Source organism: Nicotiana tomentosiformis, chromosome 3 (genome assembly GCF_000390325.3).
Source record: "Nicotiana tomentosiformis chromosome 3, ASM39032v3, whole genome shotgun sequence".
NCBI lineage: Eukaryota > Viridiplantae > Streptophyta > Magnoliopsida > Solanales > Solanaceae > Nicotiana > Nicotiana tomentosiformis.
The window spans coordinates 38,397,976-38,458,923 of record NC_090814.1 but is presented as its reverse complement, the minus strand read 5'-3'; the positions used below and the strand labels follow the sequence as shown (position 1 = coordinate 38,458,923).

Sequence of the window (60,948 nt, the reverse complement as noted above, 5' to 3'; positions counted from 1 at the left end):
ACATTCTCAAATAGTATGACGCCGTGATAAACATTTAGAGCAATTATTGAACATGAATCTTCCAACACCATATATTAGGGCATCCAATTCTAGCATGATCAAGTTAGGAACTTACACCAAATACTCGAACACCGGAGGTTCGGTTCTAAGAAGAAGGGAGTTTAGCCATACATACATCAATTGAGCTTTCCTTAATTTCTACAACAAGTTCCGGAACCCTTAGCACCTTCAATCTATTTTAGGGATACAACAAGTTGAACCAAAAATTAGAAGGATGATCAAGATTATAGCTCATTTGAGCACTCTATCGACACCATGTGTTTATTGAGGTTTTATGGTTCTTTTCATGAAAGATTTTTACCAGCCTATTCCCCCATTATTTCCTATCTTTACTTAAAAATTCTCTAATTTTTGGCTTATAATTCCCCCACAGCTTCTAGGAACACATGCATGCAATGTAATTACCCTTATTCCCATGAATTATCCCCCTAATGGCCCATTATGGCTATATTGTGAAATTAAGAGTTGGGGTGATGAAGCCTTACCTCTTAGGACGAAGAATTAGATGCCTCACTTGAGTATCTTCAAAGATTTTAGCAAGGTTTGATGGGTTTTAGTGTGTAGGTTGATCTCTCTCTCTAAGAATTCCCTTTCTCACTCTTAGAACATCAGAAAAATGGCTCAAAATGGTGTATAATATGTGTTTTTATCGGAATAGGGTCAATTCTTAAAATAAGAAAATGGGTGCTCCGACACAGATCTACGGTCGCATATGCGACCGCATAATGGTTATGCGGCCCGCAAAGTGGCCGCAAAATAGCCCTCAGGGGCTTGAATTTTTTGCCCAGGTATGCGACCATTATGCGGTCCGCATACCTATTCTGCGGTCGCATAATGCACCGCAAAACTTCCCTTCACAAAAGCCCAAGACGATTATGCGACAAATATGCGGCCCGCAAAGCGATTATGCGATCGCATAATTGGCCGCATAACTGACCTCAAAATTGGCCAAATTTTCTGCCTCACTCTGCGGCCAATATGCGGTCTGTAGAGTGATTATGCGGCCGCATAATGGACCGCAGAAATGCATTCTTCTACAAATATTTTTCTTTAGGTCTGTAGCATACTGTTCAATCCAAAAAGTCCGAACGAAGAATTTCTACTATTATGACACATTAATCTAACTTGGCACTACGAAATTTCGGGTTTTTAGTTAAAATTTTTAAGGGGCCTTACATCCTCCCCCACTTAAGATTATTCATCCTCGAATGAGGATCAAGGTTCACTTAATAGCAGCTTATACAGCTTTAAGTTTTCACACCACATACCATCAGCCCCAAATTTGACTAACTTCCTAATTTTCTGAAAATTTTGCCAGAGTTTCTTTTGTAACATACCTATCCACCCGTCAGAGAGCCCCAAAAATACATCTTAACAACATATATATGATCAAATGACTCAACAGAACACAAACAACACCAAACGTGGCCTCATGAGGAACATATAACCAGAAAGGAATGTCTTTACATTAGCTGAACAAGTGATACAAAATTTATGGGAACAACTTCCTAGAACTATTACATGGCTATTCGAACAATTGAGGGTACTTCTTTTTCATTTCATCCTCGGCTTCCCAAGTAGCTTCTTCAACTTGCTGGTTTCGCCATAATACCTTCACGAAGGCAATTTATTTATTTCTCAACTTTCGAACTTGCCTATCAAGGATGACAACTGGGATCTCTTCGTAGGACAATTCTTCATTAACCTCGATGGTCTCAACCGGCACAATAGCGGACGAATCTCCAACTACCTTCTTCAACATGGACACATGAAATACCGGGTGTACTAATAACATCTCAGGTGATAGCTCAAGTTTGTACGCTACCTGACCGATCCTTTGAATGACTCTATACGGCCCGACATACCTCGCACTCAATTTCCCTTTCTTTCCAAACCGCATGATCCCCTTCATGGGGGAGACCTTCAAGAACACCCAATCATCTTCTTTGAACTCTAAGTCTCTGCGACGAACATCCGAATAGGATTTCTGGCGACTCTGGGCATTTTTCAACCGCTCTTTTATGATCTTAACCTTCTCCATAGCCTGATGCACAAGGTATGGCCCTATCAGTTTAGCTTCTCCAACCTCGAACCATCCAATCAGCGATCTACATCTCCTATCATACAAGGCCTCAAATGCCGCCATCTGAATACTGGCACGAAAGTTGTTATTATAAGCAAATTCTATCAGCAGCAAATGATCATCCCAGCTACCCTTGAAGTCAAGCACACAAGCACGCAACATGTCTTCAAGCGTCTGAATAGTCCGCTCTGCTTGCCCGTCGGTCTGTAGATGGAAAATGTGCTAATATTCACCTGAGTACCCAACCTTTGCTGAAATTTCCTCCAAATATTGGCCGTGAACTGAGCCCCTCGATCTGAAATGATTGAGACTGGAATGCCATGAAGCCTGACTATTTTCTTGATATACAATTGATCATATTGTTTTGCGGTGTCGGTGGATTTAACTGGTAAGAAGTGTGCTGATTTCGTGAGTCGATCCACGATCACCCAAATTGAGTCAAACTTGTGCGATATCCCTACCACAAAATCCATATTGATCATTTCCCACTTCCACATTGGAATTTTTATATTTTGTGCCAACCCACCGGGCCTTTGATGCTCGACCTTCACTTGCTGACAGTTTGGACATTTTGCCACAAAGTTCGCCACACCCCTCTTGGCACTACGAAATTTAGGGTTTTTAGTTAAAAAATTTACGGGGCCTTACAGAGGCTCTCCCTATTAAGTTTCTTGCCCTGTGAGAAATCCCTATTCCTTGAATTCCACACCTATAGCGATGGAATTTTTTCGTAGGAAGCTCGTATACCTTCCCCCATTTTGGACGGCCAATAGCCTCCTACCATATTCTTTCAGCATCCTCGTCCGAAGGTTGGGTTGGCTCGCCCAATTCACCAGCTAGCTGACTACGAATGAATTCTTCCATGTTACTTTGGTAGCGACCCTACATTATTTTAAATTAAATTAGTATTTAAAATTCTTATAAAAGTAAATTATAACACTTAAAGAAAATTAAAAGCTTACATATGCAGTCTCTACCCGTTCCTCGACCCACCTATCTCCATCCCCCTCTTTCTTCTTCTTTAAAATATGCGTCTCCTTGAATAGTTCATCCTGGCTCATTGGACGCCCATACTTATTTTCCTGAAAACAAATTAATTTAGTTAATTAATAAAATTGATATACTTAGAAAGGTAAAATAATTTAAGAAATTACCAATCTTCTTTTTATTGTCCCGATGTAGATAGCACCCCTAGTGTGCAAGGAGCCCCTCTTCTTGGATGAGCGAGCTTTCTTTTCTTTTTCGCTCCTCCGTAAGAAATTCTCGGTCTGCCATTGCCTTAACAAATCATCCCATAAATGTTGCAGACACCAGTCATGCCTCTTTTTCTTCTTTCTACCATCCAAGAAATGATCCGCTAATCTCTTGCGGGCTTTATGATGAAAATTTGCAGCCACTTCCTCGCTATAGCAGTCTTCCCATACACACTTGCTCTGCATTTCAAAAGTTAAATATTAGATGGAAACATCATAAATATAAATTATTAAACTGCTTAAAACAACATTTATACCTTAAACTGATTGAAAATTTGCTCTTTCAGTGAGTATGGAAAATTAGTCCAAGTCGCATAAGGGCCATCATAAAGCTTTTTGATCGCATTAGTGATTATCTTCGTAGTCTGCTTACTCGGCTTGAACCTGCAATTTAACAATAAAAACACATGAATATATAAGTAAAAATATTATAAAACAATAAACGTAAAAATAACAAATAACTCTTACCCGTCACCCTTAAGGACTATGATGATCCTGCCATAACGATCATAATGCACTACCTCTGGATCATCATCCTCAGCATGTGTATTAGAGGCACATGTAGACAGTGTAGGGGGCTCAGAGCTGCTGTCTCACGGGCGAAGGCCTGAAATGGATCGAGACGATGATGAAGATGGTTGCGATCCATGTGACTGCGACATAGCTGGATGCAATCCATATGGCTGTGATACTGATGGGTGTGACCCGAGTGGCTATGATATGGATGCATGCGATCCATGTGGCTGTGATATGTAGGGATGCGATCCACGTGGCTGTGATGCAGATGGCTGCGATCCACGTGGTTGTGATACATATGGTTGCGATCCACGTGGCTGTGAGGCAGCTGGATTGTACGTTGGACGTATAGTCCTATGGCCCTGTGATGGAAGACCTGGTGTCTGGATGAAGGTGTAGGCCTCGTGATGCTGTGGTAGCTCAGTATAGCCGTGTGGATGGAAAGACAGGACAATTGTGGAAGACATGGATCTGGCGGTTCGAGCTGGTCTCAAAGGCTGGAAATTTGTCTATGTTGGTGACCTTAAGGTATATTTTACATGATCCAATTATAGTATGCAGTAACAAATAATGAAACTTAACAAGAGGTAAACATATTGCTTTCTGCTCAAACTACCTTGCATATGCAATCATTTCAATTATAGTATGTGTATTAAAAATTAGCAGAAAATGCCATGTTAGAAATCGTTCTCATACAAGTAGCTTCCATAATCACTCTGAAAGACAAATGATAGGAAGTCAAATTTAAGCTAAAGAATTGGCTGAAAAGGGTCCCAGAATCTTATATTATCTGATTTGTTTTTAAGACAAAAAATCAAGAACAGTGCAATGAATGTATCCATAGTTCTATTTTACTAATTTGTTATCTTCACTTAATGGTTCTTTAAAGAAAATACATTTTATTATGACAACAATTATTGCATTTCAATTCCAAACAAGTCGTGATCGGCTTTACGAATCTTTACTATCCATGTGGCTCCATTTAAGCATTTTTTCATTTTCTCTTTTTAAAAAATTCAATTAGGTGAAAAATGAATTGCCAAGTACATTCAAGGCCTATCATTATCAGCAACTCTGAAAGACAAATGTATGTTGGATCATTGGCCTTCCTTGGATGATATAGAATGGTGATGTCATAATCCTTAAGCAGCTCCAACCATCTCTGCCACCGCGAGTTAAAATCCTTCTATTTAAATAGATGTTGTAGACTCCGATGATCAGTAAAAACCTCACAACGGACACCGTACAAATAGTGCCACCAGATCATCAAGGCATGAACAATAGCCGCTAACTCAAGGTTGTGGACAGGATAGTTCTTCTCATGCACCTTCAGCTATCTAGACGCGTACGCAATCACCCTACTGTCCTGCATCAGCACCGCGCCGAGACCAATGCACAACGCATCACAATACACCGTATAAGACCCTAAACATGTAGGCAATACCAACACTGGTGCTGTAGTCAAAGCATTCTTGAGCTTTTGAAAGCTATGCTGGCACTCCTCGGTCTACCTGAACGGAGCACCCTTCTAGGTCAATCTGGCCATAGGTGCTGCAATAGACGAGAAACTCTCTACGAATCGACGGTAGTAACCCGCCAAACCAAGAAAACTCCGGATCTCAGTAGTTGAGGACGGTCTAGACCAACCCTACACTACTTCAATCTTCTTTGGATCGACCTTGATCCCCTCACTCGATACTACATAACCCAAAAAATGCCATTGAATCTAGCCAGAATTCACACTCCGAAAATTTTGCATATAACTTCTTCTCTCAAGGTCTGAAGCACTGTCCTCAGGTGCTGCGTATGATCCTCCCGACTCCGAGAGTACACCAGAATGTCGTCAATTAACACAATGACAAAAGAGTCAAGATAGGGCTGAAATACACTATTCATCAAGTGCATGAATGTTGCCGGGGCGTTGGTCAGCCCAAAAGACATCACAATGAACTCGTAATGACCATACTGAGTCCTGAAGGCAGTCTTCGGGATATCTGGCTCCCGAATCTTCAACTGATGATAGCCTGAGCGCAAGTCGATCTTAGAGAATACCCTGGCTCCCTGAAGCTGATTAAATAGATCATCAATACGTGGAAAAGGATACCTGTTCTTCATTGTAACCTTGTTCAACTGGCGATAATCAATGCACATTCGCATAGAACTATCCTTGTTGTTTACACACAAATCAGGAGCACCCCAAGGTGATACACTAGGCCGAATGAAGCCCTTATGTAGCAACTCTTGAAATCGTTCCTTTAATTCTTTCAACTCTGTTGGGGCCATACGATAAGGTGGAATAGAAATGGGCTGAGTGTCCGGTAACAAATCAATGCTAAAGTCAATATCTCTGTCGGGTGGCATGCCCCGAAGATCTGCCGGAAATACGTCTGTAAAATCCCTCACTACTAGAACTGACTTGACGGTAGAAGTATCAACACTAACATCCCTCACATAGGCCAGATACGCATCACACCCTTTTTAACCATTCTCTAAGCTTTAAAAAATGAAACAACCCTACTAGGAACATGATCTAAGGTACCTCTCCACTCTAGCCGCGGTAGACCTAGCATAGCCAATGTCACCATCTTGGCGTGACAATCAAGGATAGCGTGATAAGAAGACAACCAGTCCATGCCCAAAATGACATCGGAATCTATCATACTGAGCAATAATAAATCGGCTCTGGTCTCAAACCACTAAGAACAACCAAACACGACTGATATACCTAGTCAACAATAATAGAATCACCCACGGGTGTAGATACATAAATAGGTGAACTCAAAGAATCATGGGATACATCCAAATACGAAGCAAAATAAGATGACACAAAGGAATAAGTGGAGCCTGGATTAAATAAAACTGATGCATCTTTATGACAAACCGGAACAGTAGGTGTGATGACAAAGTCGGATGCAACTGCCTCCATCCTAGTAGGAAGGGCATAATATCTGGCCTGGCCTCCCCTTCTAGGGCGACCTCCACCTCTAGCTGGATGTTCAGGTGTGTGGTAGTTGGTGCTGTAACCATAGCTTCTCTCTCCTCTCTATCCCGGGTCAGCATACCCTCTAACCACTTAGCAATCCTTACTACCTACTGGTACGCAATATCCATCTCCAACTCTCGGGCTATGCTTAATCTGATACTGGGGTTGAGCTTCTCAATAAACCGATGAACCCACTCTCGAACAGTAGCAACCAAGGTCAGTGGATGCCTAGCCAAATCACTAAATCAGACCGCATACTTTGACACGGTCATAGAACCTTGGCGCAACTGCTCAAACTCTGTGCGCCATGTATCTCTGAGACTCTAGGGAACATACTCCCTCAAGAACATGTCTGAGAACTAAGTCTAAATGAGTGAAGCTACCTCTGCCGGACTACCCAACTCGTATACGCGGCACCACTGATAGGCCGCTCCTCTAAGCTGGAACGTAGTGAAGGAAACCCCACTAGTCTCCGCAACACCCATAGTACGGAGGATACGGTGGCACTCCTCAGGAAAACCCTGGGCATCCTCTGACGCCAAGCCACTGAAAGTAGAAGGGTGGTACTTCTTGTACCTCTCAAGTCTGAGCTGCTCCACCTCAGAAACTGCTGCCCTAACCTCGGGCTGAACTGGAGCTACCGGCTGCATTGGTATGATTTCTGTAACCTGGTCGACCTGAACCCACTGCTCTGGGGTATGAGCGGCTGGAGTCTGTGCTCCTCCCCTGGCATGAGATGTGGCTAGAGCAAGTAGGATCAATCCAGCCTGAGCCAAGGTGCTGAACATGCTCAAAAAATGGGTTAGAGTCTCCTGGAGGGCTGGTACAGCAACAAGTGTCTCAGGTGCCTGCCCTCCAGCTGGAGCTACTGGTGGCTTATCTGTAACAGCTCGTGCGGGTGCCTTGGCTGCACCATGCGGACGTCCTCGGCCTCTACCCCAGCCCTGACCTCTCGCAGGGCACGGATGTCTGGTCATCTGATCCATCTGTACATGTCCTCACCATTTATGAGAGAATAGAAAGACAAATATTAGAATCCGAAGTCAAAATCTCGCATGAGAAGGAATCAAAGAAGTGAATCTTTTTCTAACAGTTCCATAGCCTCCCGAAGATAAGTACAGACGTCTCTGTACCGATCCCCGAGACTCTACTAAACCTGCTTGTGACTGATAACGCCTATGAACCTAGAGCTCTGATACTAACTTGTCACGACCCCAACTTCCCTCCGTACGATGTCGTGATTGCACCTAGTCTCTAAGACTAGGTAAGCCTAAAAATTTGCGAAATAACTGAATAATAAACCAAACTCCAATCTCAACACATGATATAATAATAGAAACTGCGATTTAAATAATTAAAACTCCCAAAACCCGGTAGAAATAAGTCACAAGCTTCTAAGAGAAAATACTATGTGTCTCTATACATTAAGTCTAAAGCAAATAAGGGAAACAACATAATAAGGATAGAGGGGGACTCCGAGGTTTGCGGACGCTGACAGATATACCTTGAAGTCTCTACGTGCAGTCCAACTGGTATCTGGCCTGGTGGGAGGAACCTGGATCCGCACAAAAAGATGTACAGAAGTAAAGTATGAGTACACCACAACGATACCCAGTAAGTGCCAAACCTAACCTCGGTAGAGTAGTGATGAGGCCAGGTCAGGGCCCTACTTGTTTAAAACATAAGTAAGACAAAAGATATAATAATATTTTGAAAAGACTGAGAATTTAATTAACAAAAAGTTTCAAAAAATAATAGCACAACAAATAGAGGTAAACAACAGTGGCACTCCCGAGGTAACACCTCGTAGTCTCAAAAGTAAATATGCACGGCAGGGGGGGATCTCTCGAGGTACCGACTCGTAATCCCAAAGTAAATATGCAAGACATGGGGATCTCCCAAGGTATCGCCTCGTAGTCTCAAAGTAAATGTGTAAGATGTGGGGATCTCCCGAGGTACCGCCTCGTAGTCCCAAAGTAAATATGCAGCAGATAATCGAAAGAACAACAAATTACAGCAAGAAATCTTACAGTTAAGGATTTAAATTAAATCAAGGGAAGCAAGTAATTCAACTAAGCATGTTGCACAAATTGCAAGTAAGAGTTAATGCACGTAGACATGTGATATTAGGCTAAACATGATCACTACATATGCTAAGGCAACTCAGTTAAGGAATTTAAAAGAAGATAACTCAGCAATAACTGAAATTTCCATAATTAGCCCGTGTACGCACTCGTCACCTCGCGTACATGGCGCTCACATATCACAGGTTGTTACAACAGTCCCAAATCCAAAGGGAATTTTTCCGCACAAAGTTAGACAAGCCACTTACCTCAAATCAAGCTCAATCAGTTAATAAGAACGCCTTTCTCTTGACTTTCTGACTCCGACTAACCCAAATCTAGACAAAAGCAATTTCATATTATAAATATAACTATAAGAAACTAGTCTAATTAATGAAATTAAGACTTTAACAAGAAATTAGAAAATCGCTCCAAAAAGTCAACTCGGGCCCACGCCTCGGAATCGGGTAAAAGTCATAAAATACGAACACCCATTCAACCACGAGTTCACCCATACCTACTTAAATCCGATACCAAAATCCCAATTAAAACTTCAAAATTTAGTATAAGAACTTTCTTCCATTTTCCCCCAATTTTCCACCCCGAAACACTAATTAAATGGTGAAATTAAAGACATATTCATGGGAATTAACCAAAACTAGGTAAGAATCACTTACCCCAAACAACCCACGTGAAAATCTCTCCAAGAATTGCCTAAATCCGAGTTCTCAGATCCAAATTGTGAAAAATGACATAAACCCTCGATTTTTGAAATTAATACTGCTGCCTAGGCATTCTTCTTTGCGAACGCGGAATCTGCCTCGCGTTCACGAAGCACAAAAAGCTATTGACCAAATTTCCCTCTTACACAAACGCGAGGGTCTACTCGTGAACGCAGTGACTACTGCCCCAGGCCTCCGTGAATGCGGAGCCTCACTCGTGATCGTGTAGGCCTAATGCCTGCTACCCCCACTAACCGTTCCTCTTCATGAACGCGTGGACCATCTCACGAACACGTAGACCTAAAAATCCAAAGCTTCGCGAATGCGGGACCTGCTTCGAGAACGCGAAGGCAAAGCTTCCAGTGACACTCAACCACCGAAATCTAAATTCCAATCTGCTAACCTTCCGAAATCCACCCGAGGACCTCCGGACCTCAACCAAACCTACCAACAAGTCCTAAAATATCATACGAACATGCTCGAAGAGTTAAGTCACATCAAACAACACTAGAATCACGAATTGCATATCGATTCAAGCCTAATGAACTTTAAAACTTTTAACTTCTACATCCGATGCCAAAACCTATCAAATCAAGTCCGATTGACATCAAATTTTGCACACAAATCGTAATTGACATTACGGACCTACAAAAACTTCCGAAATCAGAATCCAACCCCAATATCAAAAAGTTCACCCCTGGTCAAACTTTCCAAAAATCATCCAATTTTCCAATTTTTCAACTTTCGCCATTTGACGCCGAAATGACCAACAGACGTCCAAATCAATATCCGGACATGCTCCTAAGACCACCCTATGAAGCTATTGGAACCGTCAAAACTCTATTCCGGAGTCGTCTTCATACAATTCCAACTACGATCGATTCTTATGACTTAAACTTCCATTTTAGAGACTATGTGTCCCCTTTCACTCCGAAACCAGATACAAATCCTACCGTCAAGTCACGTAACCACAAAAATGAAATAATGGGAGCAGTAAGTAGGGGTTCGTGGATAATAGTCATAAAACGACCAGCCGGGTCGTTATAGGATCGAATCAGTGTTTCTAATATTGATGGCTCGAGAAGGATGATCTTCTAGGAGGTTTAGAGTTGGTAAAAAAAATCATTAGTTCAGGTTCTACAGGTATGGATTGATTTGGGGGCAACAGTTGGGCAGCGAAGTATGAGGAAGGGCATGGCGGGAGGTGTTTCGTAGTGGTTGAATTACTAGCACGTCAGGTATGAGTGGCCGATTAGCATATGGATTCCATGGCAGGATAGCCGCGTGCCTTGAGAAAGTTTAGAGCAGTTTGGGAAAATCATGGTAGAAAAGTGACTAGGTCTACGAATTGTATTTGCAGTGGTGGCCACTGTACTAAGGAACATTGAATATGGCAGGAAGGAGTTTTCTTGAAATGAAGAGGGTGTGAAGACTTGATTATCAATTTGGATGCAATGTGACTTTGCGTTTGAAATGTACTGTCGGACTTTTAGTTGATATCAATGGGAAAGGAACAGATTTGTACAGCTAGTGGAAGAGCATGGGCCTAGGATAGTTTTACTAATTTCGTGGTAATTGTACCCAGTGCAGCGTCATTTGGGAGATGCCGATATGGAATCCCATATGTGGGCTATCTCCTATGGACAGGTCTGCAATTGTATGATTTTGATGAAGTTTCTATGAAGAGTTCTGCTTACTATCCAGCGAAAGGTCGAATAGGCAATTGTGGCTGATAATTCAGGATGTTTATGAAAAACTTAACAGGAGGTCTCGAGAATTGGGCGGGTTAACAGTGCAAGATCATGGTGATTGAGAAGGAGGAACCTTTTTGGGTTCTAGATATATGTGATTGTAGCTTAAGGCTAAGTTGGGGAGCCCCACCATCTACGATCGGATCGCGTAGTGGTCTGCTTGTGTAGCTTCTGATTATCGGTGTATTGGTGGATTATTTATGACTAAGGAAAGAAAACATTAGGGGTAATTCGAGCAAAGGATTTGATGAATGTGTGCTATATTTGGCCTTATCGCTTCATGTTCAGATTTTTGGGAAGACTCAGAGTTTACGCTTCTGGTAGATGTGAGGTACAAGGAAAACTAAGTCATCTGGTTGCTTTTTTGGGAGTGTTCATGTGCTGACAGCACTAGAGTTCGGCTTATATTCGGGACCAAGTCAGAGCGGGTCACTCAAGGTGAGTGCGGATTTAGTTTGTTATGTTTTGAATAGGGCTATTATTATTTCTAAGGCAAGTCGAGAGTAAATTGGAATGAGTTGGGTCGGTTAGTGATGGTTGAATCAGCACGATTGTGGCAATGATCAGTTCCTTCAGCATGTGGAGTTATACATGTAGTTTGTGGTTGTACGTGTAGGCTTGACAGCCACCATAACTTGATTGATTTGGGAGTTATTTGGCTCATATGGCCTTCTTGTTTAAAAGGATTTCGGAAGGATTATGTCGATTTAGACCACAACCTGAGGTTTGTATTTTCTGTGGTTATGGGATTTCGGTTGCGTGTTGCATTTGTTCTTCTGAATGAATTTAAGTGAAAGAAATCTAGCAAATGAAGTATTTATTTTACTACTAATTCAGGGATTATGATGAATTCTGGTATTCTCGCGCAGCGGTATGATAGGTGCGGTGAGCGGCATGGGAATTTTTAAAGTTGAGGAATCAAGGTTATGGTTTGGTGTTGACAAGAATGTCACGGGCTCGGATGAGCAGGGATGTTCAGAGTAAGCTGGCATTTTCTTTAGTGTCATGTGAGAACGATGTTCTATGTAAGAGGCTTTGTGTATTGATTTGCGGATTCTTGATTTGCTTTACAGAATTTGAACGGTTGGTGGTATCGATGTTTAGTTGTGAAAAATTTAAAACCAAACACAGAGTTTTTTGTAAAAATCGCAAATGTAAGAGTTTATACATGGGAGGCGTTCTATCCCTTGGATTGTGGACTGTGTGAGTTTGTCCCGGATTGGGCGGTTGTTCTTATGTGCCATGGAAAAAGGTTATTGTGGGTCCTTGAAAGGTTATTAGCCCAGTATGGTATGATCAAAATCGTCTTGGGGTTTGTTGATGGGTCTAAATGTAAATGTGTGCTCTACATCAGGCCGGGTGTGTGCATTCGGCATAACATTGCTTATGGAGGAGTCTTCGGGCATTGAATGTTATTTCAGCTGTAAGCTATTCCATGTAAATATCTATTGTGCCATATGTGTTGTAAGATGGCTTGATTATTCACACATATGTTGAGGTCCCGTGTAGCTTGTGGTATTGTATGAGCAATATGGCTCTCGAGATGCAAATAATTTATTGCACCTTAGTTGCGCTTGAGTTTTGTAGCATATGTCGCTATCCATATCCCCAGGGATTGCATTGGGCACTTTGTGTGCTTGTGGTCGATATTAGGGCATTTCGTAGGTATAAGCATTATGGCTTGATGGGTGCTTCCATATTTATTGTTATGTGTGGATCGGGTGGCACACCGCCACAGGTATGTTATTTGGATCGGGTTGCACGCCGCAATGGTATTATATTTGGATCGAGTTGCACGCCGCAACAATATTATGTGTGGATCGGGTTGCATGCCGCAAAAACGAGATGTAGAGTATGGTTCCCGATATCTATTCTTGTGCATTTTGTTTCTCATTCTCTGAGAAAGGCTCGTAACATCTTTTCGGTTGTTTCATTAGTTAAGTGGCTGGGTAGTTCTTTCCTAGAGTTCGTTTTTCCTTATATATACCATATTCAAGTTGTGGCTTGTTGGCGTATTGATGGCGTCATATGAGATCTTGGTCAGTGTTTGAGAGGGATTATTGCCTGAGCAGCTTGTACTGGGTGAGACTAGATTATTGGACTTGAAATTAGTGCAATCAGATTTATATAAGGTACATTAAAGAGAAAATACCTATATTCAGTTCAGAATAGGGTAATGGTTTTTGTCGGGAGGAGAGATTCCATGATTTATTGATTCGACAGGTGGTTATGAGTTTCTACACGTCTCTTTTATCGTGGCAGTATTGCGAGAATTGGAACAGAGCTTATATGTGTTATGAGATGTATTGTGGGCATCAGATTCGTGAAATTGCAGCTAATGTGGTTGGGGGATGTTATTATCGGCAGCCGTCTTATGTGGTACATGGTGTGATTTCAGCATAGATGCATGATCGTGTCTTGTTATAGTGTGTGGTAATTGATACAGTGTTTGTATATTTGAATCAGGTGTGGTAGAGAAATTCGGATGTTGAAATTTGGTTCTAAGGCTTATTGACTAAACAAAAGGGAGAATCTTCTGTCTGGCTCGAGCTAACATGATCACCTGGGTTGTAGTGGCACGGGCAGGTGCACGAGCTGTTAAACAATGATTTTGGACAACTCCGGAGCAGTTCTTGGCACGTTCGAGGACGAACGCATGTTTAAGTGGCGGAGAATGTAACGACCAGATCGGTCGTTTTGAGCTCTACCGCGTCGTTCGTCGATTTGAGGTCTTGAGTAGCTTCACTTCAGGTATTATGACTTGTACTTGTGGTCGGAATTTAATTTTGGAAAGTTCGGAGTTTATTTGGAATAAAATTCTAAATTCGAAAGCTTTAAGTTGGAAGAGTTGACCAAGGGTTGACTTTTGAGTAAACGACCTCGAAATCGGTATTTGAAGATTCTAGTAGGTTCGTATGATAATTTCAGACTTGGGCGTATGTTCGGGTCGAGTATCGGGTGGCCTGGGAGTATTTCGGTGCTTATTACGGAAGGTTGGCATTTTTTAAAGGTTTAAGGATTCCCTAAATTTGGGTTGAAGTGAATTTTGATGTTATCGATGTCCGTTTTGGATTCCGAGCTTGGGAATAGTTCCGTATGATGATTTTGGTCTCAGGAGCGTATTCGGACATTGATTTGGAAGTCCGTAGGTTGTTTCGGCGTCAATTCGCGAAAGTTAGAAATTAGATGATTTTTGGGAAGTTTGACCCGGAGTGGACTTTTGATATCGGGGTCAAATGTTGATTCTGGAAGTGGGAGTAGGTCCGTAATGTCAATTATGACTTGTGTGCAAATATTTGAGGTCAATCGGACTTGATTTGATAGATTTCGGCATCGAATGTAGAAGTTTGAAGTTTTAAAGTTCACTAAGCTTGAATTGGGGTGCGATTTATAGTTTTGATGTTGTTTGATGTGATTTGAGGCCTCGAGCAGGTTCGTGTCTTATATTGGGAATGGTTGGTATGATTGGACGGGGTTCCGAGGGCCTCTGGTGTGTTTTAGGGTAGTTTCTGACCAAGTTTGGCTGAGTTGCTGCTGCTGATGTATGGTGTCTGGTTTTGTTCTTTGCGAACGTGAAGGTGTCCATGCGTTCCCGAAGAAGGATCTGTTGGTTGCTGACATTTTGTGCTACACGTTCATGACTAAGGCGTCGCGTTTGCGTAAGGTAAGAAGGTGAAGCTACGCATTCGCGATTGGGGCATTACGTTCGCGAAATGGAAACTGGGCTGGTGAGAATTTTAGCCTTTGCGTTCGCGGAGGGTGAACCACGTTCACGAAGGTTCGCCTGGTAAAGCATCGCGTTCGCGAGCTGTGACTCACATTTGCGAAAGGCAGCTTTTGAGCTGGAGCTGGTATTGCTTCGCGAACACGAGGGACTTGCCGCGTTCGCGAAGAAGGTCGCCTGGGCAGTGTATAAGTTAGCAAATACGGGTTTTGGCTCATTTTATCTCAAATCTTCCATGGAAGCCTAGCATGAGGCGATTTTGGAGGAGCTTCTTCGTCACCCATCACTAGGTAAGTGATTCCTTCACGTTGTGAGATAAATACATGGTTTATGTATGGATTTAAATATGGGAATTGATAGAAATTTTAAATTTTGAAGAAAAACCTAGAAATTAGTATTTTTAGATTTTGACCACGAAATTAGACATGGAACTAGGAATAAATCATATATTTGAGTTTGTCATGGTATGTGTAAAGGTTATCTTCGAAAAATTTCGGAACCCGGGCACGTGGCCCGAGGGTTGATTTTATCGACTTTTCGAGCAGAGTTAAGAATTGTTTAAATTTATTAATTATGAGAATTATGGTGTGTTTTTATTGGTTTGCACATTGTTTAACTAGTTTTGAGATGTTTTATTTTGAGTTGAGGTGTTAGAGAGGTGTTGGAGTCGGTTATGGAACTTCGGAGCGAGGTAAATCTCCTGTCTAACCTTGTGAGGGAGAAACTACCCCTAGGTGATATTTATTGTTATGTGCAACTAGTTGTGGGTGCTACATAGCACGAGGTGACGAGAGTCCGTACGTAGCTAAAGCATGTTTATGTCCGGGTAGACTTAGGATCTTATCATGGTAATATTTGAATTATTTAAATTCATTTTGGTGGCTTAATTAATTGAAGTTATAATTGAAATCGATTTAGAAATAAATATATGTACACTAGGCCAAGCCTTAACACTTTGAGTATTGGGCGAGTTATTCCAGGAATGGTAGAGATTATATTCATATTAAGCTCATGTGTTGTATTGTAAACACGGGTACGATCATAGCTTCATTCATTCGTTGAACCTTGGGGATTACCATTAGCATTGAGGTCAATCACTCGCGTCTCGTAATTCGGTAACTTTCTTCCTTTCTTTTCTTGTGGAGCGGGCCGAATGCCTCGGTAGTATATAGATGTATCTATGGATCGTGCCGCACATCCCTCGGCAGTGTACACGTTATTTTGGATCGGGCCGAACGACCTCGACAGTATCGTGCGTATATCACTAGTAGTCCGAATATTCACGAGCTAATCTTTCCACTGATGCCCAACTCTTTATATGGTATTCCTTGTTTACTGGTTATGACACTTGACATTTATGAGCTGTTAATGTAGAATGCGAGATTTAGAAATTTTTGCTTTAAAAGAAATAATTGAAAAATTATGAAATTTCAGATTTACTCCACTATTGCTGTGCACTTCATATCTGTTATGAACTATCATGTTATTTATTTTGAACCTCTAGTAAGTGTCGATGGAGACCCCTCGTCAGTACTTCTCCGGTATTAGGCTAGATACTTATTGGGTACGCGTTGATTTACGTGCTTATGCTGCACTTCTGCACTAAATGTGCAGGATTTGACACGTTCATTTGGTGATCATTTTGGCGCGTAGGCACATCTGTTGAGGAGACTTTACGTGAGCTGCAACCCAGGCCACGCATCGCAGTCCACTAAGTCTCCATCGTACTATTTATTTTATCCTATCTTATTTACATTATATTTTTATGTCGGAATGGTTTATTATTATTATACTCCTTAGAAATTTGCTCATGCACTCGTGACACCGGGTTTTGGGGATTTCCTTCGAGTTATTCATTGTTGTGGTTCGTGTAAATATTTTTATTTACTTTGTAAATTTTATTTTATACTGTTCAACTAAGGAAAATTACGATTTCAGAAATACTAAAATGAGTAACTAAATTGGTAAATCACTGTTGGCTTGCCTGACGGCGGCGTTAGGCGCTATCACGACTTCTAGTTGATTTTGGATCGTGATACCAAGAGCCTTCGTGCTTTTAATATAATATAGATAGATAGATAGATAGATATAGATTATAAGTTGGTATGTAGGTTAAAACGAGAATAGACAAGACGTAACTGGAATTTGAAGCTAAATAAGGAAAATGGTATCAACTGAATTATAAAATGTGAAACAAAATGAAATATCTAAATAGATTATACTATAGCTGCTTATACGGAGAAGTATACATAAACAAAATATTAATAAATAAGTACATACATCGGAGGAATACATTGAAAGTAATACACAATTATCATCCCAACTCCTCAACTCTAACAAAACAAAATGACTCGACTGATAAATAAACCCAGCCACATAATGATCGGGAGACGTTTTACTCTTTACCACCCTCAGTCTAATCTCTAAAGCTTCACAATGGATGTGGAAATACGTTATTATTCCACCATTATACCATTTTTCAATGCCCAAAGCATCCTCTTAAGTCCATAAAACGTGAGTTGTGTCTATAAAAAATTATTGTACGTAGAAGAGTTATTGTTTATAGCTCCATCGAAAGTTGAAGTGATCATCCTATTTTCCTCAAAGACGAATCTTTTGCTCAAGGACTGAGTTTTTTCTGCCGAAGTTCTTGGGATTCACCACCGGAATGGACAAATTCACCAGTAGTACCATGTTCACTGCTTGTGAATTCTTGGCTCGACATTCCAGATTTCCTGAACTTTTTAAGGTCATATGAACCTCCGTCGTATTCGGAACTTTCACCAGAACCAAACATTGCGCTATGACTCTTTTTCATTCCCTCGTTCAAATCATCCAGAGAAACATCACCTTCCAAAGCACGTACAACCTACAAGATAATTAATTAAGTATTTATTAGCCACTCTCTTTTACCATTTGAAATTCAAATATCTCTGAATTGTGAAGGCTTCGGAAGGCTTTTGGTAGAACTGAAACCCTATTATTTGGTGGTACATGATACAGTTGTTACTATTAGGCTACATCTCCAATTTTGACAACATAATTTAGTATTTGATAAAGAATGTATACACCGCTGAACTTAACAAAATATCAACAAGAATGGGGAAGATGGAAATGCCGTGGATGATGCACACAAGATGTACTAAAGTGACTTTTCGAAGTTCATTGTAAAAGGGAGTCCCCTCATTCATTTGTCAAGGGGAGTCCCTTGACTCACCATCACTATATTTTTCATCTAATCTTTTGTAAGGAATTGAAAGTGTTCAATCCTTTCATAGACTATGAAGTAGTAAGTCACTATGTCCTTCGTCTTCATGTATTTTACTTTGGAATGCTAATATATATATGTGTGTGTGTGTGTGTCGGGGGTTATGCCTAAACCCGCATAATGAGGCTTTATTGAACAAAAACAAAAAGCTAACCTGACTCATTTTTGGACGTCTTCTTGCAGAATGTCTGATGGATGCAGCAGCACAAGCCACCATACATAGCATCTCTTGGGCATCAAAATTTCCCTCCAAACGTGGATCTATCAATTCATCATAGTTTCCACCCTCTGTTGCACGAACGAGAATTGGCCTAGCCTGGATATATGTATATATATGTATTTAATAATGTAACTTTAAATAATTAATTTGATCAAATTAAGTGCATATGTGTTTTCATCCATAGGTCATGTCCTCTAATCATAAATATGTGAATCCAAAAAAACGTTGTTTCAATTATATCATTAATGAAAACATACCCAATCAACTAAGGTATCATCATCACTGTTGATGTCGATAGGACGACGCCCAGTTATAAGTTCCAAAAGCATAACACCATAAGAATAAACGTCAGACTTTTCAGTTAGCTTGCCACTTGAAGCGTATTCTGGTGCCAAATACCTGTTTGTTCAAATTTCATAAATACAGGTCAATGGTTATTCCAACCTATTGTAATATGGTGGATATTTGAACAATTATAGAACATTTTAAAACAACGAAAACATTAATAGTAGAACTGAAAAACGGATTACTCACCCAAAGGTACCCATGATACGCGTTGACACATGTGTATTAGTGTCTGAGGAAAGCTTAGCTAAACCAAAATCAGCCACCTGAAAACGACATTGGAAGAGAGGTAGTAGTTTAAACTTTTGTTAGAATTAAGTGAATTAGAAATTTGCCTAATGGAAGGTCTCCTAAAACACATAAGCAAATACCTTAGCTTCACAGTTATGGTCCAGTAGGATATTCGCAGCTTTAATGTCTCTATGAATGATGCGAGGGTGGCCTGTACGTAATTTATTTGAAAAAGTACTTTATGATGAAAAGTGAATGTACCTCCACTAAATACTAAAGCACAAAATTATGAACAATTGAACTTACAATCTTCATGAAGGTAGGCAAAACCTTTGGCAGATCCAAGTGCAATTTTAAGCCTCGTAGGGAAGTCCATAACTGGGCGACCAGGTCCTATAGGATGCAAAGAGATAAGGAAAAATGTCAAATAAAGACTTTCAAGTTCAGAAAAGTATGGTAAATAAAACAGATTTAATTTATGGGTAATATATTCTTTAAGTTGGTCATATACAAATTAAAGCATACGTACCATGAAGGTGATATTCAAGAGTGCCATTAGGAACAAACTCATACACCAACAACCTTTGAGATCCAGCAATGCAATATCCAACTAAAGATACAAGATGGCGATGATGGACACGACTAATGATCTCAACCTCAGCTTGAAATTCTCGTTCACCTTGCCCACTATTTGCTTTCAGACTTTTAACTGCTATCTCCTTACCATTAGGCAACACCCCTTTATGTACAAATCCAAAACCACCTTGTCCCAAAAGATTGGCCTTAGCAAATCCTCCAGTTGCTGCTGACAAATCGTCATACGTGAAACTGTTTTGGTTAAAACCAAGAGCCATTGATGGATGTGGAGGTGGCAATGGAGGTTGATGTGGACCAGAGAAAGCAGCAGAACTCATTTCACTGCTGCTCATCATTGGAGGTGGTGGTGGAGGTGCTATTGGCCAACTGAGTTCTGAACTTACATTAGTACTGACAGGTTGAGGAGTAGGCATCTTTACCATATGTTCAGTAGATTGAACTTTGTTGTTGTGCCAATTCCCATACTGTCCACTATTATAGTAGTCAGTACCTGGATATTGCATGAAATTATTGTCAAATACCAAGACATGATAACAAGGAAGTAAGTTCAACTTCTGCTTATTATGTTTTTCATTGTTTAGGCACTCACTATAGCCTGTTATTTCAACATCTTATTATGATAACAAATTTAAATTAACGAGCTCAAATCTCAAGCTCATATGATGATTTCAGGGTGAAAAAGAAAGTATAAATATGAAATAGCAATCGCACAAATCTCGTCCTCTTTATAGCTAGTCCATTGGAAATTAATTCTCTTAGTATGTTGCTAAATGCGAAAACATAGTATCCACAACATATATATATATGTTACCTATATTTATATAGGTAAGAGAATAAATAAAAAGCAATTCACATACTCTTGCCTCCATGAGAATTGTCCCTGTAGTAGCCCATTTGGTCGCGTGGCCTTCTCCTTTTGCGTTTGCAACAAGATATGAGGAAGACTAGCATGACAAGAAGTAATAGTCCTGCTCCTGCAGCAACTCCTACAATGATGGCTGTCCCGTTATCGTTAGATTTGCCATTATGATCTACCGACTTGCTTGGTGGCGACTTATGCTTCGGAGGGGAAAGAGCTCCAGAGTTGGGAGAAAAGGGAGACGGTGGTGGTGGCGGTGGAGGAGGTGGTGGGGGTGGAGGAGGCGGCGAACCTCCATTTGAATTTGAGGATTTTGATGGAGGTGAAGATTTATTGTCATTATTATTGTTATTGTTGCTATGACCATTATTGTTATTGTTGTTGTTGTTGCCGTTGTTGTTGCTACCATTATTGTTGTCGTTGTTCTTGTTACCGTTGTTGTTGTCGTTGTTGCTATCACCATTGTTGTTGTTGCTGTTACCTTTGTTGTTGCCATTGTTGTTATTGTTGCCGTTGCTATTGTCATTACTATTGTTGTTCCCGTTACTATTGTCATTGTTGTTGTTATTATTGTCGTTTCTATTGTCATTGTTTTTGTTATTGTTGCCATTGTTATTATCTCCGGAAGAAGATGAGTTATTATTATCCCCAGATGGTGGAGAAGGTGATGAATTATTTTGAGAAGGGGGAGATTGGGAATTTGAATCATTCGATGAAGATGAATCATCTTGGGATGGCGGAGAATTTGATGATGAGTCAGACGATGGGGAATTTGAAGAGGATGAAGGTGAAGGAGGTGAACCAGACGAGGATGATGGTGGTGAATTTGATGAAGAATCCGAAGAGGATGAATCTGAAGGTGGTGAATTGGATGATTGATCATCCTTAGATGATGAAGAAGACATTGTGATAAAGTCTTAATCACAATCTATGCCAAAACACGTCGTTTAAACCCTGCCGTTCTCCCAAAACAATGAGCCCTGTTCATTAAAGATAAAAAACAAGTAATTTTAACACAAAAAAGTGCATTTATCATTTAAGAAATCACGTGAAACATGCAACTCATAATTCTCAATATATAAACCTATGAATGAATGAAATATCAATCTTTTTTTCTTTCTTAACAATGAATATGATTTGTTATGAACAGGTATTATTGTAAAGAGTATGGAAGATGTTTATGTCTTGCAAAGACAAAAAAGAAAGAGAAAGAGAAAGAGAAAGAAAACAGAGAAAAAGTAGAAAGAAAAAAGATGACACCTTTAGGAGAATGGCAGGGAGAGGATTCTCAAAGCAAAGAGAAAAGATGTTGCATGATAATAGTTTTTACAAGTAAACTAAGAGCCGTCTTTCTGTCCTCATACTCTTCCTAAATTAAGGGACTAATCATGACTTTATTTTTAGTTAATAATAGGAGTATTGCTTTTAAATGGAAAATGTTGAACTTATAAACAAGGAAAATGCCAAATATATCCATCTGCTTTCGAGTATTGTCTACATTTAACCTCTGTTATACTATCCGGCCAAATTTACCCATACCGTTATACTATCCGGCCAAATTTACCCCTACCATAAGCAAACTTTTAAAAATTACCTCTCAATCCGTCAGGTGACCCAGAATCTCCCAAATCATTTTAATAAAGTCGCTTATTCTTTTTCTGGATCCACTATTTACGAAATAATTGACATTTACACGTTTTTTTAATTGAAAAAAAATATGAGAAACAAAAAATATAAAAATAATACAACAGTTAGTAAACAAAGTATAGTAAATTGAAGAATCTATATTAGGTAGCTTGTCTAAATTCCAAAAGTATTTACAACATCCCAACTTTAATGAATTTGTTGCACCAAAGATAGGAAAATTTACAAGTATTAGTGATAAAAGTTGAAGTTCCTTGGAGACTTTACATTATCAAATTCAACTTTGCTTTAATCAAATGCCTGTGCATTGTGCACTCTTATGTTAGTCGATCGAATATAACTAGACAATAACAAAATATATTCGAATATACACGATGATCATCTGCATATAATACACAATAAATAGGCCCATTGAATTCTACGGTGTGTATATTGTTGAAAAATAAATAAAATTTTAAACCAATTCCAAACTTATTATCACAAGAAGAGAAGTGAGGCATTGGTAATTAAAAATATCCATGAATAATATGTGTAGTCCAGTACCTTTAGCATTCACATAAATAGTAATTTCTGAAAATAATGGATCAAGAAGAAGAATAAGTGACTTAATTAAAATGATTTGGGAGATTCTGGGTCACTTAACGGATTGAGGGGTAATTTTTAAAAGTTAGCTGATGGTAGGGATAAATTTGGTCGGATAGTATAATGGTAGGATTAAATTTGGCTGGATAGTATAACGAAGGTTAAATATAGACAGTATCCGAAAGTAGAAGGATATATTTGGCCTTTTTCCCTATAAACAATTGGTTAAGAGGTTGTAATATCGCCTAGACACTTTTATTGGTCATCAAAAGAAGAAGACTAGCATAATTCATCTCTAAAAAATAATTTTATTTATTTATTTTGAGGCATGAGAATCAACGATGATACTATAAGTTCAAAGCCCAACATATGTTACTCTTTTCCACCTCTAGCGGCCCCTTTTTCACGTAAAATATTAACCAGACAAAAAGAATTTCTGAACTTGCTACAATTTAGTCTCAAAATCATGAGTACTAGAACTTTTTCAATCAACAATCTACTTTATTTTTATTTTAATTTATCTCCATTTTATTCTTAAGGTGATAGGTTTAGCCAATTATTGATAACGAGACACATGCAAACGTATATTGTGTATGTCGCGAGTTAGGACAATAATTAAACTATGTTTGTTTGAAGAAGAGGGAGTAGAATAGAAAATGAAATAAGGGAGCGTACTAAAGAGCTACTTTTCTCTTGTGAAGTAAATGAAGAAAGAGAGGAGACAAAGTAGAGAGATATGCAACTCCATAACAAAAAATCAGCTTCGTGAAATCTAGCAGAAGGATGAATTGTTGCATTTTACTTTGCTTTGTGATACCAAATGGTAATATGAGGCGGTAAATAATATCGGCTTGAAAACAAGGACTATTTGTGATATCTAAGGTTATTTTAGTCCTTAAAGACTGGCCATTAAGTTGAAGGGCCTCTAAATAATTTAAATACAACTCTGTTGAGATATGATGGGATAATATATAATTACTCTTTGTAGATGTTCCACTTTACCAGTTGTATACTTTGCAAGGGTCATATAACTCCTTTAACTTTATTTGAGTTGTAATAAATATCATATTTTTAGGGCAACCCCAATTTCAACTTAAATCGTGTATGACACGCGAATCATATTTTCGAAACATGTTTTTCTTTTTCTACACCATATAATTTCCTTTTGGTTATTTATTTATTTATTTATTTATTTATTTATTTTAACTTATTTTCGTTTCTTTTTCCCTATTCCTTTTCTCCTTCTCCCCAAACACGCTCCTTCTCAAGTCTCATTCTCCGGTTTGTCCCTTCACCCAATTAATTCATTCTTCTTCTTAGTTTTTCAATTTCAAATTTCTCCCATTTCTTTCTGATTCTTTTTGTTTTCGTTCCATCCCTCCCCCATTTATTTTCGTCCCGAGAAGATTTCTAAATGGTAAAATGGGGTTAGCTGAAGATTGCCTCGCCATAATCACCATTTTTTCCGTGTGAGAAATATTATAAGAAAATAAAAATATGAAAAGAAAGAAGAAAAAGAAAAAGAAAAAAGAAAAGAAAAGAGGAATAAAAAGGTAAAGTAGAAAGAAAAAAAGCATAATTGTAAAGGAACATTTTGCTTCAGTGTCACGATCCAAAATACCACCAACGGCCGTAATGGCACCTAACCTCCAAGGGTAGGTAAGCCAATCACACTAACATCATTCAATCAACAAGACAAGATATAATATGTCTGAATTATCACAAATAGTAGAATAAGTGATCAACATAAGCCAAAACGGTAATACATAATACTAACTCCCAAAACCAGATAGTACAGAGTCATGAGCTCTAAACCGAATACATAAAAATATCTCAAAAAGAAAAATATTGTGCGAATTTAAAGGCAACAATATCAAAGTAAATGAAGGGGACTCCAAGGGTCTGCACCGTCTATGCAGCACTACCTTACATCCTCTCGATCAACAAATGAACTTATTCCCTAGGTCTGCTGCTGCCCAACATCCGAATTTGCACAGAAATATGCAGAAGTGTAGTATGCTTCCAAGATAACATGTACTCAATAAGTATCAAGACTAACCTCGGTGAAGTAGTGATGAGGTTCAAGTCATGTGATACTCACAAATCAAAGAATCTGTGCAATATACATAATAACTTGCAACAAGAATATAACCGGATGCAATATCATCAACTCAACAAAACAAGAGTTATCAACTCAATATAGGTAAATCAGTCTTGACAATCAAATCATCAGTTAATAATAGTGGCATATTGTAATGACCCGGCCGGTCATTTTAACTATTATAACCCAATTTTCCCATTTACTACTCAATTTATGCCTTGCTATTGATTTATGACTTATCGGGTTAGTTAGTTCGGGTCCGGAAGGAATTTGGAGTGAAATGAGACACTTAGTCTCATAATTGAAAAAAATTAAGTTAGAAAAGTGGATCGGATATGGACCTATATGTAAACGACCTCAGATTCGAATTCTGATAATTCCAATAGCTCCGTATGATGATTTCGGACTTAAGAACGTGTCCGGAAGAATTTTTGAAGGTCCGTAGAAGAATTAGACTTGAAATATCGAAAGTTAAATTTTTGGGAAGTTTGACCGAGAGGTTGACTATTTGATATCGGGGTCGAAATCCGATTCTGAAAATTTTAATAGGTATGTTATGTCATTTATGACTTGTGTGCAAAATTTGAGGTCAATCGGACGTGATTTGATATGTTTCGGCGTTATTTGTAGAAATTAGAAATTTCAAAGTTCAATAGGCTTGAATTGGGGCATAATTCATAGTTTTAGCGTTGTTTGAGGTGATTTGAGGATTCGACTAAGTTCGTATGATATTTTAGGACTTGTTGGTATATTTGGTTGAGGTCCCGAGAGGCTCGGGTGAGTTTCAGATAGTTAACGGATCAAAAATTAAACTACAACAGCTGCTGCAATTTTCTTCTGTTGGAAATTTCTTCTGCCAGATTCGAGCCCAGAAATCTCTCAGAATCGAGCCCAGAAATCGAGCCCAGATGTGAGCCCAGATCGAGCCCAGGGTCGAGTGCCACGATCGAAGCCATGATCGAGCCCAGGGTCGAGTGCCACGATCGAAGCCATGATCGAGCCCAGGGTCGAGGGCCACGATCGAAGCCATGATTGAGCCCAGGGTCAAGGGCCACAATCGAAGCCATGATCGAGCCCAGGGTCGAGGGCCACGATCGAAGCCATGATCGAGCCTAGGGTCGAGGGTCACGGTCGAAGGCAGGGTCGAAGACATGATCGAAGGCCAGGATCAAGGGCCATGATCGAGGATCAGGATCGAAGCCACGATCGAGGCCTAGGATCGAGGGCCAGGATCGATGCCTAGGATCGAGGCCCAGGATCGAGGCCTAGGATCGAGGACCTCAATTGAAGGCCAAGATTGAGGCAGAACCGAGGTTGTCTGGGCATAATTATAAAAATAGGGACTTCGTCCCATTCGCCATTTTTGACAAATTGGAGCTTGAGGAGAGGCGATTTTTGATATATTTTCAAGGAAAACTTGAAGTTAGTCCCTTATGATCATTTCTACTCAATAATATTGAATTATCATCGAATAATCCGACTAGATTACATGATTTTGAGGTGTAAATCGGAGATTGGAACTTAGAAATTTGAAATAAGATTTGTAGATTTGAGGGTCGAGTTGAGGTCGGATTTTGGTAAAATTGGTATGGGTAGACTCGTGGTTGAATGGGCTTTCGGATTTTATAACTTTTGTCGAGTTCCGAGAGCAATTTTTGAGCTAAATTTTGGATTTTTATGAAAAATTAGTATTTTCTTATGGAATTAATTTCAATAAATTTTATTGACTGAAACGAATTATTTGTGACTAGATTCGAGGCATTCAGAGGCCGATTTGCAAGGCAAAGGCATAGCAGAGTAAAGAGTTTCACGTTTTGATGTAAGTAACAGTTTTAAATCTGGTCCTGAGGGTATTAAACCCTGGATTTTGGTATCATGTGATTATTTTGGAGGTGACACACATGCTAGGTGATGGGCTTGTGGGCGTGCACCGAGGGGATTGCGACTTGGTCCATCCCGGGAAATTGTAAAGTTGAATAATTTGTTGTTAGCTATATGCTCTCTTTGTGTTGATAAAATTTGACTGTAAATCATGTTAGAAATCATGCTTAGACTATGTGATAGTACTGTTGGGACCCATAGAGGTCGCGTACTTGTTGAATTGCCTGCTAAATGCTATATGTACTCAGCCTCAGTTTTTACTTGCACATTTTATCTCAGTCTCTGTTATTATTATTGATACATAATATCATTGTTGTTTGGGCTGATTTCATGATTATGAGATATTGATATTATAGCACGTGAGTTGTCTGTGCAGCACGTGAGTTGGCCGTGCAGATCCTTATATTATACTATAACACGTGAGTTGGCCGTGCAGCACGTGAGTTGGCCATGCAGATCCTTATATTATACTATAGCACGTGAGTTGGCCATGCAGCACGTGAGTTGGCCGTGCGGATCCAGATATTTATATTATGGCACGTGAGTTGTCCGTGCAGATTATAGCACTTGGGCTGTAGGAGCCCCTCCGGAGTCTGTACACCCCCAGTGAGCGCAGGTACCCATTGAGAGTGAGTGATGAGGGCTGGGAGCCCGGTGAGTGATTGTTGTCCTAAGAAGTTGTACTTGATTTCCATTTGTTGTTGTACTTAGTTGCTATCTGTCATTGTTGTGAAATCTCCGAAAGATTATTGATATACGGATTACATGAACAGGAACTATATAAAAATTGATTTGATAACAAACTGCCAGATTTGATAGCATATCTATTCTTTGCTGGAATTACTGGAAATGAACAATAACTGTGTAGCTCGTTACTATCTTCAGTTCCTTATTTATTATTGTTACTTGCTGAGTTGGTTGTACTCATACTACACCTTGCACTTCCTGTGCAGATCCAGGTATTTTCGGACATAGCGGGTGTTGATCCTTTCGCGCGGTTGATTTTCAGGAGATTTTGAGGTAGCTGCCGTATTCCGCAGACCTTGTCTTTCCTTCTCTATCTCTTTGTTTACTGTATTTGGACTCAGACTATTATAGACTATATTTTCCAGACTTGTATTCATATTAGATGCTCATGTACTCAGTGACACCAGGTTTTGGAGAGTGTTTGTATTGTATTTAAATATTATATTTTCAACCTTAAAGAAAAGTTTTGGTTTATTGAGATTATCGGCTTGCCTAGTATCGAGATAGGCGCCATCATGACAGGTTGGGATTTTGGGTCGTGACACATATAGTAGTACGTTAAAATTCACATAAAAGCATGTAAAAATGCACAACAAGGCATAAAGGATTCACTTGACCAAGCTTCTACTGTTACACTCGACTTCCATCAACCGCCTCCACATCAAAATCAACAACATCAGTCAAGGTACCACAATTTCGCGTGTATGCCATCAAGAGATAATTATGAGAGGGCGACCCTATGTAATGACCCGATCGGTCGTTTTGAGCATTTGCATTCCGTTCAACTATTTGAAGTCTTGAGCAGCATCGTATGATGTATTATAACTTGTGTGAATCGTCGGTTTGGTTTTCAGGTTATTCGAAATTGATTTAGAAGAATGATTCTCAACTAAGAAGCTTTAAGTTGGAAGAGTTGACCAAATTTGACTTTTGGGTATTTGACCCCAAATTGGAGTTTTGATGGTTCCGTTAGGTCCGAATGGTGATTTTGGACTCGGGCGTATGCCCGAATTTGCATTTGGATGTTTCTAGAAGGTTTCGATACTAATTGGCGAAAGTTGAAAATTCGAAGGTTTGGAATGTTCATAAGTTTGACCGAAATTTGACTTTGATGATATCGGATTCAGATTGTGGTTCTGAAAATTGGAATAGATTTATTGTGTCATTGGGACTTGTGCACAAAATCTGAGTTCATTCCGGGTTGATTTGATATGTTTCGGCACGAGTTTTGGAAGTTGAAAGATTCAAAGTTCATTATGTTTGATTTGAGGTGTGATTCATCGTTTCGATGTTGTTATGCATGATTTGAGGCCTCGAGTAGGTCCGTGTTATGTTATGGGACTTGTTGGTATATTTGGACGGGGTTTCGAGGGGCTCGGGTGAGTATCAGATTCGGATCATTTCCATGTTCTTTCGCATTGCTCATTTCTGGTGCTTCAGGCCTTATACGTGATCGCGAAGATTGGGTCGCGATCGCGTAGTATATTATGAGAGCTGGACTTTGTCCTTCTTCGCGTTCGCGACTGTTCTACCGCGTTCGCGTACCTTTGAAGGCTTGAGCATCGCGTTCGCATTGGTCAGCCCGCGTTCGCATAGAGTTGAGTTAGAAGCTGGGGGCTGGAGATTTTCTTCTTCGCGATCGCATTGGTCTTGTCGCGATCGCATAGTGCAGGTGCATGTGGTCATCGCATTCGTATGTGATGTTTTGCGAATGCGTAGGGTATTTTTGGAGGCTACTAAGTTTGTTCTTCGCGATCGCGAAGAATGTCCTGCAATCGCGTAGGGTATTTCTTTCGAGTGATTATAAGTACTCTATTTTCGGGGGTTTAGGCCATATTAGCATATTTGGAGCTAGGGAGCTCGGATTGAGACGATTTTTAAAGTAATTTTCACCATATGGATTGGGGTAAATGTTCTTTACTCAGTTTTGATCATATTTCATGAATCTATTCTCATTTTTGGCGTTTGGTTGATAATTACAAAAGAGAAATTTGGGGGTTCTGTCAAAAAATTTTATAAAGTGAATTTTTGAGTTTTGAGCATCGATTCGAAGTTGGATTTGAATGAAACTAGTATGGTTGGACTCGTAATTAAATGTGTTATCATATTTTGTGAGTTTTACCGGGTTTCGAGCCCGGGTTTAACATTTTGGTTGACTTTGGGGCTTTTTATTAATGATTCCACCTTTATCGATTGGGTTTGTATCTTTGGCATTATTTGTTGTTCTTGAGTTGCTTTTGACTAGTTTTGAGCCGTTCGGAGGTCGGTACGGACGGGATGGCATTTTTGGAGCATTGTTTGGCATGCTCGGTATTGGATTTGGCTTGTTCGAGGTAAGTAACACTTCTAAACTTGGTGTTGAGGATATGAACCCTTGATATACGTGGTATGCGTTCGGTGTTGAGGTAACACGCATGCTAGGTGACGGGCGTGTGGGCGTGCACCGTGTGAAGTATGACTCAGTTGATTCTGTGATACTGTGTAGCTACCTAATCTTATTTTTATCCATGAAATTGCTACGTGCTAGAATAATTAAGCTGTGATCCATGTTAGAAATCATGTTTAGGCTATATGCTTATTCTGTTGGGACCCACTGAGGTCATTTCGGTTGTTGAGTTATTTGCTTAAATTGCATTTACATACTCAGTCATATTCATTCATTTACATATCATATCTCAGTCTCTTTTATCATTTGTTGTCACATAAGGTTGTTATCATTATTTGGGCTGTTTGGCATGAGATTTGTGAGCCCGAGAGACTGGAGAGATTGATGACTGAGCTGGGGCCTGAGGGCCAGATTGTGAATGATATTAATGGGATCGGGCTACACGCCGCAATAAGTGTTACTGATTGATGATGGGATCGGGTTGCACGCCGCAACATGCACTATTGATTCATGATGGTATCAGGCTGCACGCCGCAATAAATTATTTTAGCGCTTGGGAAGGATCCGCCCCTCCAAAGTCTGCACACCCATAGTGAGCGCAGTTACTGTTGATTCATGATAGGATCTGGCTGTGCACCGTATCAGGTACCGTACAGTGCTGAGTGACTAAGTGTGCTGAGTGATTGAGCGTGATGAGTGGGAGTGTGACACTGTGATATTGAGTACTCTGATAGTGTGAGTACATGAGTTCATCACTGTGACACATTGCATCTGACATGCATACTTGACATACAGGCATAAAGATGCATTTCCTCATGTTACACGGTTTTGTGACATTTATGACTTCACATGCACATTGACATGCAAGGATAGAGATGTACTTTCCTTATGCTATCTGAGATTGAATCTTATTTAGTTGTTGAATGTTTTCTGGGAAAAATCAAAGGTTTCTGACTAATTCATATTTTGGTGATTTCGGTGAAGGATTTGGGTTTTATATTATACTTGAAAAACATGACTATTTTCTGTAACTATAAACTTGCAGAGCATCATATCTATGAGTTATTTCTTGTACCACTTTTATTATATTGTTATGAGTTGTTGTTGGCTATTGGTGTTGAACTCTGTCCTTTGTCACAGCTCGTCACTACTTTCAACCTAAGGTTAGGTTTGTTACTTATTGAGTACATGGGGTCAGTTGTACTCATACTATACTTATGTACCTTGCGTGCAAATTTTTGGATATGGCATGAGCTGGCATTGAAGATGTACCTGCGTTCCGGTCATAGCTACCTTTTGTTCTTGGTAGCTTTAGAATTATTAATCTGTTCATGTATATTTCAGACAGATGATGTATTTATTTCATACCAGCTTTGTAAACTCTAAATCTTAGAAGCTCATGATTTGTACTATCAGTCCTTGGGAAGTGTATAAAAGTTCAGTTATTTTCTCAGTATATCTCATTGAATTGGATTGTTATTAGTTGGCTTACCTAGTGAGATGGGTTAGGTGCCATCACGACTAGTTGAATTTTGGGTCGTGACACCCTAGGGGATGGATCCATATCCACATGCTGCACGGTAAAAACCTCATTCCATTACAATATCAATGTCATCATAATCGCATGATAAAGACCTCGTTCTACAATATCATCACATCATAATATCCGCACGGAAGTGACCTCATGCCAACACCAAACCAAGCCGCTCAACATGTCTATATGTGCCAAATCATACCAACCCAAGATAAAAATTTACCATTAAGATACATATGCTCACAAGTCATCATAAGGTGCACAAGGATATAATAATAATAAAGTGCAGTTGTGTGCTTAAGATGTAAAATATGAATACAACTAAATCAATATAGCAATGATTTTAACAAATTCCCATCTTGGCTAATTAGGATAAATAAATCCTAAAACATGATCTCTAACATGAAAGGATAAGCTCATGTAGTCATGAAAAAGGGTTACACATGTATCATAAAGAGCACACAATCAAATTAAGCATAGTAGAAGCATAGAGTCTAATCTGCCAATTTTTCATACATGGCACCCGCATATACGCTCGTCACCTCACATATACGTTGCAATTACAAAATAAGGTCCAATACTAAGAGATTATTCCATTACACAAGATTAGGTAAGGTACTTACCTTAACAAGCTTAAATCAACCCTCTAAAATGACTTTCCCTTAAAAATCACCTCCAGCCGGCTTAAACCTACCCAAAATAACTCGATCACGTCAAACAATGCTATAGGAATCGACTCCAAACAATAAAGCTTCAATCTTTATTCAGTTCCCAAAAAGTCAACAAAAGTCAATCCCAGGTCTACACGGTCAAAACCCGAATCAAGGGGTAGATCCCGACTACCCATAACCCCAAGAGTCCAAATATGTTATTAGATTCCAAAATAAAGTCTAAGTCATAGCTCAAAACCCCAATTTTTATTTTCTTAAATTGTAGGAAAAACCCCCAAATTACCCTCAAAATTCTATGTATTGGGTGTTAATATTACATGTAGATTGTTAAAAAAATATTTAAAAAGTGTAGAAATCAATTATCCCAAAGCCTTGTGTGAATATTTCCAAGCCAATATCGCCTCTCTCTAGTGTTTAAAATTTGAGATAATGAGCCTAAATCCCGAAATACCTCAATAAAACTAGCTGCAGGTGTCGCATTTGCAAGCAGGGGTTCGCAAACGCGAAAAAGGCTTGCAAAACGAACAGAACCCCTGTGCAATAGATGCCGCAAATGCGAGCTACCCATTGAAAAAGCAGAAGTCACAATTGCAACATGCGAAGTTTGCCTCCCCAGTTCCACATCACAAATGAGACCAAAAGTCCGCAAATGCGGACCTCGCAAATGCGATGTCTGCAACACCAACAACACTCCCAACTTCCAAAATCAATTCGAAACTCACCCGATCCTCTCGGGCCCCTCTCCGAACATCCACACAAGTATCTAATCCATATATGAACTCGCTCGCAAACTCAAAACATCAAATAACATCAACAACATGAATTAAACACCAAAACACATGTAGCATGCCTTCAAGTTCAAGAATTTCAATAATTCCTAACCAAGAGTCTGATTCACGCCTAACCAGGTCAGAATGCAACCAAACTTTGAGCATAAGTTTTAAATGACAAAACGGTCCTATTCCAAGTACTGGAATAACAATCCCAATCTGCTAGCATCAAAGTCGACTCATGATCAAACTTGTGATTTTTTCAACCCTTCAAATTGTCAACTTTCGGCAAATAGAGCCAAAACATCTTAGGAACCTCCAAATCCAAATTCGAACACACGTATAAGTCCAAAATCACCATATGAACCTATTGGAACTATTAAATCATGAATTCGAGGTCGTTTACACAAAAGTCAAACCTTAGTGAACTCTTACAACTTAAGTTTCCAAAAATGGAACTAAGTATTCCAATTCACTCCAAAACCTTCTCAGAACCAAACCAACCATCTCCTCATGTCACAAAATAGCAATAAAGCATACGAGAAACATCAAATAGGAAAACGAGGCTCCAATACACAAAACGACCGGCCATGTCATTATATTCTCCCATATTAAATAATTGTTCATCCTCGAACGGGTTTACAATAATACCTGAAATGCCAAAGAGATAAGGATATCTGCTTTGCATATCAAGCACGGTCTCCCAAGTCACCACCTTGACCGGTTGACCTCTCCATTGAGCCTTCACTTTTCCTCATAAGCCAGATTCTCATCAAACTGCATTGTGCGAAACTCCAAAACATGTGACCTATCTTTATGATACTTTCGAAACATAGAAACATGAAACACCAGATGAACTCCCGAAAGACTAGGAGGTAAAGCAAGCCTATAAGCAACCTCCCAGATTCTCTCCAACACTTAAAAGGACCAATAAACCTCGGGTTTAAATTGCCTTTCTCGGAAAACCTCATCACGCCTTTCATAGGCGAAACTCTAAGAAGAACCTTCTCTCCCTCCATCAATGCCACATCACGAACTCTCGTATCATCATAAATCTTCTGCCTGGACTGAGTTGTGGAAAGCCTATCCTTAATCAACTTTACCTTCTCCAAAGCATCCCGGACCAAGTCTATGCCCAATAACCTAGCCTCATCGAGATTGAACCAACCAACTGGAAAACGACATCGCCTCTCATATATGGCCTCATACTGAGCCATTTGGATACTAATCTGATAGTTGTTGTTGTAGGCAAATTCCGCTAATGGTAGAAACGGATTCCATTAGCCTCCGAAATCAATAGTGCACATCCTAAATATATCATCCAAGATATGAATGGTCCGCTAGGATTGCCCATCCGACTGAGGTTGAAACATAATACTCAACTCTATCAGTGTGCCTAACTTACGCTGAATGGCTCTCCAAAAGTGCAAAGTGAATTGAGTGCCACGATCTGAGATGATAGAAATAGGTACACCATGCAAGCGAAACAATCTCTCTAATGTAGATTTGATCCAACCTCTCTGAAGTGTAGGAAGTCATGATTGGAATGAAATACGCTGACTTTGTCAACCGATCCAGAATGACCCTAATGGAATCAAACTTCCTTAAGGTCCGGGGAAATCCTACCACAAACTCCACAATGATGTGCCCCCACTTCCACTCCACTATATCAATCTTCTAAAGCAAACCACCCAGTTTCTGATGCTTATATTTGACCTGTTGACAGTTCAAGCACCATGAAACCTGCCCAATAATGTCTTTCATCATCCTCCTCCACCAATAATGCCATTTCAAATCACGATACATCTTTGTAGCAACTGGGTGAATAGAATACCATGAACTATGAGCCTTCTCAAGAATCAACTCCCTCAAAGCATCGACATTAGGAACACAAACTCGACCTTGATGTCACAATACACCATCATCTCCAAGAGTCACCTCCTTAGCACCACCTAGCTGCATCGTGTCCTTAAGGACAAGGAAATGGGGATCATCATCATAATGGAGAGCATTACCATGAAACAACAAAAGCAAGGACTGTGCTCGGCTTCGAAATATCCAATCTCACCAATCTATTGGCTAACGCTTGAACATCCATAGCCAAAGGCCTCTCCACTGCGGGAATGAATGCTAAACTCATCATACTCTCCGCCTTTCTGATCAAGGTGTATGTTACCACATTAGCCTTCCCCGAATGCTAAAGAATAGTGATATCACAATCCTTCAATAACTCCTATAATCTCCGCTGCCTCAAATTCAAATCTCTCTATTGAAATTGATATTGGAGACTCCGATGATCCGTATACACCTCATAAGACATGCCATATAAATAATGCCTCACAATACATGCCATATAAATAATGTTGCCATACAATAGCTGCTATCTCCAAATCATGCACTAGATAGTTTTTCTCAAGGGGCTTCAACTGGCGCGATGCATAGGCAATCACCCCATCATTCTGCATCAACACACACCTAAGACCAACATGTGAAGCATCATAATAAACCATATATGACCCCGATCCTGAGGATAAAACCAGAATTGAAGTTGTAGTCAAAGCAGTCCCGAGCTTCTGAAAACTCTTTTCACACTCATCAGACCATCTAAACGGACCACCCTTCTGGGGTAATTGTTTTAATAGAGTTGGAATAAACCAGAATCCATCCAAAAAAATTGATAGTAACCATCCAAACCTAGAAAATGCCTGATCTCCATGGCCGTGGAAGGTCTGGGCCAATTCTGAATCGCTTCAATCTTTTTCGGATCCACCTTAATCCCATCACTAGACACCATGTGGCCCAAGAATGGCACTAGATCCAACTAGAGCTCACACTTGGAGAACTTATCATACAACTTCTTATCCCTCAGAACCTGAAGCACTGTCCTCAAATGTTACTTGTGCTCCTCCCTACTACGAGAATATACCAAGATATTACCAATGAACATAATAATAAAAGAATCCAAATAAGGCTGGAACACACTGTTCATCAAATGCATGAATGTTGTTGGGGAAGTACTCTAACCAAAAGACATCACCAAGAACTCATAATGCCTATAACGGGTCTTGAAAGCCATCTTAGGAATCTAGAAGCCCAGATCCTCAACTGATGGTACTCCGATCTCAAGTAAATCTTTGAGAATACTTTAGCATCCTGAAGCTGGTCAAATAAATCATCAATGCGCGATAACAAATACTTATTCTTGATGGTAACCTTGTTCAATTGCTTGTAGTCAATTTACATCCTCATGGAACTATCCTTCTTCTTCACAAATAGTATCGACGCACCCCAAGGTGAGACACTCGGCTTGATGAAACCTTTATCCAATAATTCCTACAATTGTTCCTTCAATTTCTCAACTCTACTAGAGCCATGCGATACGGTGTAATAGATATGGGCTGAGTGCCCGGTACCAAATCAATACCAAAATTAATATCCATATCGGGTGGCATCCCCGGTAGGTCTGCAGGAAACACATTAGGAAATTTTGTCACTATGGGGAATGAATAAACCATAGAAGTATCAGCACTGACGTATCTAACAAAGGCTAAGTATGCCAAAAATCCCTTCTCAACCATCTGTTGAGCCTTTAGAAAAGAAACCACTCTACTCGGAGTGTGACCTAGTGAACCTTTCCATTCCAACATTGGCAACCCGGTATAGCCAACGTCACGATCTTTGCGTGACAATCAATGATAACGTGGTATGGAGATAGCCAATCTATACCCAAGATCACATCAAAGTCTACCGTATTAAGCAACAAAAGATTAACCCTAGTCTCATATGTATAGACACATAAACAAGAGTATCCAAAGAATCACGAGACATATCCAATTATGACGTAAAGTAAGATGATACATATGAATAAGTAGAACCTAGATCGAATAATACTAAAGTATCTTTATAACAGACTGGAACAATACATACAATGACTGTATCTAATGCGACAACCTCAGTCATACTAGGGAAAGCATAACAACGGGCCTAGCATCCCCTTCTAAGATGACCTCTACCTGCTTGTCCCCCACGTCTAGCTGCCTGCACAGGTGGTGTTACTTCTGGAGAGGAAATCATAGCCTAGGTACCCTGCTAAGGTGCACTCATCCAAAGCCTAGGACAATCTCTCTGCATGTACCCTAAATCACCACACTCATGACAAGTTCTTTATGGGCATGGATTCTGGAACTGAGTCTGCCACGAACGTCTGGACTAACCACTGTAAGAACTCCGTGCAGAAGATGCATTGAAGGATGACTGTCTGGTACGAGTGCTCTGAAATCCATGACTAGTTGAGCATCACGTGAAACCTAAAGTGCTAACTGAAGTGGTTAGATGAAATAACCTCTACCCTATCGACCCTTGCCCCCGATTAGGCACCACTTAATCCTCCAAAACCACGAGTTTTCTTAGCCTCCCTATCCTCCCTCTCTAGCCTACGGATAAGCTCCCGTGCCATCCCAAACCTAAGGTTGTTGGTGAGGGAAGGCTATTGGTGAGTCCCTCAACAAATTTACGGACACTCTCCCTCTCAGTAGAAACCAGAAGAGCTACATAACGTTATAACTCTGTAAAGCTCATAACATACTAGGTCACATGCATACCTTCTTGGTGCAAATGCTCAAGCTCATTGCGTAACTCATCCCTGCGGGTCTATGGGATAAACTCCTCCAAGAAAAGAACTAAAAAATGAATCCATGTGAGTGGTGCCACACCAGCTGGCCTACATGACTCATAAGTTTACCACCATCTATTTCGACCCTGAAAACTAAAAAGTAGTAAAGCCAACATCGTTTGACTTCACTAAACCCAAAGTGCACAAAATACGATGACACTAATCTAAGAAGCCACGTGGATCCCCAGTAGGGCCTCCACTAAAATCGGGAGGATGGAGTCTCGAAAATCTCTCCATCCTATTCTGCTCCTCAGTAGACAAGAATAGCCCTATCTCGGCCTGAATTGCAACGACTACCTGTACTGGCATAACACACAAAATTTGATAAACATGAGCCAGCTTCTCTAGTGTACGTGCAGTGGGAGTTTGGGCTCCTCCCCCAGCCTATGAAGTAGCTGGTGCAACCTAAGTCAAGCCTGAGTCGAGCTCTCAAACATACTCATAATGTGAGCCAGAGTCTCCTAATGTCCAGGTGTAGCAATGGGTCCCTCAGGTGCCTGAGCTTGTCCCACCTGCTCAACATGATCATTTACCCGCTTCTCCGCTGGAGCTACTAGTGGATCCACAACTGCTGCTCTAGCAGGACCTCTATTGTCACAACCCAAATATCATAAAGCTGTGACAACGCCTAACACTACTTGCTAGGCAAGCAAATATCAAACATACATAAATAAACTCAAATAAGAAATAGCTTGAAAAGCGGGATAAGATAGATAACTGTAGTATTATAGCGGTACAACTGAAGTATCATCCCAGAACCTGGTGTTAACGAGTACATGATCTCTATAGAATAAATATGTACAACTATCTGAATAACGATACAATACTATCTGAAGTACATAAACAATAATAACAAAAGTAAAGGAAGGGACTCCAAGGCCTGCGGACGGAAACAACAGTGCTGCCTTGAAATCTTCATCGGGAACCGGTACGACTCTCTAATACTCAGCTCTATAAGCAGCACCTGGATCTACACATAAAATGCAGAGTATAGTATGAGTACAACCAACCCATGTACTTAGTAAGTAGCAAACCTAACCCCCAATTGAAGATAGTGATGAGATTGGCAAGTCAGCTATTCACTTTCAATAGTCAACAATAACAGAAAGAGCATAATAATAATAATAATAATAATAATAATAATAATAATAATAATAATAATAATAATAATGGGAAAAACAACTCAAGAATAACAAGTTCAACTTATTCATATTAATAGGAAATAGGCATGCTTTCCAATCAAATTAGCTAAGTCATCAATCTCAAGATATAAAGTATCAATTCGGATGAGGAAGATATGTCTCTATGCTAGCATGACATGTATCAATACCGAAATCAATGAATTCATAGTTAAACCATAAAGGAAGCACAATCTCAGCACTATACGGGTACCTGGCATAAAGCCCCTCACTCAACATATACCAAGTGTCTGCACTCACAGGGCCTAAAGACCAGGGGTTATCACCTGACTCTGGAGAGGCAGATCCTAGACCAAGGGCTGATCGGATCAAAAGCCAATGATCATCATAACTCAGCCTAAATGGCCTAGTGTACGTGTCACCTCAATATCAATACAACTCAACCCAATAGGGGGCCTGGCATACGCATCACCTCAATATCAATATTATCACGACTATATGTCCGAGTTTAGTCATTAATTCGCTCAAATTACAATATGCCAATATTTCACAATATTATAAATCAATATGCCACACAATTTATACCATTGTACCACAAAACCACTCAAACCGTTAGTACTCAAGTATGGATACCAACAACAAGTGAGCTAAAAAGTAAGAAGTATATAGAAATGGTAAAATAATACGCGGATATAATATCATGAAAAGTATGACTACAATCAAGGCAAATAGCTGAACATAGCAAAATAGTCCTATCATGTCTCAAATGGATAAGCACATAGCCTAAACATGATTTTTAGCATGAATAACTGTCCAAGTAGTCCTACAAGTAAAGAAAACACGGTAACATGAAGGTATGTTACCAAAACAAGGATGTAATAGCCTAAAGTCTAGTCGGATCATGAATAACCACGGTGCATGCATATACGCTCGTCACCATGTACGCGCGTCACCCCCAACGCATAGCAAACATCATAGTCTACGGGTAAAATATCCTCAAGCAAAGCCTAGGCAAGATACTTACCTTAAAGCTCAAGAATCAATACTCCAAAAAGCCCTTCCCACGCAAATCGATCTCCAAACGGCTCGAATCTAGTAAAAAACAACTCAATAACATCAAACACAACTATTGAAATCGATTCTAAGTAATAAAACTCCAATCTTTATCTAATAGCAAAAAGTCAACCAAAAAAATTAACCTGAGCCCACCTCCCTAAACCCGAGAAAAGTCACAAATCCCGACTACCCATTTGAATAAGAGTCCACATATAGGAGGAGCGGAGAGTCAACTCCTTAGCACCACCTTGCTATATCCTGTCTTTAAGTAGAAGCAAATGGGATCATCATACTGACGGGTCTGGTGCATCATGTCCCTTGGACCTCTCCCATCCCTCGTACCAAAGGACGGCTATATCTCGGAGTCGAAAAGCTGCCAGCTCAACTGCCTCTTTCTCTGTGGCATTCATAACCCCAATGATCATGTGGAGCTGATCTATGAAATCCTGTGGGTCCTCTCTCTAATCTGTCCCCATGAACTCTAACGGAGTGAAGGCAATAAACTCTCGAACCCTTGAACTCCCAGACCCCTCAGAAGATCCAACACTAGCTGGTGCCCTAGCCTGTTGCTGGGTAGCTACCAACTGTGTCAACAAATGCACCGCACTCCTCAAGTCCTAATATGATGGAAGTAGAGGGGGAACTGGATGTGCGGTATCCATAGGAATCTCCTTAGGTGGTGGAGGAGCCAGTAATGGCTGAAAAGTGGTCTCGCCCTGAGCCTTAGACTGATCCCCATCTACTGGGGGTACCTTGCTGGTTCCCTCACCCGCTGATATATCTCTCATCTGACTAGTCATAGTCTTCCTAGTCATCGACATCTCTGTATGCAAACAACAATACATAAGTTTAACTCAAAATTCCTATATCTTAGTTCTACAACACGATAAATTTGAAAGAAGGGTAACCAACTCCTAAATGCCCTGTAGTTCCTTGCTTATATAATGCGGTGAACAACACATCTATAAACAAGAATCTACTAGACATGGTTTATGGATTCCCTAGGACAAACCTGCTCTAATACCAAGTTTGTCATGCCCCAAATCTGGTGAGGTGAGACCCACACCCGGTGTCTCACATGGCCGAGCGTACCAACCGGAGACTGAGGGACTCTGAACATACAATATGATACCTTGGTCGTAAGGCCATATTGCAGGACAATTTGTGAAACAAAATAAAAAAACTAAATGGAGACTACTCCAACTGAACATCAGTATAAAGCTAGGTCGGCAAGGCCATCACAACTACTACAATTGACAAACCAAAAATATATACATACAAGGCCTGTGAGGCCAACATACTACACTCACTGACAGGATATATCTACAAGCCTCTACTGATGGTTGTGTTGTGGTCGGAATTGGGCCCTGACCTACTCATGTAGTATATATATAAACATACACACGCACACATACACACACATATAATATGTAATCAAAACCCTAGACCAGGCAACTCCGAATGACGTGGAACTTATTGATCGTGCATAACTGGAATAACACCTATTGAGGAGGTCTACCCGTCTGTCTATCTGAATCTGCAGGCATGAAATACAGCATCCCCACAAAAGGGACATCAGTACGAAATAATGTACTGAGTATATAAGGCAATAGAATAAATGAAAGCTGAAACTGAACTAATAATATAATAACTGAAAGTAACTGGGATTCAAAGATGATATGGAGATATACTTACCTGCTTATACTGACTCAACACTCTCACTATAGTAAGTAAAATAGTTGTCCAGCCCTATAAGGCCCGGTACGTGTAACTGCTCGGCCGTAGTAGGCTCGCTCATAGGCGCTCGACCATACTAGGCTCAGTAACTCGGCCATTCTGGGATCACTCGTAGGAGCTCGGCCACAATAGGCTCGATATATAACTTACCATCTAATCTGAGGTTGCCCAATAGGGGCCTACCCACCGATTATAGCTCGGTGGTGGTGAAAATACTATAACACTGTATATATATAGACCCCTTGCTCTCTTGACTGAAAGAAAACAATACTTAACTGAATATAAGGTCCCGATAAGGGAGAATACTTTAACTTGTGAGACTAGGATAATGTACATAAGTTCAAGAATACGAACTTCTCATATGTCTTGTTATCAAACACATGTAGTTACGAGATCATGCAAAAATGAAGGGAAAGTTTAGACTTAACATACCTTATCACAATATGTCCAATAACCACGTTGAACTCATTTCGTCACATATTAAACTACAACAACGATAATAATACTATCATTATGTTACGAAAGGTACAACTATCGCACAACAAACGACAAGCTTATTTTAAATTAAAACGGGCAACATCTCCCCTATAATCTTTACTTCCTACAAATTCGAGATAACACCAAAAACACAAGAACACAATAACAACATATATACATCATTTTCCAACCTTATATCTGTCACAAGTGGTGGCAAAATAGTTAAAATAAAACAGTTAACCACACATTATCTACTAAAAAATGGGTTGGATAATGAACTTTTTTAAAACGGGTCAAATATGGATAAGAACCATATTATCCATTTAGTAAATGGATAACCAATGGATAGCTATTGGGTTTAACTTTTACATTTGTAAAATCTCAAATTGGGGGTTTCTTAAGTTTGGGAGACTAGGAGTTCTCCCAAATGTGATCATATTCATGAATCCATGGATAATATGGTTACCCATATTATCCGTGGGTTAACTCGTTTTTTATCAGTATTAAATATGAGTCGGGTCATATAATTTATTCATTTTTTCATTACCCGTTTTCAACTCGTCCCATATCCGACATGAACCGCCCGTTTTCCACCCCTATCCGTCACAAAATATCACAAAACAACCGAACACACCTTAATCACTTCACACATAAAATGACAACCATAGTAGTTTCAAAAAACCTCAAAAATGTTATGACGAACGACCAGCCCACCATTCCGCCATTGTGTGGTATTTCTCCACACCTTTTCTCCTCCAAACTCCATAAAACAGTAGCAAAATAGACAACCCAAAAACAACACAAAACAGCCCAAAAAAACAGTCCACTAGAAGCTGAATAACTCGAACTCACGGCTTCCAATCACCGTCCCGTGAGTTATTACAATTGTAGAATGAATTTCACTACTTTTCCAGCAAAATAAAAATAGATGAAAGAGGGCAGTATACTTACCTTATTTGTTGAAGATCTCAGTTGCTAACTTGGTTCTTCAACTCTTAGGTTTTCCTCCAACTAAAACTAGAAAAGAAGAGAAAATCATTTCGGGTTTTGTGTTGAATTTTTTGGGAGAAGTTTGCAGGGGTTTATTCTGATTTTTGGCTCTATAATGAGTGGAATATATGAAGTAAATCATACCTTAAAAGGTCTCTTTGGCCGACCCCAACTAGACCCTTTTTTGACATATTTGGTCCTTTCATTTAAGCAAGTAGGTGACACACCTACTTGTCACCTATGCAGTCCACGCAGTCTCGCAAAACCACAAATATATCTCTTCTCCGATGTTGTATTGACAAAAGGCTTAATGCGTTAGAAACTAGACTCGTAGATTATCAATTTGATGGGTTGATAACCCCATATCAATTTGATGGGTAGATCACCCCAAAACTTATAAACATAATATGTGATGACTTTCATCGACTTTTGTTCCACAACTCTCTTGACATCAAAACTTAACACACGACTATCATACGGCTAAAATAACTCATAATATAACCCTCTTATCATTTTAAGCGCCCTAATATCACCCCAAAGGTATAGGTTATAACACTCCAAACTTGTCGACTTTCTACGAAACTTATTTTCTTCAATTCGTTTAGCTTCTGAACCTTCCAACCCTATTGGTACTTATTGTTCATGATCTTAAATATTTGTAACCTCAAAGGTAACATGATTAACTTACTTTATATATATTTTCAAAGATTATCTCATTTTTTATCTTACATCAGTTTGCTTACGACGTACCTTTACGTACAAAAATATGGGGTGTAACAGAATCGAACATCAAAGCGCATGAATTTCAAAAGAAAACTCAAGAACCTCTAGAATTGCAGCAAAGCATCTGAATCCAATCAAACCAACTCCAAATGACACCAAATATTACAGACAAGATTCATATAGCAATACGGACCTATTCAAAGTCCCAATACCAAATTCTGAATCCGATAGCCAATAAGTCAACCTACGGTCAAACTTGGGAAAACTTCTAAATCTCAAATTGCCAACTTTTGGCAAAACAAGTGAAATTAACCTAAGGACATCCGAATTCTATTCCGGACATACGCCCAAGTCCAAAATTACAATATGAATCTATTGGATACATCAAAATATCGTTTCAGAGTTGTTTTCACCAAAGCAAACCGTGGGTCAACATTTTCAACTTAGTCTTCTAAACCAAGAACCAAAGGGTCCAAATCGACCCAAAACCCGCAAGTCATAAAAACATAAATACACATGTGTTAAGCATAAATAGGGAAAACACGGCTCGAACGTGCATAGAGACGTACCTGATATGACGAAAATGTAGGAATAACGACTCTACATGTCGTGTACGGTCTCCCAGATCGCCTCCTCTACCGGATGACCCTTCCATTGAACCTTTACTGAAGCCATTTTCTTTGACGTCAACCTCCGGACCTGTCTGTCCTAGATAGCCATCGGCTCCTCAACATAAGTAAATCTTGTTAAATTGGACTGAGCTAGAATATAATACGTAGGACGAATCACCATAATACTTTCGGAGCATGAAGTCATGGAACACTGGGTGAACTGCCGATAGGCTGGGTGGTAATGCAAGTCTATAGGCCACCTCACCAACTCTCTCAAGGATCTCAAACGGTCCAGTATACATAGGGCCCAACTTGCCCTTCTTCCTAAATCTTATCACACCCTTCATGGGTGAAACCTGAAGCAAAGCCCTCTCTCCCACCATGAATGCTACATCACGAGCCCTCCGATCAGCATAACTCTTCTATCTAGACTGTGCTATACAAAATCGATCCTGACTCTACTTGACTTTCTCCAATGCATCCCGGAAAAAATCAGTGCCCAACAACATAGCCTCTCTCGAATCAAACCAAACAACTAGAGAACAAGACAGCTTCCCATATAAGGCCACATACGGAGCCATTTGAATACTCGATTTGTGGCTGTTGTTGTAAGAAAACTCCGCAAGCCGTAGAACATGATTCCATGAACCCTTGAAATCCATAACACAGGCATGTAGTATATCCTCCAAGATCCTAATGGTGCGCTCGGACTGCCCATCTGTCTGGTGGTGAAATAATGTACTCAACTTAACGTGTATGCCTAACACACGTTGTACGACTCTCCAAAAATGCGATGTGATGTGCCTCGATCGAAGATAATGGACACTGGCAACAATCTCACGGATATAGATCTAAGCCAGTTGCTATGAAGAATAGGTAGTCACAACCAGAATGAAGTGTGCAGACTTGGTAAGCCTATCCACAATAACCCACACTGCGTCAAATATCTTCAAAGTCCATGGGAGCCCAACAACGAGATCCATGGTAATACGCTCCCACTTTCACTCCGGAATCTCAAGTCTATGAAGCAAGCCGCCTAACCTCTAATGCTCGTACTTCACCTGTGACAGTTCAAGCACCGAGCCACAAACTATACTATATCATTCTTCATTCTTCTCCACCAACAATGCTTCCTTAAATCCTGATACATCTTGGCAGCACCCAGATGAATGAAATACTGCAAACTGTGGGCCTCCTCAAGGATCAACTTACACAACCCATCTATATTGGGCACACATATCCGGCCCTGCATCTGCAACACCCCATCATCTCGAATAGAAACCTCCTTAGCATCGTCGTGCTGCATTGTATCCTTAAGGACAAGAAAATGGGGTTCGTCATACTGACGCGCTCTGATGCGCTCATATAAGGAATACCGAGAAACCATATAAGCAAGACCCCGACTAGGCTCTGAAACATCCAGTCTCTTAAATTGATTGGCCAAAGCCTGAACATACATGGCTAGTGGCCTCTCTACTACCGGTAAATATGCCAAACTACCCATATTCTCAGCCTTTCTACTTAGGCATCGACCACCATATTGGCCTTCTCGAGATGATATAGAATAGTGATATCACAGTCTTTCAGCAACTCTAACCATCTCCGTTGCCATAAAATAAGGTCCTTATGATTGAACAGATGCTGGGGACTCCGATAGTTGGTATAGACCTCACATGGAATACCGTACAGATAGTGCCTCTAAATCTTCAATGCATGAACAATAGCTACCAATTCTAAGTCGTGCACCGGGTAATTCTTCTCATGAACTATCAACCGCTGAGATGCATAGGCAATTACCCTACCGTCTTGCATCAACACCATGCCAAGCCCAATACGTGACACATCATAATACACAGTGTAAGACCCAGAACCCGAAGGTAACACCAACACTGGGGCAGTGGTAAATGCAATCTTGAGCTCCTAAAAGATCGCCTCACACTCGTCGGACCAACTGAACGGAGCACCCTTCTAGGTCGATCTAGTCAAAGGTGCAGCAATGAATGACAAACCTCTATGAAACAACGATAATATCCAGCCAAACCAAGGAAACTCCGAATCTCAGAAGCTGAAGACGGTCAAGGATAACTCTAAACTGCCACAATCGCATTCGGATCTACCTTAAACCTCTTACTAGACACCACATGAACCAATAATTCCACCGAATCAAACCAGAACTCACAATTGGAGAATTTTGCATATAACTTCTTCTCCCTCAAGGTTTGGAGCATGATCCTCAAATGCTTCTCATGATCCTCCCGGCAGCGAGAACACACAAAGATGACGTCAATAAACACAATGACAAAGGAATCAAGATATGGCTAGAATACACTGTTCATCAAGTGCATAAATGCTGCTGGGGCATTGGTCAGCCCAAATGACATCAGAAGAAACTTGTAGTGACCATACCATCTTTTGAAAGCAATCTTCGGGATGTCCTGATCCCGAATCTTCAGTTGATGATACATTGACCTCAAATCAATCTTGGAGAACACTCTGGAACCATGAAGCCGAAACAAACAAGTCATCAATGCATGGTAGTGGGTGCCTGTTGTTGACTGTAACTTTGTTCAGCTGCCTATAATCAATACACATCCGCATAGTACCATCCATCTTCTTCACAAACTGAATTAGAGCACCCCAAGGTGAAACACTCGTCCGGATTAAACTATTATCAAGAAATTCTTGAAGATGTTGGAATAGAAATGGGATGTGTGTCCGGCAGCAGGTCAATACCAAAATTGATATCCCTATCGGGAGTCATGCTCGGTATGTCTCCTGGGAACACATTTGGGAAATCTCTCCCGGAACTGACTCAATGATAGGAGTATCAGCACTGACATCCCTCGCAAAGGCTAGATATGCTTCACACCACTTCTGAACAATCCGATGTGCCTTTAAAAAGGACACAACCCTGGTAGGAATATAATCCAATGTACCCCTCCACTCCAACAATGGCAAACCTACCATAGCCAATGCCATAGTCTTGGCGTGACAATCGAGAATAGCGTGATAGGGTAACAACCAATCCATGCCCAAGGTCACATTAAAGTCCACCATACTGTGTAACAATCGATCAACTATGGTCTCATAACCATCAATAATGACTAGACACGACCGATAAATGCAATCCACAACAATAGAATATCCCACGGGCATGGACTCATATACAGGAGCACTCAAAGAATCACGAGATATATCTAAATACGGAGCAAAGTAAGATGATACATATGAATAAGTGGAACATGGATCAAATAAGACTGATGCATCCTCATGACAGACTAGAACAATACATGTGATGACAAAATCTGATGCAACCTCCTCCGTCCTACCAGGAAAAGCATATAAACGAGCCAGGCCTCCCCATATATGGCGACCTCTACCCGCCTGGCCTCCATCCCTAGCTGGTGGTATAGGTGGAGCGGCAACTGGAGCAGCAACCACGGCCTGTGAACCTTGTGGAACCTGTGGAATCCATGGAGCCTATGTAGTCTATGGAGGTGCACACCTCCTAATTCTGCGGTAATCCCTCACCATATGTATGGTATCCCCACACTCAAAACAAGCTCTCGGTGGGCATGACTGCTGAAGCTGACTATGGCCTGGTCGGCTGGACTAATCGCTAAAGGCACCCTATGCAATAGGTGCACTAGAAAAATGGCTGTGCATAATGGGCAACTTGAGATCTTGAAATAGATGGAGCACCACTAGTAGCTGGAAGTGATGAATGAACTGGCCATATCACATATCCTATGCCATGATGGACTCAAATTGCGGCGTGGCCACCACTAAATCCTCTAGTACCTCGAGGCCTTTTGGCCTCCCTGTCCTCTCTCTCTCGGCCCTGCATACCCTCAAACCTCCGAGCGATCTATACCATCTTTTGAAATGGAATATCCGTCTCCAACTCTCGAGCCCTGCTGAATCTAAGACAATAATTGAGTCCCTCGATGAATCTGCGAACTCGCTCTCTGACTTTGGAAACCAAGGCAGGTGCATGTCAGGACAACTTACTAAATCTGATAGCATACTCTGACACCGACATAGTCCCCTGACGCAACTGCTCAAACTCAATGCGCCATTCATCCCGAAGGGTCTGGGGAACATACTCTCTCAAAAATAACTCTGAAAACTAAGCCCAAGTGAGTGGGGCTACATCAGCTGGCCTACCCTCCTCGCAAGCCAGCCACCACCTATACGCTGCTCCTAACAGCTGAAATATAGTAAAAGAAACTCCGTTCACCTCCACAATACCCATAATACGGAGAATATAGTGGCACTTCTCTAGAAAGCCATGCGCATCCTCAGTAGATGTGCCTGTCACAACCCAAAACCGAGGAGCGCGACCGGCGCTCAACCGAGTGAACCCGACCGAGCAAGCCTGTTAGATTTCATTCTACCCAAACTCATCCATGAATAGAGATAATACATATTATCATTTATTAGACGAAAATGTGTTCATGTCTACAATACCAATTCATTTCCAATAGTTTCATCATTTTTAAAGTCTCAAATGGACAAGTAATACATCCATAACATAACATAGTTTGTCTTCCCCCAGCACCAATACACAACCCACACTATGTCTACGGAGCCTCTATAGATAAAGAAGAGTACAATGATAATGCCGGCAACAAGGCCCCATCTATACCTCAAACCGAATACACAAAGTACAAAAGATACATGACCTCGGGATGAAGTGGGGCTCACCAAGTCAGCTGGGAAGAAAGTGCACTACTATCACTGATCAATATCTCCTGTTGTGGAACCACCTGCATCCATTGAAAGATACAGCGCCCCCGGCAAAAGGGACGTTAGTACCGTCGAATAACACTAGTATGTATAACTAAACATCCTCTCAATAGAATGACAAATAATACAAACAATATTATCATAATATCAATGAAAGCCTTAATCAACATCAAACCTCAATTTAGGATCAAGACAATGTTCAAATTAGTTTCCATATCTCACATTGGGAGAATTTTAGTATCGATATACCATTGTCCACAATACCACTACCATTATTCACCATAACAATACCACTATTCACAAATACCATTATTCACAAAACCAGTACAACCGTACTCTTAGCATGGAGTCCGATCACGACCCGATCGGCTAGGCTATCTCAGTAGAGACATCAACCATAATTTCTCTCAATATCAATACCACCATCTTTAATACGGAGTCCGATCACGACCCGATCGGCTAGGATATCCATTAGGGACATCGACCACAATCACAATTTCAATTACAATTTCCAGCAAAATCACCACCATGTGTGCGGCATGGTGTCCGATCACGACTCGACTGGCTAGGCTGTCTTATTTGAGACATCAACCTTTTTGTATCAATCATCGCATTTCATATTACTTTCACATCTTTTCATTTCATTGGCACTAATGGCCATAATTATAAGATCACTCTTAGCACGTTGGCCATATTCAGTATTTCATGCTCACCTTATCAATTTCAAATATCATTATCATCATCAATAACAAATACAACTCAAATCAAGGTGTGTAGTACACATGTGAGCAATTTAGAGTCTAAGGCACATAGAGATATTTCACAAAATTTGGCATAATAGCCTTCATTTGAACTTGACTTAAAGTCGAAACATTATTAATGCACAGCCCGTATTTTAACACATCCTTAATTGGTAACATAACATGAATAAAGCATTTAGGATGCTTGTTGAATATATATCTTTCAACCCAATCTTACTCGGAATGACCAGTCTCATAATGAATCACTCGGGACTTACATAATTTACATGAATATCGTGGGATTCAATTCTAAGAGAAGCGTTTAGCCAACATACCTCACTTGAGCTTCCTTACACTCTAAATGTTCCGGAATTCTTAGAAACTTCAATCTATTATAGAAATATAACAAATTGAATCAAAATTAGGAAGATGATCATGGTTCGAGCTCATTTGAGCATTTTATCAAACACTAAGTGTGCATTAAGGTTCCAAGGTTCTTTTATGGAGAATTCCATCATCCCACAACCCAATATTTACCATTTTGTTTAGCTCAACAATCTTTCTACACCCTTTGATAACACATGCATGTAAAATAAATAACTCTCATGCCCAAAAATTATCTTGTTAGTTACCCATTTTCAGAAAATTTTGAAATTAGGGTTTAGGGTGTAGAATCTTACCTCTAGGATGAAGACCTAGTCATCCCTTCTTAATCTTCCAAAACTTGAGCAAGAATTAAAGAAAAATTATTGAAGAACACCTTCTCACTCTAGGGCACTCTCTCTCACTCTAAAATATCAGATTATGTCTCAAAAATGGCCCAAAGAGTGTATTTAACGAAATAGGGTCGGGTTTTTAAAACCCAAAAATAATGCTCCAGAACAAGGTATGCGATCGCATAACCGATATGCGGACCGCATATCGGTCGCATAATTGGTTACAAAATAGCCAAAAGAATTATCTGTGTATGCGGTCACTATACGTTCCGCACAACTATTATGCGGTAGCATAATGCACCGCATAATAGTTATGCGGTCGCATAGTCGACCGCATAGTTGCTTCCAACTGACCCAATTAACTGCCTCACTCTGCGGCCATTATGCGATCCGCAGAGTGGTTCTGCGGTCGCATAATGAACCGCAGAAATGCACTTTTTCGCCAAAAATTTTCCTTTACTTTTCGGTGCATTGTTCAACCCAAAAAAGTCCGAGCCACGGCGAGCAAGCTCGTCGCGAAGAATTTATACAATCCTCAAACACGTAAGCCTAGTCCGGCACCATGAAATATTATTTGCTTTGCAAATTTTATCGGGCTTTATACTTAAGTACTTCGAAATTTCCTAGCAGTTCTGTATCCTCTCGAAGATAAGTACAGACGTCTTTGTACCGATTCCCCAAGACTCTACTACTCTTGCTTTTGACTCGTAACACCTATGAACCTAGAGCTCTGATACCAACTTGTGACGACCCCAAATTCCCCAAAAGCCAATAAAAGTCAACCATGGACTTGCTCGGTCATTACTCGAGTCCAAGTGTTTTCAAATTCGAGTTCTATTCGACTCTCAAAATCAAAATTTTTATTTTTCAAAACTTAGACAAAAATCCGCAAAATTTCATTTTAATTCTCATAAATTTGATGTTGAATATCATGTATAATCATGAAATATAATTATAAATTCATTAAAACTACTTACCTAATGATTGTAGGTAAAAATCCCCTCTCTAAATTGCCTAATATTGAACCTAGGATTCAAAAATGAGAGAAAATGAGATGAAATCACGACTTTTCAGCCCTTTGATGAGTTGCAGATGTGGCGATCACTGATTTCGCAATTACAAACCCTCGCAATTGCGGGTCCTGATGGCTCATAAGGCAAAGTCATAAGTGCGACATTGGGCTCGCATTTTCGAATCCTGTTCCCTTCGCAAATGTGACTAAAAATGTCGCAAATGCGATCCTACCTAGACTAGCCTATCTTCAAAATTACGAGTGGGGCATCTCAGTTGCGATAACTGGTCCCCCACTTTTCACTTCACAATTGCAAGGCTGGTGCTCGCAATTGCGATAACTACAGCACCAAACACACCAGCAACCCAAAATGAGTTTAATCCAATCCGAAATACATGAGAATCTCACCTGAACCCTCGGGGATCCGAAACAAATATCCACACAAGTAGAAAACCATCATATGAACTCACTCGCGCAAAAAATAAAAAAACACAAAAAATAACATCTAAAACAACGAATCAGACATCAAAACGCATGAATTTGGAAACAAAAGAACAAATATATTTTATATTCATCTCATTACCTTTCACACCTTATATAGCCTTGTTAGTAACTTCAACTATTCACAACATCATTATAATTTCATTGGCTCTCTTGGCGATACTTATGATTCCTCATCCCAAGGCACAGTGGTCGTATCTTATATTCCACACTTTCATTTCTTTACTTTCAAGGATCATCAATATATAAAATATTCCGGAAATCACAACTTTAAGTTCGTTAGTAATGAAGTGTAATGACCCGGCTGATCATTTTGAGGAAATTAGCTTCGTACCCATATTTATTATTCCTTCTACTTTATTTTGTGGTTATGTGACTTGCTGGGGGCATTGGTTTTTGGTTTTGGAGTGAAATGGGATACATAGTTCCTAAAATAGAAGCTTGAGTCATAGGAATTGACGGTAGCTTGAACTGTATGAAGACGACTCACGAATGGATTTTCGATAGTTCCAATAGTTCCGTAGGGTGATTTTGGTCTTAGGAGCATATTCAGATGTTGAATCGGAAGTCCGTAGGTCATTTTAATGTCAATTGGCGAAAGTTGGAAATTTGATGAATTTTGGAAAGTTTGACTGGGAGTGGATGTTTTGATATGGGGGTCGGATTCCGATTCCAGAAGTTGGAATAGGTCCATAATGTCAATTATGACTTCTGTACAAAATTTGAGATCAAACGAACTTGATTTGATAGGTTTCGGTGTCGGATATAGAAGTTTGAAGTTTTAAAGTTCATTAGACTTGAATCGATGTGCAATTCATATTTTTAGCATTGTTTGATATGATTTAAGGGCTCGACCAAGTCCGTTTAATGTTTTAGGACTTGTTGGTATGTTTGGTTAAGGTCCCGGGGGCCTTGGGTAAGTTTCGGATGGTTAACGGATGCTAATGTTGGGCTGGTTTTGGTGTCATCGCACCTGCGCAAGGCTGACCGCAGGTGCGAGCAATGGGGAGCAGGTGCGGGGCTAGGGCATTTGGCCAGTGGTCGCATGTGTGGTGTAAGGGCCACATAAGCGGAGTCACTTCTGCGGAAGATCGATCGCAGAAGCGGACGTATTGGCGCAGATGCGCGCCCGCGAAAGTGGGATTTGGATCGTAGAAGCGGAAGCGCCGCAGGTGCAGAAGAGTCAACCGCAGGAGAAAGGGACACACAAATGTGGGTATGTTGTCACTTCTGCGACGCCACCGATGCGTCTAAGTGACAGCAGAAGCGGAAATGCTGGGCATAACACTTAAATGCAAGGGTTCACGATTTTTGCTCATTTTAAATATTTTGAGCTCGGGTCTTGGCGATGTTTGAGAGCATTTTTGAGGGGTTTCTTGAGGTAAGTCCCTTATGTTTATTTTTGATCAATAATATTATTTCCCCACCGATTTTCCCACTTAGTTAGTGTGTATTTAAGGTGGAATTTGGGAGTTTAAGGCTAGGGATATGAAAAGTTTGATTTGAGGATTTGAGGGCTGAGTTGATGTCAGATTTTGGTAATCTTGGTATGGGTGAACTCAATATCAAATGGGTGTTCATATTTTGTGACTTTTACCCGGTTCCGAGACGTGGGCCCGGGTCGACTTTTTGGGCCGAATTTTTGATTCTTTGCTAAATTTGTTGTTTCATTACTTAAATTAGTTTCCTCTAGTTGTATTCATGTTATGTAATTGCTTTTGGCTAGATTTGGGCCATTTGGAGTCGGAAAGTCGAGGAAAAGGCATTCTTACTTATGTGGGGGAAATCCCCTTAAGATTTGAACTGTTGTAAACATTTGTGATATGTGAGCCCCGTGTACACGAGGTGACGAGTGCATACACGGGCTGATTATGAAAAATTCCGTTCTTGCTGATTTGTCATCTTTTAAAATATATTAACGGAGTTGTCTTCATTTAAAATTCCGTTATTGCTGATATGTCATCTTACTTGCAATTTGTGCAACATGCTTAGTTAAATTACATGTTTCCCTTGATTTATAGTATAAACTTTAACTGTGAGCTTTCTTGCCATAAATTCATTATTCCTTCGGTTACCTACTGCATATTTACTTTGGGACTACGAGGCGGTTCCTCGGGAGATACCCTCTGCACTGCATATTTACTTTGGGACTACTGAGACGGTTCCTCGGGAGACCCCCCTGTACTGCATATTTACTTTGGGACTACGAGGCGTTTACTCGGGAGATCCCCCATGTACTGCATATTTACTTTGGGACTACGAGGCATTTGCTCGGGAGATCCCCCCTGTACTACGACTACGAAGAGTTTACTTGGGAGATCCTCCTGTACTGCATATTTACTTTGGGACTATGAGTCTTTTACTCGGGAGATCCCCCCTGTCTTGCATCTTTACATTTGGGACAACGAGGTGGTACCTCGGGAGTGCCCCTATTGTTTACTTCTATTTACCGTGCTGATATTTTTTCAAACTTCTTATTGTTTAAATTCTCAGTTATATCAAAATATTATTACATCTTCTGCCTTACTTTTCTTTTAAACAAGTAGGGTCCTGACCTGACCTCATCACTACTCTACCGAGGTTAGGCTTGGCACTTACTGGGTACCATTGTGGTTTACTAATACTATACTTCTGCACATCATTTTGTGTAGATCCAGGTTCTTCCCACCAGACCAGATACCAGTGAGCTGGACCGTATGAGGAGTTCAAGATATATTTGCCAGCGTCCTCAGACCTCGGAGTCCCCCTCTATACTTACTATGTCGTTTTCCTTATTTTTCTTTGGACTCTGATGTATAGAGACACTTAGTGTTTACTCTTAGAAGCTTGTGACTCATTTCCACTGGGTTTTGGGAGTTGTTAATTATGGATCTGTAGTTTTATATTTATATATTATGTGTTGAGATTAGAGTTAAATTTATTGTTCATTTAATCCGCAAATTGCTAGGCTTACCTAGTCTTAGAGACTAGGTGCCATCAGGACATCCCACAGACGGAAATCAGGGTTGTGACAAGTTGGTATCAGAACTCTAGGTTCATAGGTGTTATGAATCACAAGCAGGTTTGGTAGAGTCTCGCGGATCGGTACGGAGACGTCTATACTTATCTTCGGGAGGATATGGAACTGTTAGGAAAAGTTTCACTTTCTATGATTCCTTATCGTGCGAGATTTTGACATTGGACTCTAAACTTCTGCCTTTCTATTTTTTCACAGACGGTGAGGATACGTACAACTGGATCGGATGATCAAACACCCGTGCCCCCTGCTAGAGCCGTGAGAGGCCGGGGCAGGGGTAGAGGCCGAAGAAAACAACTACGTGGTGCAGCCAGAGCACCCGCACGAGCTACCATAGAGGAGCCACCAGTAGCTCCAGTTGGAGGGCAGGCAGCTGAGACGCCTGTTACTACACCAGCTCTTCAGGAGACTCTAGCCCAGTTTCTGAGCATGTTCAGCACCTTGGTTCAGGCAGGATTGATACCTCTTGCTCCCTCCACATCTCAGACCGGGGGAGGAGTACAGACTCCCGTCGTCGGTACTCCTGAGCAGCGGATCCAGGTCGACCAGGTTTCAGAGGTTATACCGATACAGCCAGTGGCTCCAGTTCAGCCCGAGGTTCGGGCAGCAGCTTCTGATGTAGAGCAGCTCAGGCTCGAGAGGTACAAGAAGTATAACACACCTACTTTTAGTGGCTTGGCAGCAGAGGATGCCCAAGGTTTTCTTGAGGAGTCCCACTATATCCTCCGTACTATGGGTGTTGCAGAGACTACTGGGGTTTCTTTTACTACATTCCAGCTTAGAGGAGCGACCTATCAGTGGTGGCGCGCATACGAGTTGGAAAGTCCAGCCGAGGCAGCTTCACTCACTTGGACTATGTTTTAAGATATGTTCCTCAGAGTCTCAGAGATGCTTGGCGCGCAGAGTTTGAGAAATTGCACCAGGGTGCTATGATCGTGTTGGAGTATGCACTCCAATTCAGTGGTTTGGCCAGGCATGCACCAGACTTGGTTGCTACCATTCGAGAGCGGGTTCGTCGGTTTATTGAGGGGATCAACCCCAGCATCAGATTGAGCATGGCCCGAGAGTTGGAGATTGATATTACATATTAGTAGGTAGTGGGGGATTGTTAGGAGGTTAGAGATCATGTTGACTCGTGATAGAGAGGACAGAGAGTCCATGAGTCTCGAGAATCTAGAACTTACAGTGGTACTTGTGCCCCAGCAGTAGCTCATCATGGCAGGGGTTATATGAGTCGCCCTGATCATTTACCACTTCCAGTTGCATCAGATTCTAATATTACAGGTACTGTTCCGGTTAGTCATAGAGATGCATCAGTCTTATTTGATCCAGGCTCCACTTATTCCTATGTGTCGTCTTATTTTGCTTCATAGTTAGGTGTATCCCGTGATTCTCTGAGTTCACCTGTTTATGTATCTACACCCGTTGGTGATTCCATTGTTGTTGACCGTGTGTATTGCTTGTGTTTCATTGTTCTTAGTTGTTTTGAGACTAGAGCCGATTTATTATTGCTTAGTATGGTGGATTTTGATGTTATTTTGGGCATGGACTGGTTGTCGCCCTATCACGCTATCCTTGATTGTCATTCGAAGATGGTGACGTGTGCTATGCCAGGTCTACCGCGACTAGAGTGGAGAGGTACTTTGGATCATGTTCCTAGCAGGGTTATTTCGTTTCATAATGCTCAGTTAATGGTTGAGAATGGATTAATGCGTATCTGGCCTATATGAGAGATGTTAGTGTTGATACTCCAACCGTCGAATCAGTTCCGGTAGTGAGGGATTATTCAAATGTATTCCCGGCGGATCTTCCGGGAAAGCGCCCGACAAAAATATTTATTTGGCATTGATTTGTTATCGGGCACTCGGCCCATTTCTATTCCACCTTATCGGATGGCCCCAGCTGAGTTGAAAGAGTTAAAGGAACAGTTGCAATAGTTGCTCCTATCTTGTTTGTGAAGAAGAAGGATAGTTCAATGCGGATGTGTATCGATTATCGTCAGTTGAACAAGTTTACAGTGAAGAACATGTATCCATTTCCACGTATTGATGACCTATTTGATCAGCTTCAAGGTGCCAGAGTGTTCTCTAAGATCGACTTGCGTTCAGGTTATCATCAGTTGAAGATTTGGGAGCCAGATATCCCGAAGACTTCTTTCAGGACTCGGTTTAGTCATTACGAGTTCCTTGTGATGTCAGTTGGGCTGACCAACGCCCCAGCATCATTCATGCACTTGATGAACAGAGTATTTCAACCCTGTCTTGACTCTTTCGTCATTGTTTTTATTGACGACATTCTGGTGTACTCCCAGAGTCGGGAGGATCATGAGCAGCACCTGAGGACTGTGCTTCAGACCTTGAGAGATAAGAAGTTATATGCAAAAATTTTGAAGTGTGAGTTCTGGCTAGACTCAGTGGCATTTTTGGGTCATTTAGTATCGAGTGAGGGGATCAAGGTAGACCCAAAGAAGATTGAAGCAGTGTAGAGTTGGCCCAGACCATCCTCAGCTACGGAGATCCGGAGTTTTCTTGGCTTGGAGGGGTATTACAATCGATTTGTAGAGGGCTTTTCATCTATTGCAGCACCTATGACCAGATTGACACAGAAAGGTGCTCTGTTCATGTGGATCGAGGAGTGTGAGTAGAGCTTTCAAAAGCTCAAGAATGCTTTGACTACAACCCCAATGTTAGTGTTGCCTACTGGATTGGGTCCTATACGGTGTATTGTGATGAATCACGTGTTGGTCTCTGTGCGGTGTTGATGTAGGACGGTAGGGTGATTGCCTACGCGTCCAGACAATTAAAGGTGCATGAGAAGAACTATCATGTCCAGGACCTTGAGTTAGCAGCTATTTGTTCATGCCTTGAAGATCTGGCGGCACTACTTGTATGGTATTCCTTGTGTGGTTTTCACCGATCATCAGAGTCTTCATCATCTATTTAAACAGAAGGATCTTAACTTGCGGCAGCGGAGATGGTTGGAGTTGCTTAAGGATTATGACATCACCATTCTCTATCATCCCGGGAAGGCCAATGTGGTGGTTGATGCCTTGAGTCACAAGGCGGAGAGTTTGAGCAGTTTAGCATATCTACTAGTAGCAGAGATGACTTTAGCCTTGGATGTTCAGGCCTTGGACAACCAGTTTGTCAGATTGGATATTTCCTTGCCGAGCAGAGTTTGGCTTGTGTTGTTTCTTAGTCTTCTCTCTATGATCGTATCAGGGAGCGCCAGTATGATGACCCCCATCTGCTTGTCCTTAAGGACACGGTTCAGCATGGTGATGCCACGGAAGTCACTATTGGCGACGATGGTGTATTACAAATTCATGGTAGGCTATGTGTGCCTAATGTTGATGGTTTGCGTGAGTTGATCCTCCAGGAGGCTCATAGTTCATAGTACTCCATTCATCCAGGTGCCGCGAAGATGTATCAGGATTTGAGGAAGCACTATTGGTGGAGGCAGATGAAGAAATACATAGTGGAATATGTAGTTTGTTGCCTAAATTGTCAGTAGGTGAAGTATGAGCATCAACGACTAGGTGGATTGTTTCAGAAGTTAGAGATTCCAGAGTGTAAATGGGAGAGGATCTCTGTGGATTTCGTTGTTGGGCTCCCACAGACTCATAGGAAGTTCGATGTAGTTTGGGTGATTGTGGATAGATTGACCAAATCATCTCATTTCATTCTTGTGGTTACAACTTACTCTTCAGAGTAGCTGGCTCAGGTTTACATCCGTGAGATTGCCAGGCTTTATGGCGTACCTATATCTATCATCTCTGACAGGGGTATGCAGTTCACATCACCTATTCTGGAGAGACGTACAATGTGAGTTGGGTACTCGTATGGAGTTGAGTACATCATTTCACCCTCAAATGGATGGACAATCCGAGCACACTATTTATATATTGGAGGATATGCTTCGTGCGTGTGTGAGAGATTTTGGGGTTGTTGGGGATCAGCTCTTGCCACTTGCCGAGTTTGCCTACAACAACAGTTATCAGTCGAGCATTCAGATGGTGCAGTATGGGGCTTTGTATGGTAGATTGTGCCGGTCTCTAGTGGGTTGGTTCGAGCCGGGCGGGGCTAGGCTATTGGATACAGACCTGGTTCAGGATGCCTTGGAGAAAGTTAAATTGATTCAGTATCGGCTTCGTACAGAGTAGTCCAGACCGAAGAGTTATACGGATCAGAAGATTCGCGACGTTGCATTCATGGTTGGGGAGTGGGTCTTGCTCCGGGTTTCGCCCATGAACGGTGTTATGAGGTTCGGAAAAAAGGAAAAGTTTAGCCCTAGGTATATCGGTCCTTTTGAGATCCTTGAGAGGGTTGGAGAGGTGGCTTACAGACTTGCACTACCACCTAGTCTCTCTGCAGTTCATCCAGTATTCAATGTTTCCATGCTCCAAAAGTATCACAGCGATTCGTCTCATGTGTTAGACTTCAGCTTAGTCTAGTTGGACAAGGATCTATCTTATGTTGAGGAGAAATGGGCCATTTTGGACAGGCAGGTTCGAAAGTTATGGTCAAAGAACATTGCTTCAGTGAATGTTTAGTGGAGGAATCATCCGGTCGAGGAGGCGACTTGGGATACCGAGCATGATATGCGCAGCTGTTATCCTCACCTTTTCACCACTTCATGTATGTCTCTATACTCGTTCGAGGACAAACATATGTTTTAAGATGGGGAGGATGTAATGACTCGGCTGGTTGTTTTGAGGAAATTAGACCCGAACCCCTATTTACTGCTCCCTCTACTTCATTTTTTGGTTGTATAACTTGCTGGGAGGATTTGTTTTTGGTTTCGGAATAAAATGGGATACATAGTCCCTAAAATGGAAGGCTCAGTCATAGGGATCAATCGTAGTTCGAACTGTGTGAAGACGACTTTGGAATAGAGTTTCGATGGTTCCAATAGCTCCGTAGGGTGATTTTGGTCGTAGGAGCGTGTTCAGATATTGAATCGGAGGTCCGTAGGTCATTTTAGTGTCAATTGGCAAAAGTTGGAAATTTGATGAATTTTGGAAAGTTTGACTTGGAGTGGACTTTTTGATATCGGGGTCAAATTCTTATTTTGGAAGTTGGAGTAGATTCGTAATGTCACTTATGACTTGTGTGCAAAATTTAAGGTCAATCGGATTTGATTTGATAGCTTTCGGCGTCGGATGTAGAAGTTTGAAGTTTTAAAGTTCATTAGGCTTGAGTCGATGTGCAATTCGTGTTTTTACCTTTGTTTGATGTGATTTAAGGGCTCGACCAAGTCCGTATGATGTTTTAGGACTTTTTGGTATGTTTGGTTGAGGTCCCGAGAGCCTCGGGTGAGTTTTGGATGGTTAACGGATCTTTTTGGACTTAGAGGAATAGTTGATGTTGTGCTGATTCTGGTGTAATCGCACCTGCGCAAGGCTGACCGCAGGTGCAAGCCCGCAGATACGATCAATGGGGCGCATGTGCGGGGCTAGGGGATTTGGCCAGTGGTCGCAGGTGCGGTGTAAGGGCCGTAGAAGCATAGTCACTTTTGCGGAAGATCGATCGCAGAAGCGAACGAGTGCTCGGGAAGGCCTGTCCGCAGAAGCAGACGTATTAGTGCAGATGCGCACCAGCAGAAGCGAGATTTGGACCGCAGAAGCGGAAGCACCGCAGGTGCAGATGAGACAACCGCAGGAGCGAGGGAACCGCAGATGCGGGTATGTTGTCTCTTTTGCGACGCCGTAGATGCGGCTAAGTGACTGGAGAAGCGGAAATGCTGGACAGAACACTTAAATGCAAGGGTTCGCGATTTTTTCTCATTTTAATCTTTTTAAGCTCGGGTCTTGGCTATT

General features: G+C 40.8%; 4 protein-coding genes across 4 annotated transcripts; all 4 read right to left on the bottom strand.

The window, feature by feature from the left end:
* Positions 1-1,687: 1,687 nt before the first annotated feature.
* On the bottom strand, positions 1,688-2,206 carry LOC138891440 (uncharacterized). Its single transcript, XM_070198253.1, has one exon. It carries the CDS (start codon positions 2,204-2,206, stop codon positions 1,688-1,690), a length of 519 nt encoding a protein of 172 aa, XP_070054354.1.
* A 714-nt stretch (positions 2,207-2,920) lies between these two features.
* On the bottom strand, positions 2,921-4,045 carry LOC117278495 (uncharacterized). The gene is made up of 5 exons (XM_070198252.1): positions 3,918-4,045; positions 3,654-3,780; positions 3,298-3,576; positions 3,106-3,225; positions 2,921-3,025 (listed from the first exon to the last, which is right to left on the bottom strand). Exons 1-5 carry the CDS (start codon positions 4,043-4,045, stop codon positions 2,921-2,923), a joined length of 759 nt encoding a protein of 252 aa, XP_070054353.1.
* Positions 4,046-17,399: 13,354 nt separating this feature from the next.
* Positions 17,400-22,086, bottom strand: LOC104103220 (putative proline-rich receptor-like protein kinase PERK6). The gene is made up of 9 exons (XM_009611111.3): positions 21,936-22,086; positions 20,674-21,655; positions 19,749-20,306; positions 19,526-19,612; positions 19,360-19,430; positions 19,178-19,254; positions 18,901-19,042; positions 18,578-18,739; positions 17,400-18,024 (listed from the first exon to the last, which is right to left on the bottom strand). The coding sequence occupies exons 2-9, from the start codon at positions 21,578-21,580 to the stop codon at positions 17,776-17,778; spliced, it is 2,253 nt and encodes a 750-aa protein (XP_009609406.1). The 5' UTR covers positions 21,581-21,655; positions 21,936-22,086; the 3' UTR covers positions 17,400-17,775.
* A 23,400-nt stretch (positions 22,087-45,486) lies between these two features.
* Positions 45,487-45,900, bottom strand: LOC138907647 (uncharacterized). Its single transcript, XM_070198251.1, has one exon. It carries the CDS (start codon positions 45,898-45,900, stop codon positions 45,487-45,489), a length of 414 nt encoding a protein of 137 aa, XP_070054352.1.
* Positions 45,901-60,948: the final 15,048 nt, after the last annotated feature.

What these genes read in the sequence shown, in the direction of transcription:
- LOC138891440 (XM_070198253.1), bottom strand. Translation starts at nt 2,206, where the DNA reads ATGGCGGCATTTGAGGCCTTGTATGATAGGAGATGTAGATCGCTGATT.
- LOC117278495 (XM_070198252.1), bottom strand. Translation starts at nt 4,045, where the DNA reads ATGGATCGCAACCATCTTCATCATCGTCTCGATCCATTTCAGGCCTTC. An exon ending in AAATTTTCAATCAGTTTAAG is followed by an intron (nt 3,577 to 3,653) that starts GTATAAATGTTG and finishes TTTGAAATGCAG; the next exon opens with AGCAAGTGTGTATGGGAAGA. An exon ending in GGACAATAAAAAGAAGATTG is followed by an intron (nt 3,226 to 3,297) that starts GTAATTTCTTAA and finishes ATTTGTTTTCAG; the next exon opens with GAAAATAAGTATGGGCGTCC.
- LOC104103220 (XM_009611111.3), bottom strand. Translation starts at nt 21,580, where the DNA reads ATGTCTTCTTCATCATCTAAGGATGATCAATCATCCAATTCACCACCT. An exon ending in CAATTCTCATGGAGGCAAGA is followed by an intron (nt 20,307 to 20,673) that starts GTATGTGAATTG and finishes TGCAATATCCAG; the next exon opens with GTACTGACTACTATAATAGT. An exon ending in ATGATACCTTAGTTGATTGG is followed by an intron (nt 18,740 to 18,900) that starts GTATGTTTTCAT and finishes ACATATATCCAG; the next exon opens with GCTAGGCCAATTCTCGTTCG.
- LOC138907647 (XM_070198251.1), bottom strand. Translation starts at nt 45,900, where the DNA reads ATGGGTAGTTTGGCATATTTACCGGTAGTAGAGAGGCCACTAGCCATG.